Raw genomic sequence first — 72,089 nt, 5'->3', positions numbered from 1 at the left:
ATTTGACACCCTAGGAACCACAAAATCTTGTCGTGATAAGATTGGCAGCATGCATTGGCAGCATCATCACGGACGTATGAGCACCGGCCTGTGAACCGACGAAGTCTGTCTGCTGCCGCTACTGGCACCAAATCTCAATGTATTCAAACGGGTTTGATATTGCCCTGCACTGACAAACATCCTGTTCGGCCAGCCCAGGAACCGCCGTAGTATCGCCAGGACTGATCCAGTGCTCGCTGCCGATATCGGTAAACCGAAAACTCGTCGTGTTGGTGCGCGGTCGAACCAGGCCATCTTCAATATACACCTGGCTGCAGATGAAATGCTTAGGTTCAACCTTCAAAGCGTATCTGGTAGCGGGACGAGATCCCTGGAAGCCTGGGGTCTCAGCTGTAGGAGGCAATTGTTCTTATCCGTTCTCTCATCTCCATAATCCCACGCGCTGAAATGAGCCAAGTTCTCGAAAAGGATCGGGTTAATGAACTTTATCTCACTGTTCCGAACACGAAACCCGGTTATTTCTCATCGTCTCCACACATTCATACATCTCGGTCATATTATTTGGTTCCGCTGGGGCCGAGAAGCTCTCACTGTGTCAAATCCGTCAATGCGTGGTATGTTCGTGTACCGCTGTAACTAGGTGTAAGCGTCTCCTGTCACCCAATAAGCCGGTTTCGCACGCTGTTCGGCCAGGCGACTTCGACCAAAGCATTCAAACCATGATTCAGTGTGCCTTTAATATCACATTTTGAATATCGCTGGTAAGGAAATATGAAGCTTGATAGGTACGTCATATTGTTTTATGGCTGATAAAAACGCTGAAATGATTGCAAGATGCGATTGCTGCAAATTAGTTGTACTCGTGAATGAAAGATTGCGAGAATTTACTAGGGGACAGTTATTAGCACTATCGGTCCGCGTAACTATGAAGCTGGACCTGAAGTGATGTGGGCACCGCTCCCGTCTCTACTTCAGCCTCGTCCGGGTGCACGGTGCCGAAGGAGCGAGCCTCGAGAGCTATGTGCAGCCGTCCGGAGCGTGAGGCACACCGCTCCCGGAGAGCGAGCCTAGAGGGCCGGGCACAGCCGTCCGGAGCGTGAGGCACACTGCTCCCGGAGAGCGAGCCTAGAGGGTTGGACACAGCCGTCCGGAGCGTGAGGCACACCGCTCCCGGAGAGCGAGCCTAGAGGGCCGGGCACAGCCGTCCGGAGCGTGAGGCACACCGCTCCCGGAGAGCGAGCCTAGAGGGCCGGGCACAGCCGTCCGGAGCGTGAGGCACACCGCTCCCGGAGAGCGAGCCTAGAGGGCCGGGCAACAGCCGTCCGGAGCGAGAGGCAACACTCCCGCAGAGCGAGCCGCGAGGGCCGGGCACATCCGTCCGGAGCATGAGGCACACCGCTCCCGGAGAGCGAGCCGCGAGGGCCGGGCACAGCCGTCCGGCGGAAAGTGAGATGCATCACGCCGGGGAGCGAGCCGCGAGCGCCCGGCACACTCGTTCTGTGTAGGGACGTACCCGTGGGAGAGGAGAATAACGAGACTGCTGCCCCACTAATGAGGTGCTCAGGCCTTGGCAGGTGTTTATGAACAACGCTGGCGACAATTAGGGAGCGCTAGTCGCTTTCGTCCCGTACTCCACGCCGGTTGTTTTTGCTGGGAGGGTGAGCGAGAACGTCCTCAAAACACCTCAGAGCATTCGAAACTCGACGGATTACTGCTGGCGAAAGACAGCGGCCGCGGAACTCCTTCGCCAGTCATCCCATCCTACTTTCTGCAGAAATATCACATACGCCGTCACCGGAAGCTTCGTACTGCTTACAGGAAAATCAGCTAGTTTGTGTGAAGTGTATGCATTACAAGGCTTTGCAAGCTGCGTTTCCAATTTGTGTAAGTGTGGTTTATCGTTAGGCGCATAATTTATGTTTTAAATTACTTTTTCTCGCAGCCTAGCTTCATGTCCTGTCGAAGACATACGCTTAATGTAAACAACTTCACCAAACACAAATAAAAACAGGTGATAAACCCCAGCATTAGAATACCCCATATCTTGCATATTTCAGGATCCGGTCCAGTCCAATCGTCTAGCCCAGATTCAATGCGTTCGCCAATGCGCTTTTTCCTGGATTCCTCAAGCCAGTCCGACTCGGTTCATCTTCCTGGACAAATTTATGGAATGGATCTGTGCCAATCGCCTTCCGCATTAAGGACTTTTTAAAAATCTAACAGTGAATTTGGTAAATCTAAATATTTAAAGTTTACGAAATCTGTTGATTTCCATTCCAGAAAAAGCACGCTAAGTTGCCGTAAGCCACTGGGTGCTAAGATACTTAACACAGCTTGTTGCCTGTTAAGAGTGCAGTTTTGCATGAATGTCAGAACAAAAAGGTTCATCATATTATTTATCATATTACAAGTATGCCCGCCAATAATTCTCACGTAACAGGACATCAAAGTGGCGAAAATTACTTCTCGTTTTCATAACCTAAAGGCATGAGCGTATGATCAAACATTCCCCGACTGCATATTAGGTGCAACATACGTACACATGCCACCAGACAGTTTCAGCGGCACCTAGTTCACAAGCAGAGGACGACGCTCATCTAGAACGCCTTCCGAATACCCAGAACACCAGTCTCACCCTTGCGTGGCGGCAAAAATGTCCCAGCACTCGGCAGGGGGAGGGGCATTAAGACATCCCAATGACGTGACCGATCCCAAATATAGATTTGCTTGACCTTTTAACACGCGCCCGGGCGGCCGGCTAAATACCCTTCGCCCGGGTGGAGGGGTCAATTTGACCCTAACTGAGATCTCGGGAACTAAGGGAGCTAGAAACACCAAATTTACAGTGTGTTGACCTATACGTGAACTCACTTAGGTCAAAGTTTGAGGTTTCTGGGTCATGAACTTTGAGTTAAATAAGGTTAAACAAGGTCAAATTCCAGGTTGGTCTCTGAGGTGCCGCCGGAACCTAGATAACTTTCTAAGCAAAAGGTCACATGCCCATTTAAGGTATGTGACCTTTTTTGACCATTTGAAGGTCATGGTGACCAAAATCATACAAGACTGCTCCGAGTTTTACATTTGAATAAGCGACAAAGATTATGCTAGGCAGTATGTTGCTAAAAACAAAATGTTGAACTGGGTCATTTTAGGCTAATGACCTATTTTGACCTCTAGGAATTCAATGGAAGATGCATCATGCGGTTCCTGCTATCATTAATTTCGAAATGAGCACCAGAAACTATCCCATACAGCATGCCCTAAAACACTACAACAGGTTGGTTTTGACCTTGGTCTGACCTTTATATCTGACCTTAGGCCAAGGCAATTTGTTCATTCAATATTTGTGTTGCCTAAGAAAGCATTTCGAAGATGGTAGGGCTTCGTCTAACATTCCGCTGTTGCATCAGATTTAAGGATTCCCCCAAAAATTGACTTTGCTGAAACCATGGCCTGACTTTGACCTACCATAGGTCAGCGACCTTACAAGATACATCTAAATTTTATTTAGTAAACGATCTACTATTAAATTATCTACAACTATGCAAAATTTGGCACGGCTACACCGTGCCGTTCGGAAACCATTCTGGAAAAACCTTCCGAGGGTCAATTTGACCCCCACCCGGGCGTGTGCAAAAAATCCGGATTCCTCCCCGGAGTTATGTCACTTCAATCTCGCCATCAAATAAACAGCCACGACAAAATATAGCGAGTCGGCTGCGATATGTGACGCGGTTAGAGCGGGGTCAAAATGGCTGTGGGGGAGTGAGAGGGAGGGGTATCTGGTCATTCAGGGAGGGATGACGGAGTGCAGCGACCATCTCCTGCCCCACATTTAAACCCTAAAAGGCCATCGGATACACGCGCATTACCATTGTGGGGATAAATTCAGTACATGCGCACAGCCTTTGTGTTATACGACAGGCACCGCTGCCGCATTCAAGCCGCTGATACGTTTCATAAACGGGGATAGTCTTTCTTGATAAGCTGACAAGTTTCTTGAACGACGTGTCAAACATCATACAAATTTAAGTAGCAACATTTATCCGAAGAGACGTTTCTGTTGATCTTAACGCCTCATCTAAAAATCTGTACCAGTATAACAGCTTTGTGATGTGGCCAATAGGACAGCGGTTTTGTCATTATTTATTTGTACAGAAACATAGGCGTAGGAACGTTTCAAAAAGTGAAGGGGGCCAGACTCAGGGTATACGTCGGGAGCTTTTTGTGGAAAGCAAACCCGGTGAACGGATGTAGAGATGGAGGTTATTGTCCGCTCTTAATTCACATAACATATGTTGGAAGCAACTAAATGTCATGGTTGCTATGCTATGTGCACATCTGCAGCTGTTTCTCACTGGTGCACAAGCTGGCCTTTTCGACTCACCTGTGCCATTCTGGAAACAAGGCTATCCAGCTTCCCCGATTATTCGTTCATTTCAACATCCTTTTCCCTAGGGAGGCTAAATTCAACAAGCGGGTGGGCGTATTGCGTCATTGGCGAAACATCTGTCTGCACATGATGTCAAAATACAACCGGGACATGGTCTGGTCATAATTTGGATGCAAATCGCTGGCCCGCACCCGCGCCAGAGTCTTCACGCACCTAGGTTTCGCCGGCTGCTTTTCTAGAGATAAGCTTTGTCACAGCGTTTTGGGCAGCAACAAATTCGGAAGCTTCAAATACCAACTGCCAAAAGTGAGACCCTGTATTTCCTTCCCGGCAGGTAGCCCCTTGAGTCACTAAGGGCACATTACCGTACCCGGTCAAGGGTTGAACGGCCATTCTGTCCAATCGCAAGGTGTCTTTCGGCTGGCATTCTAAAAACACGGGACGAGATCCCCTGGTCGATCCGGGGCCTTTAGAAGGATACAGCATATCACACTGTTCCCCTCCCTGCCGCGGGAGGCCTTCTGACCCGCGCCATTGGTCCCGGATCAGCACAGGAATCCTCATTAACGTAACAGCATTCCTGGGTGTCACAGGTGCTCCAATAATTGTCATACAAATTCCAGTTTCTGATTTTTTCTGTATTCTTCAGAGATAGTGAGAACCCCTGAACCACGGGTGTCGATTTTATTCTTTTGTGAAGGCCCTGTCCCCCCCCCCTCGATGTTGAGATGTCCCCCCCCCCTAATGTTGGCTTGGCCCGTAATGTTTTTAGCTGAAATACTATCATGAAACATATGTAAAAGATGATCATAACACAAACGCTATCTTCTTTTATCTTTCTGCGTAGAGGCGTCTCGTACCACTCTCATAAGAAAAAGTCATGGCTGCTCTCACCACAAGTAAAAAATCGCAACATGTGACGGATAAACGATGTAATAAACTCCATATACCTAGCGCCGTAGGACACGCAATAGTTTGTGAGGTTAACGTGAAAAGCTCTGGAATATGGGGATGACCTAACTCCTTCATGGCTTATCCTGTCCCTGTCCCCCACAATCAAAATGCGTGCCGCCTCTCATGACCGTCATAGAAGAGCGCCATCGGCGTCCTAAGGTGACCTCTAAAGGGGCGCCTTCACGTGCCGATCAGAAGAGGCGCGCGCGTCCAGTGCCTGCTCCCTGAGTCCAACCCCGCGTGGCTTCTATATTGCTTAGATTAAAAGCTTTCATAAATTATACAAGATGAAAAACAGATATTGCGTTTCATCAAAATAAAGTGGGCTAAATCCGGTGACAAACGGGGGGGGGGGGGGGGCGAGGTGAGTTGTCGGCCCTTCAGGTCGGCCCCCCAATATTCACAAAAAATCGACACCCCTGCCCTGAACGTAGATTGTAGATGGAAATGGGTCCGATTGACATGGCTAACCCATGTTCGTCTTGAAATTTTCAATATTCATACGGAAGTGCTTACTGGGAAAAATTATTTATTATGGTTTTGAACATGCACGCTCGCAAGTCCGAGCAATCACAGCCTCGACGCCTGGCGTTGCAGTCTCCATGGGCCGCGAGTCCTTGGTCACGACACTAAGGTGCTGATGTTAAGCGATGGCTAACGAAAAAGATGACGCGTCTTGAGGAAATTGGCTGGTGAACCAGGTAATTCGGTATGCATGTTTAAGGTGGAAAAATAGTAGGTTAAACGCAACTCAAATCCGTGTGGGGGAGGGGAGGGAGCAATTTATATCGCCGGCCCGCCACCTTGAAGCGTGGAGCATGACCCCCTCCCCTGTTACTACACACATGTGTAGAGCGGTTGACCCACTAGTATTTTCTTATTACTTTGTGTTTAATTTAGTTACTTTGATTTGCTTTGCGGCTATTTCTTGAATATCTTTGGAGTGAAGGACCAATCATCAGCTGACGCGGAATTGTTGCCGTGGAACCGGAGCGAATCTCCCGTAGTCCATTAAGGCAACCGGCCCATACGAACACAATGGTTGATCAGAATACAAACAAATACTGTACTATTCGATAATCAATGCTATCAGTTAATATTATCAATCATATCAGTACCATTCGGAGACAAATACATTGATTCCTGATAAAAAGGATTATTAAAAGCATGCTGCATGCCACGACACACTACCGACGATTGTTGATGCAATATCACGATCCCTCATAGGCACCGCACTATGGTCTGAAAGCTCGAATGCCATGTCCACGTCGCCCGTAGCAAAAACATTCAACTTCTGCACGCGCTCGGCCACATTCCGACCCATGCCGACCATGGCCGGAGGGCACTGCACTAACTATGGTGGTTACTGGTTCAAGAACTCACCGGAAGTCGTTGTGCGGCAGCTTGTTCAACAGTGGAGAGTTAGGCAGGGCCGCGATGGGGAGCTGTTCAGTGTCAACACTGAGACTTAATGGCGAGGGTTTGCATGTTTTGCGCCTGGCGCAGTGGAGCCCTTCCGAATGACAACGCTACCAGGCATTGTGAGTATTTAGTGTTTGACTGAGTCTCCATTTAGCCTCGCATTCACCTTCTTAAATCCTACGTGCAAGTTACGGATATATCTCTGCTATTTGAATTGTTGAGGAGATCATGAAAGTCTTTGCGCAAGTGGATGTACATTCCTGCTGCTGACTAACCAGGAGTATGAACTGCTTTCATAGCCTACATGATCTCACCGGGATCGATGAATCTCCGGCATCGAGAACGTGCACAGCCCGGTCCTGCAGAGGACAGGGGCTAGCTCTTCCTCCGTGGTCCGACGCCCCATGCAGCGGTGTCGAATAACGCCCTGCCAAGACAGCGCAGCGGCGGTCAGGGCACCTGTTTCGTACAACAGCTGCCCAGCAGCGGACCGGCGGGCGGACACCGGTCGGGCCGCAGCTGCCGGTCACGGACCGGAGTCGGCTGGGCGGGCAGTGCGGGTGTCCGCTCCGGCTGACCTGTCTGCGCCGCCGCCGCCGCCGCCGCCGCCGCCGCCGCGGCGAGGCTCGCTCGGTGACCGCGAGATGGCGCTGCCGGCCGCCCGGATCGGCGCCCGCACCGCTTGTAATGCCCCGTGGCTGGGATCTCTGGGATCGGACCGCCGCTGTCGGCGTGACTGACGCACCTGCTAAACGTAAATCGTCCGGGCTTTATGGCGACAAAATGTGTAATAATCTGCTCTAAACATGGTACACGCAAAAGGCATAACAAATTGGTAAACAGAATCTAGTGTATGGATAAACTAAAATTTAAGGGTAAACAAAAAAGGCTTTGCCATAGCCTGGTGCGGCATAGCCCCACATGGTGACTGATACGAACGTAGGTAACTGAAGATATATCGGTTGGCTCATTCAGTAATTATAACACATATAACTAAACAGATAACTGAACACACACATATTTAGCACAGTAGCACAACTAATCCTAGCTAAAGCACTTGGGTGACCAATGATGACTATGCACCTGTAATGTAACGAAGCCCTCATGAAATATGCTATCCAGATTAACCACCGTCCACAGCCTGATCAGCCTATCCGACACTTAAGTTTTCGTAAAATCTGGACTCGGATGCCTGTGAGGCGTTCTTTCACCCTGGCCACGGAATTACAGGCGATGTGACTGTAAGTCAATGTTATCCAAGGCATTACGTTCTACACGAGTGCCTGCGATGTTCTTAATATATGTGACATAACGAGTGTACGCATACTCGGAACCCCAACTGGGAGTGATAGAGTCCTGCTCCCAGTACGCTTTGGGTAGATTGGGCCATTTTTTGCATTTTGACGGCATAACATAGCCTAAGACAGGAAGTTCAGTAACGTGCTCCGCCAATGGGTGCATGGGTGCCTCCATCATCAGACAGCACAAGATGGGGCACGAATGGAAATATGAATATCAAGGCTGCAGTTCTTTAAGCTGACACTGCGGAAAGAATGCAATTCCATCAGCCTCAGCACAATTGCATCATCATCCATCCGTGAGGTCAGCACCACTTTGGGAGACAGACCATGTCACAGGAACCATACCTCACAACAGAGACGAAATCAATGGCCTCTTCCAAGCCGAAGATCCCCCGCTGATTTGTGATTCAGCACTCGCGACACGCCATAACGCGGCGCAAATCCTGCCGGCGGCGCGCCCGTCCACTGCCTGACGACCAGACAATGGTGACGTCACGGGTCGACATCGTCGGCCCGACAACGGCCGCGCCTGACGAGGCGATTGTCGGGGTTGAGCGGGCCGCAACCCCGCCCCCCTCCCCCCGGGTCGTGGGGGCCATGACCCTATCACCGACCGCCGGCTGTGTGATCCGTCACCTGTATTTTTACGCCATGCCCTTTGCTGCGGCTGCTCCGAACTTTGGTGTCCAGCGTTTGTACCGGAACGGCGAACAGGGAATGCATGAACGTCGAATGCCTCTCCAGAATCGAGCTTCGTAAATCTATTCGGCTTTACGTTATCCATGTATCACGAAAGGAGTAACGTTAAAATCTGCCAAAGTGGGAGATAAAGTGAACAAAGTTCGCTAGCTGTGAAGACGGTGATGCATTGCAGGCGTGTTTGCGCCGCCAGCCAGCGCAGCAGTGCACGTCACGGGTTGAGCCAGCCTAGGACCTCAGATCTAAACGTGAGGGTCTAGCATTGTACGGTTCATAGAGTGATGCAATTAAAGCGCAGTGCTTGCCTAGTTTCGACAGAAGCTAAACCTAAAAACAGCAATATCCATAGCTTCCAGACAGAACACGAGATTGTTGATTCATGAGCGAATCAGTATATGTTGGTATTTCGGCTACTTGTCGACCTGTCTGTTTTCAACACCGGACACCCACAATTTACCTCTGAATATTGATGCCAGCCTCTGGTATAGCATCGGACCCGACCGGTCGCAAGTGTGTTGAACCCGTGCATGCTTGGTCAGGTGTCAATCTGGACCAATCTGGACCTATCAGTTTGGCTGCGGAGCGGGAGGTGCGGGGGGGGGGGGGGGGGCAAACTGATCACGCGGTGTTTTTGATGTAGTAGCAACGGCCGCGGTAGATATGACATGCTATCATATGCTACCCAAAGGACGCGGGCGCAATTTGATTCTTTCCATTCTGGGGCCAAGTATAGCTTTGTGTGATGTCAGATCACGGAGATATAACGTAATTCCCGAAAGCTTGCATCAGGTATCGGCCGTTTTCTACCTGTTCCGAGCGTCCAACGACCAGACCAAGTAAGTTACAATGGATTCGGACCAAACTTCGGCATAATTTGTCATGCACGATTGCGACTTGACCAAATTTGTACCAGCCTGATTAGAAGGTCTCTTGATCTCTGATCTCTCAGAGTTCAAGCCAGGGCAGTGACCATGCATAGCATCATGCGATTCAATCAGACTGCAGTTTTTATCTATCAATGTAGCTTCGTCGGAGAAATCAACCGTCAATTTTTGCTGACAACTCTGGCCATTTTGACGCGCAAAGGTCGTCTCGGCACTGGTCAGGTTATAAGGATGTAGCGGATAGGACCGACACGTAAGGTTGGAAGGATTACAGCATGCGAACGGTCCATCAACGCAAGTGTACTAATAGGATCAAGTCAGGTATCGGGGTACCGATGCAGCGAGTAAGTCAAGTTCCGATGACCCACGGTCACGTGAGGTCAGTGGCCTCAGACTGTCTTTTTTGAGCAACAGCTGTTCCCAGATCACCCTTTGTGCTGGATTTATTCAAAATGTAGGTTCTGTTTTATTTTAAACGTGATGCCGGGGGACAGTTTACACGACAAGCACTACGATGGTCTTTACCTCATTTGGGGTTAGGTTGGTGTCTTGGTTTTATTAAAGACCTTGGTTATCTAGCTTGGTTAGTTTTCAAACGGACTGGGAACCGATTTGGTCCTTTTCTCCCCTCCCACTCCTCCCCCCCCACCCCCACCCAACGCCGCCCCCATGAAGAGCAAAGTAGTCAGGAAGCAGAAGTTTCAACCCACGCGTTCCATTTATGACTGCGCTACAAATTCCAACCTGAAAATAAATTTACAGGATTTCGGACAGCAAACTTGTATGGCGTGATATGAAAGTGTGCATCGTGTTTATGAGCCAGACGCCGGCTCAGGCCGGGTCATGCTGGCTAAACGCCGGTTCAAGCCGGGTCGTGCTAGCTAGACGCCGGTTCAGGCCAGGTCATGCTGGCTAGACGCGGTTCGGGCCGGGTCATGCTGGCTAGACGCCGGTTTAGGCCGGGTCATGCTGGCTAGATGCCGGTTCGTGTCGGGTCATACTCCCCTCCAACCATTTTTCATAATCTTAACACTGAGCCCTTATACGTTGCATGTCAAAAGAACTGAGCCAAAATCCTATCGTTCCCAATAGTCATGTGAGTTTAACCCCTTTCCGCAGAATTCTTTGAACGATCTGCCTATCCCGGTGTCGCAACTGGAAGACAGCATGGCAAACAACTTTGCCAATACAAACACACTGCTGGGAGCGCCAGTTCGTATGTTGTGGCGAGATTTTACAGCGGCACGCACGCAATGAAATTGGAAACAAACAGGCAGCTCTTTTTCGGTCTATACAATAGCTGGAAAGTTTAGCAAACTTGGCATCCGCCGCCAAGACCATTCCGCGGCCCTTTCAGACAAACGTGTAGGGCAAACTTTTGCAGGTCAGCCCGATGCAGGAAAGTTTGCCAGGATTTGTCTGAGTGTTGCAAATTCACAAAGCTTTACATAGCAGGGCAGCTGTGTGCAGATTCGGCGGTCGGATGGCAACAGCACCACGGACCGTCAAGCCCGCTGCAGCGTTCAAACACATTATCCATGCCACTGACAGTTCTCAGTCGCATTCAAAGAACACAGAACTGGAGTTATCAGTCCGGCCACAATTGGCCATAGAATCTCCTTTAAAGTACTTTTCTCAGTCAACTAAGCCAGATGACGACGGGGGGCCGCCTCACTCGCGCGCTAAACGACCTTCTAAATCGGCGCTAGTGTTTTCGCTCACGGCGAATCCGGGCGGATCGATTCCTCCGTCGTCCAAGTGAGCCCTAACAAGCTCGGCACAGTGGGGGGATGACACCCAGTGAATCAGCGCGGGGAAGGGAATCGACCCGGGGGCGGCTGGCTACCGGCGGGACGGCACTGGCAGAGCGCCTGGCGCCGGCCGAGGCGGGCGACGCCCGACCGTCGGTCACCTTAGGGCTTCCGCGCCACAATCCGGCCCGGCCCACGACGGCCCGGGGCTTCCCGCGGTGGGGCTTCGTCGCGCTCACCTGTGCCGAACAGGTCTGGTGAAAAGTGTCCGATCAGAGCGCAAAGGTTGCCGAAATGAAAGAAGCATGGCATTCAAAGCGGGTATCTGTGGGGGCGGTCAGGCTGCAGACGGAGTCCGTTTCGGATTTTTTTTTGTTTTTCTATGTGGTATGCTAACATGGCGTGGCTGTTCCAATTCTTGGACATGGCAATGCTTTTAGCCCGTCCTTAAGCCCTGTCTCACATCTGCTATTTTCACATGGTGTCTGACGATACTTTCACGGCTGTTTTCATTTCAGGGCTGACAAAGCCCTCAACGGGGACCTAAAACGTAGCATTGAGCCTTGTGTGCCAAGAGAGCACTCGCACGCGTCTTTGCGCAGAGTTCGTTGAGGCCAAAACTGAAATAGCACTAAACATACGCAAATCTCAATATCTTCCAACCTAAATTTGCTTTTTTTTTTGTCGCACGGCCAAAAGTACCGTTTTATTGGTTTCTTGCATCTTAATGTTGAAATTTATAGGTCGCACTAACGCATGATAGCACAAGAGATAAGCAGCATCCCACCAAGCGCTCTAAGCGACAAGTGTTATCGCTGGCTGAGACATCAAGCGCGGTGACACGCCACATCCGCAGATCTCGTTAACTATGCACCCCGGTCTGTAGTGCGCACCCCCGAATCCTGGCGCGTACCGAGGCGATCGTGCGTGGCGATCGCTGACTTGTAAATACTCCACACACAGAAAAGGAGGAATACAAATGGCAGGAGGGCACAGACGAGAGGGCTATGCTGGATGCACACAGCAGCTCAATACTGGACCTTTTTGATTGGAATGCAGCATGGTCCGCTTTATTGTTGAGGAAGTTTTATGCGGATGTTAACTTCACATCTGAATTAGAAAGCGGTTGTCCTTGTTCTAAGTATACGACGACGAGATACTGACGCTTTGAATTTCGCGGTCCTAAAAGAAGATCAAGCACGATTTTAAGCATACGCAGTTGACTTCTGTATCAAATTCGAATGGCACGCAGCAAGTCCCAAAATTTCTTACATGTCGACAGACATGCTTTCTTTCTTCAGGTGAGAGTTACAGCTTGAAGTGTGGGAGTTTAGAAATGACAACCTCTGAAACTTGAATTCACCATTAGAGGGCATGTCTGCTTAATCAGGGACTTGGTCAACAGTGTACCGCGTAGCATTATTTAAGGTGCACAGTGTGTTGAGTTATGAACATCATAAATATTTTCGCTCCAGAAGTTTTGTTTGCACTAAGGTATCATTTGCTAGACATGCGTAAGGCCCCGGTGGCTAGGAAGTAGGTCTTAATGCATGAGTGGCCGGCGCAGTGGGCTCGAAGGGAATGTGTCTAGTCGAATTGTGATTTTTCATCGTGCACGTAGGATTGCAGGGATTGTGATGTACATCAAATGATGTCCTTTGTTGCTACAAATTTGGCTCCATTGACCAGATATTTTGATGGCCCAAAATTTTGGCTGGAAGCACAAAGTTATCGGGTGATCCCAGCACGTTTTTCACACTAATTCTCCGCTCCTGTTGTGAAAGTCAAAATATCACGTTATATGTCCCGAGCAGCATGGTTTTGCCGAGGTGACTCCACACCGTCGGCGATGCTCAGCACTGCCAACATGCTAGCCGGTAGCACGGATCGTGGCTTAGTCACAACGCTGACAACGACGCGTCGAAGGCTTTTGACAGCTTTCAACATTCCGCGCTGGAGCAGCCTGGAGAGCTGTGTTTGCAACCGTACAGCACGTACAGCCATCGATACTGCGGATGATTTTTTTGATATCATGATTGTCAGAAGCCTTCGGTGGACTTTTCACTGTTGCCAATATGAAAAGCTGCGTCGAAATTCCTGCAGGGTTGTGTTTTTAGAAAACAGAAAAGACTAGACACACTCCCATTAAGGAAAGTGAGAACTTCCGTTCAGTCCAAACATAAGGCGTCTCATGCACTGGGAGAGGCTTGGACATGTTTGATTAGGGGCCGCGTCACAACCCTGAAATGCATGTAACATGCACGTATGCATGTAACATGCATGTAACATGCATGTAACAAACACCCATGCACTATCTCACAACATACTAGGGCAATAACAGTGTTGGCGAAAGAGCTCTGCAAGGTTTAATACATCCATAAAAATCACTCTCCATCCCTTTGCTATTAGTTGTACGCACTTTTTGATGTCACAAACTACGTGACATTAAATGCAGTCTTTCACATTTGTCTGGAATTTTGAACTGAAATGACCATCTTGAAGATCATTCGGTGCAGTTCACAGCCCTGTCCTTCCAGCCCCTAAAACCGTCTAGTTTCTGGGCTATACGCTCGCGAAGATGTGCAGGTTATTTCGTGCAGACTATTTTAAGGTCATTCAGGCATGCATGACGCCATAGAAACAACATTTAATTCTTATCACTCCACCGGCCATGTATCTCTCAAGGCCAGGAAAAACAAACTCGTCGAGCCGTTCATATCTGGCGTCCGTAAGAACGATTCACAGGTGTGACCGTCGTCAGTTGGCTCTTAACCAGTGCTGCGCAGGCTGTGCAGGCCTGAATCACGAATAACGTTTTGTGCTACATAATACGAAAGGTCGGACATCGGTACTAACTATTTCGAAAATAACTCTGGTAATTGAACAACTTAAGAAGACCGCAATAACCCAGTATGTGAATGCAATTCAACAGGCTAAACTCGCAGACAAATATACCAGGGCACCACGAGAAAGAACAAAAGCACGGGCACGTAACGATATTTGGTTCAGCACCGCCACGGCCACATCTTCAGCAACGCCACAAACTCTCGGGCGACTGAAATACTTCAAATAAGTGCTAGACTGGCAAATTAGCGCGGCTAGTTTGGAAGCACCTTAATGTCATACAAACGTTCCATGATGCAATCATTCCATGACCCAATGAGAACCAGATTTATTAAAAAGAGATACTGTGTTGTATACATCAGCATGTTCCTCTAATTTGTGAAAATTCCAGGAGGTATAAATGAGCTTATTTCATGACATCTGGTCCTTGCTTCAATATCTTCTAGTGTGGAAAATTCCGGAAGTTGTTAAGTGCATTAGCGAGGAACATCATTTACATAGGTAAGGCAGCAGCAATAGCCTACTCTTCGGAAAAAACCAGAATGGAGATATATATGTAACACACATATACCTCCATTCTTCTGTTTTTGTTTGCGGGGAATAAGGCTATTACTACTGCCTTACCTATGTAGATTTTTTTAAACGTCGCGTAGCAGACTGATCACCTTCGTCAGAAGATACCGATACTGATACTGTAGATAGACGTATGTAGATACTGCCACCAAAGGGCTCGCAGAAGCTACCATTTCTTTTTTGTCAATGATCATATATTACAAATCGGTAGCTTCTTCGCCCTCAGTCTGATATCAATAAACAGACGATTATAAATCATGCAAACAACTTCTGAAACAATTATGGCATAGCCTTGCGGTACAACCCAGAAACATTTGATGACTGCGATGTGTTTATCGCCCGCTGCTCTTTCCACCTGAATGTAAGCATCTGCTGCGTCATGTCAGGTCAAGTTTGGACTGTGCCTGTTTCCGCGCTGCCCCCGTCGTGAAGAGCTGCGGCCCACCTCTGGCCGACCCTTGACGTCCGCGCCCGTCCGACGCCACCCTCCAGCTCCCGCGCGGAGTGACGGGACTGACGGGGTCTGGGTCCGAAAGGGCCACGTCATCGCCTGCCTCTGCTTCGCGGCCGGCGCAGCCGGGCGGGCACAATGACGCGCGTGCCCCGCCGGGCCGCCGGACCGTGCGTGCCCCTTGGTCGTCCCAGCCCGCCGGTCGCTGTCGGAAGTGCAGGTCACGGAGGCGCTTCGCCCCAGCCGCCGCCGCCGGCACGCCGGACAAAGTTCGGCACGTGCGTGCTCAAACGTCCCCATAGCTTCCAATCCAGTGGCGATCGGCACCGCTGTTACTGGGGCTCTGATCTATTATTGATGACGGCCGGGACGCGTTTTATGGCTGCGGGCCCCGATGCAGGGATTCTCCCTCAGGGGCACTGAGAGAGACTGCTTGCGTGAGCGGGCTTAGGGACTCGAATTGAGGCCTCTATTAACCTATAATGCTTAGGCCAGGTCTTAGAGCGGCACGTGCAACTTCTAAGGACGTAAGCGCTGCCGCCACGCTCTGCGTAGAAACAGCGGGGCCAATAAAAGTTTGCTGCGGCGGGAATCGAACGTGAACGCTTGAAGAGCCCGACAGCTTTTATCTCCTGAGGTGTTCTACGCTCGATCTCTGAGTGGTCAGTCAAACAATAGACTGCTCATATCTCCTGAGGTGTTCTACGCTCGATCTTTGAGTGGTCAATCGAACAACAGACTGCTCATATCTCCTAAGGTGTTCGATGCCGGATCTCTGACTGGTCAGCCGAACGAAAGACTGCTCATATCTCCCAAGGTGTTCGATGCCAGATCTCTGACTGGTCAGCCGAACGACTGACTGCTCATATTTTCTGAGGTGTTCTACGCTACGTCTCTGACTGGTCAGTTAAACAACAGACTTCTTATATCTCATGAGATGTTCTACGCTCGATCTCTGACTGGTCAGCCGAACGACAGACTGCTCATATCTCCTGAGGTGTTCGATACTCTTTTTCTGAGTGGTTAGTCGAACAACAGACTGCTCAGAGCATGGGTGCAGTTTCCTACTCAGTTGGGGGAAGGGGTTCAGCCCCCAACTTGGGCTACAGCCCCTCAACTTCATGGCGGAAGTGGACTCTCCAGTCACCCAGCCCATCTTGTGAAACTATGCTCCTGACTCAGAGACGCCCTTTGACAGCTTCAGGAAAAGACAGGATAAAATTTATTGCGGTGAGAATCGCGCCCAGATCTCAGATTGTGCCTTAATCACACGTCACAAAGAAGTGCACATTAGCAATATATTAGAAACAAGAAGTAGCAAAGCTGTGGCCTTCTTGCTGGGAAATTTCAGGAAAACACTGAGCGAAATCATAACCCAAGCGCAACAAAATGAGAGGAACAGCAACTTCCAAGTTATTGGCGATTACAGGCAGCACATCTAAAAAAAGGGAATTGGAAATGACCGGTACCAAGTATCTGGTAACCGACATATCACTGACGCCGTTACTCAACGCATTCCGGCACTACAACGTAACGCTAAGCGAGTGCCAGTATGCGTTCAGGGCGAAACGAGGCCATGTCCTCCCGCGCGCATGCGGCGAAACAAGGCCCTGTCTTCTCGCGCGCGTGCCGGTAAGGCCAACACCAGACGGCCAAGCAAGCGTGTCGTTGACGGGGCAACGGCGGTAGCGGCGTAGTCATTCAGGGTGGTGTAGCGCCGCGTGTGTACGGTCAGCCAGAGAGGTTATCACGCCAGGCAGGCGCTCACGCGGCAAACAGATCATGGCGGCAGCAAGACCTCCTCACTGCACATGCCGAAACACACGCACCCTCTCACTTTCACGCGCACCCACAAACAAATACCTGGCTATCAAAGTGTGTGCAGGAAAGGTGCAACTGCAGGGATAAATATTTTCGAGATTTGCCACTGCCGGGGTGTTTTGGGTTTTGTACACAGTTCGTTTAGTTTGTTTGCCTATATGTGCGTAGACGAGTGACGGAATTCATTAAAGAGTTCCGTCCCATTTCATTTCATTCCCATCCAACTCATACACGGGCAGACGACACGGTATTGCATCTGATATATGCTATGGACTTGATTTTTGAAAGCTTGAAATTTTGAAAGCTTCATTGGTGTAAGGGGGGGGGGGCGACTTACAAGTAACGCACGGATCCAATGCAACATGCTTTAAAGCTGTTGTTTCTTGGTGTTAACAGAAGCTAGATCGGCACATAGTGCAAATTTTTCATGATAATATCTGTGTACTACTTACGGTATAATCTCAGAAGGGAAACCTCTGTGTCATTCCTGAGTTCCAGGGACGTATGCTTGATTATGATGATGCATGGGCTCGGTATCACTTGTTTGTAAATGGTTGTTGAAGATATTGCATGCATAACTTTGGCGTTTCGTCTTATTGGAATGCTCGACAACAAACAACCTGGTATCTGGTCGGAATGATTTTCAAAAAACTTGCTCTTATTTAAAGATAAAGTTGGTTGATATTTCTTCGCGGAAAAATGCTACGATTTTTCCTAACTTTCCAATAACTTTCCACAGGAAGATTGTAGACACACCACATTTCGAACTACGTACTTGTATGCGAAAACGTGCGGAATTTCATTAAGGAGATGTTCCTCGAGTGCCGCTGGGCGTGGTGCGTGGACCTTCGGAATCCACCAGGTTCGCCCTGGTCCGCGACAAGGGAGAAGAGATGGCCAGCGTGGAGGCCGTTCCGAGGGAAAATAACTGAGGGAATGGCAATTCATAACAAGTAGCGCGATGAACATCATCCCTCCTTAAGCTCAATTTTTGTGAAAATAACTCTGCCTCGACTCTGAAAATGACCTTGACCGGATGCAAGGCTAGCAGCTGAATTTGCCCTTGATTGGTCTGTGCGTTTTCTGAGAATTGTTGGCAAGATTCCTGTTTCGATTGGCAATGTCCAGATCAAATTTGGACAAAGTGAATACTCATCAACATCGGTATTCCACAAATCAGAGAAATTAAATGTGAATGTTGAACATTCAGTAGTTTAACTTCATGCGTTTCAGAGTTGGCACATACGCCTCATTGTAGTTCATGACAAACTGGCTCTTACCATTTCTCCTAACCGTCACAACCGGAAGTGATCCGCCGGCAAAGCGGCCAGACCCGTATCGGACATCCTGCAGCAGAACGCAGCGGGACTAGTATCTGATTGAATCCAAGAGGCGTGCTGTCGCCAAAATACAGAAAGCTGACATTTAGTCAAGCACACCGTGCATTTTTGTGCTAAGAACACATTTAAAGTATAAAACCGCATGGAATGGAATTCACAGAGGCGGCTAACATCGCGGAGAGCTTCGAAAACATGCAAAATGTTATGGGAGGCTTTATTCAATATTTTGCCGTGTACATATCCATGATGGAAGACGTACTCGCTATGAGCTTGATTTGAAGGCACTGAATCTTTATAGTTCACCCATATACAAATTATCAGCTAAAATGGAGTGATTTAAAAGTGATAAAAGATGTGCTCCTTGCATGTTGTACCCGGTAGAGTTGCTGTTCAGTACTCGTGACTAGTCGGTGTATGCTCTACACCAGTTGGCTGAGTGAAGCAACAGGCAATGCACGGGATGCTTCTACATAAACAGCACCCTCCAAATATATACGTGTTCAGCCTTGATCAAACAGTGGCGCTGGCCACATCTGTGACACGCAGCCGAACACCGCTGCTGAAAACTGCAGCTGCGCACGACCGACAAACGCCGCTGATATGTACCGCTGCAGAGCGCGCTGCAATCGGGTTGAGCGTGCCCGATCTCAGCGCACCTTGCAAAGACAAACAGTTAAAACTGACCCGTGTCCCGATATCTGGCACAGGCGCTACCACGCGCCAGGCAGCCGTTGTTCGTGGGGCCGCGCTTCCGCTGAGCGCCCGCTGAATCCGGCGGGCCCTTGCCGATCGTCGGCACTCTGCAGTCCTCCGTATCAGCGTGGCTTATCGAGTGCGCGCAGCTGCAGCTCCCAGCTGCAATTTCTGAACTGTGGAATGCAAATGCAGCCGGCGCCAATGTGTAATCAAAGCTGAGCCGTTATGTCCGCAAGATTAAGTGAAAGGGGAAATAAGGAGTATGTGCTTTACTTTTGCTTGGCTTCTCATGCATCGCACACCTCTTTCTGATGCGATTGCAGTATTCCGGGATATTACGTGTCACACAGCACTGAAGTTCGCAAACAAGCACTGCCAGGGACAAACATTGCACACATTGCCAGGTTACGCTGTAGAGCATGTCACGGATTGGTTCAACCCACGGGTAGTAGGTCAATCCGCTGACTGGATTGGAACGGATCAGAAATTGTCACCAAAACGTGGATAAGGACCGGATCGTATTTTCAAATTTGCCAGCTCACACGGATCGAACGGGTCGGAAATCGATGAAATGAAAATTATCACTGAGTAGTCCCTTCACTGCTCACTGAAGGCTCAGAGAAATCAGAATGATCAACTCAGAAAAGCCTTCAAGCCAGCAAAATGCAATGCCTTCAATTACAAGCAATCCACAAACTGGTCACAACGAATATTACTCAACCACATAGTCCAACAATAGCTTTCTAGTAAACAGATCACATTCACAACTTGATATGAATGAATGCCACCCAGATATGCTGTCATGGGAAACGAGAGCTCGCATTTCATCCAAGTAACTCGAATATCTAATAATCTTACACCCTATCTTCTCTTAACATAGTTACCATTCCTCCTGATCTTGTCAGCGATCCCATTTAACACCAGTGGGTGACACTGCATTTCAGAGTTGAAAAACAGGGCAAGAACGTGCTTTGTTGGTAAAAACAGGGTTTGGAAATACAAGTTCCTGCCTGAGAGAATGAGAGAGATACCTCCATGTCCACACTACATTTTCTGTCCTAGTCAGTCAGCCAAATTTATGAATTTAATTCCAGGTTCATATTAAATATGTTGCTTCAGCTGATCCATTTCAAGGTGCCTGCCAGAACAAAGATTGTTGCACCTTCACAATTATTTGTTTAAGCACCCTCATACCTTAAATAAAGACTTAGTAGTAAGATTTGGAGTAGCTTGTGCGATTGCCAGAACCTTTGGCAAACGGCTAACATGCATATGAGATGTCAAAGCACCAGCCGTCATGACAGATCTCGGATGATGGGGGGGGGGGGGGGCAAGTGCTCGGCTTTCGTGTAACGTTTTGCGTCTAAGGCATTCCCGGCGCACGAGAGACGTTACACACTTTGACTAAAAGGCTGCGGTATCTAATTAAGTATTCTTGGCAGCTCTCTTAGCGCGTTGAAAAAAGTAACGTATGCAGAATCACGTATTACTTTCAGTATTCATGGCCAAATTGGGCTTTGACTGCGTAACTGAGGCTTCTGCGGCATAATGTGCGATGCATAATTACAACTAGAAAAAGCTTTCAGATTTTTCCGGTAAGAGCAAAAAAAAAAGAGGATAAGATGTCATCTAACATTTTACCGAAGCATTCAAACATGACACAACTATTTCATTCCCCTGAATGAAAGAACAGGAACCGCAGACAGTGAACAGTCGCACGCGTGGATTACAATGTTAACGCAGCCGGTAACCAAGCAGGAAACAATGGTCACAGTTGAGGTCGTGTCATTAGGTGGTGTGTGCGAGAATGGATACACACCTGAAGTGTCACATATGAGATGAGATGGTCCTTTCAGTTATTCAGAAAGCGTTCCAGATGGGCGCCGTCCTGCGCTTGTGCGCTGGGTGTCGCTGAGACGGTCTAGGGGCATGTGCAGGTAAGTTACACCCAACCTGGAGTTACAAATTGCTAGATAATGTGCTCATGCCTTAAGGCTATGAAAATCAGAAGCGTTTCGGGCCTTGCGTGTGATGCTTCTTGCGAATTATTTGCCAAAAGAATTGTGATATGACTGATAACATGATGAGGTCTGTCCTTTCTGATCTCGATGACAAATTTAATTCCTAACGAGCAACTAGCTGTGTTGAGTATGTTAACACCCACTGGTTTGTGGAAACTAAGTAAAGATATTTCTCCAATGGAAATAAACAAGTTTCTGAAATCGAATATACTGATGTAAAACAAATTTGCTGTTAAAATTGAAAAGGTTCTTAATGTGGAAGCGGGTTAGTACGGATTCGATTCATATTTGTTCTGGTAATGAAGACCAGACCAGACTGGATTGAGAAATATGTGAAAAGCGGCTTGACGGGCGGATTGAGTCTGGACTGGCCAGACTGGACTGGATTAAATCCTGAAAATTCAATCCGTGAAGTGCTCTATTGTGCGGGGTTCGTGCTAATCAGTAACGAGTGCAGGACTACTGAAGCTATACCACACACAACATTGCAAGAATAGTGATTTGCTCTATTTTAAATTACGATGATCCGCGAGGTGAGGCCAAGTAAATCAAAATGGCCAGAGTCGGAATTTATGTTTGAGAAACTGAACATCACTGGTTGCTCCTATTGTTTCGTGAATTTTGTTCTTGCACGGACGAAAACGGCCATGTTTTCATTAAGACGTCTTGCTGCACGTAATTTGAACGTCAGCCATTAGCTGGACGGCCGCAAAAATGCAATCTACAGCCATGATCACACCTTACCCTTAAACCAGCTTTCAGTAGTTTGCGGCATTGGAGCTATAAGCACTGGCCCCTGATTGGGGTAGCTTTGTGTGTTGAACTGCAGCCAGCCTTTCTAGACACGTTGATAACGAAGCTCGTGAATAGATTAATCTGGTGCCCCCAAAGATGAAAGCTCACCCCAAGGCCTGTGAGCGACTCTGAAAGCGTCATTTGCGCACCGGAACCTGCGGCTTCCCCGTGCTGTCATTTGCTCCCGGTCAGCAGCGTGAAGCCTCAGTCTTGCCATTACACCGTCTTTGGCATCGCATCACCACACTTCCTATCCTCAGCCGAAACCCCATCCCACGCCGTACATTACGCCATCCCTCCATAGACGCCGACCCGAGCGTGAAAAGCAGGGCAGGGACGCTGGCAAGCCGGCGGCGGATGGGGCGGCGGATAGGGGTCGGGCCGTCTGCGGCCGGCGGCGGGGGGCGGTGCGGCGGCCAGACCCGCGGCCACCGAGCACCGCCTCTCGACCAGGCCGAGGGTACACCGATCTGGGCACGTCTCGTGGCGCCGGTGCGGCGGCCAGACCCGCGGCCACCGAGCACCGCCTCTCGGCCAGACCGAGGGCACACCGATCTGGGCACGTCTCGTGGCGCCGGTGCGGCGGCCAAACCCGCGGCCAAACCCACGGCCACCGAGCACCGCCTCTCGGCCAGACCGAGGGCACACCGATCTGGGCACGTCTCGTGGCGCCGATGCGGCGGCCAGATCCGCGGTCACCGAGCACCGCCTCTCGGCCAGGCCGAGGGCACACCGATCTGGGCACGTCTCGTGGCGCCGGGGCGCGGTTCGCGACGCCATTGATTGCTCGTTAGCCGCCCGATCCGTCCGCTGGGGCCGGCCAGTAATCCTGTTTGCCTCCCCGGTCGCGGCGGGCGCCGACGGCCGGGGTGGCGCTGGCCGGCGGCCCAGCGCCACGCGATCAGGGAGGGACGCCGAGCTAAGCTTGGGGTCACAAGCGACGCGGCACTGGTTTTTAAAGTGGAGTATGTGATGCTTGAGAGCTCCGGTCTCTTGGTGCTGGTGCTCCTACCGGGACGAATGATAATCGCTGACTGGAGTCCTTCTGCCAGGAAGTGTAAATCGACTCACAAACAATCGGCGGCGGCGCTGCTGAAAATCCTCTGTTTTGCAGGACGTTGTATCCATCTCAGGGTCTGTCTACAGTCCTAAGGAACTCTGTCTATCAACCAAGTTTTCCAGCGTTATTCCCTTAAGAACGAAGTGCGAACTGAGATTCCGAAAGGCAATTTTTCAGCTCGGCAAATGCTGAACTACTGAAATGTCGTTAACTTTACACTTATTGTTCAGCAGATGGCGTCATAACCATGGGCCGAAAGTATTGGCATTAAGTCCCGCCGCAATGAGGGACTTGCCTCCCATGTGTCCATTCTTAACGTTAAAACTTGCGTCAATATGGTAACGTAAATATCGCACTGCTGGGAAAAGGAAAGTTGTCAATACGGTCATCAATGCAGATGCCACAGCAACCCATGCAACAACTCAATTATATTTTCGGAAGGCCCACCGCCCCGTCTCGTAGAAGTGACCCAACAGACCCTTACTCAGGAATTAATCCTTGCTGGACGAGTGTTTTAACATTTGCTGGTCGACGGTCTGAGCCGTGCAAGAGTACCTCTAGAGAGATGAAAAACTAGACAAAGAGGGCACCGGATAGCCACTAAAGCACTACATTGGATGTATTATTGAACGCCGATGTAGGTGACTTATGGTGGGTCGAGACCGGCGCGTTTGCAGGATTTTGTACTTGGGGAAGGGGGGGGGGGGAATTCAAGACTGTTACGAGCTAGAAACCATGATACATGGAGTGTTCCACTTTGATAGCGGGTTTTGAACGGAAAAAGCATTATCATAAAGCATAAAGCATATAAGCATATAGCATTATCACCGTTGAGATATCCAACACTAGCATCCGCCAAAACGCATTCTAAATATTATAGCAGTCAATAGTGGATCCTTTACGGCATTACATTTCCAGCGATATACCGTCATGCATTGCGTTTTGTGCCACATCACGAAAGATATGGGACATTCTTGCTAGTTATTACGAAATACCACTTGTAATCGAATAGCTTAAGAAAAACGCCATAACCGGTTATGTGAGTAGAGGTGAGCCTCTTAAACTCACGGACAAATATGTAAGAACACCAGGAGAAATGGCCAAAACACGAGCGCATGAAGATAGTTGGCTTAGCGAACGCTTCAAACACCGTGCTGCCATCACTCGGTGAGTTTGAAGTACTATAAGTAAGTGCTAGAGCGACGTATATTGAAGCGCTTGTTTAAATAAACGGTATATATCACCGTTGATGAACTCCTCACTTATTGTTACATCAGACGTGTGCGATTTCATCAGTAATGCTAACCTTCTCGAAATCTTTCTAAATATATAAGTATCATTATTTGCATTGGACGGCCCTGCGGGAGAAATCCCGTTTGGCTGTCAAAACGCTTGCATGATAAATGCTGCGAAAGCTGAAACACTGTTTACACAAAAATATGGGCGAATGTGAGGCTATTATCCCATGAGTTCAACAAAATGTTAAACTATGGCTTTGATTTCTCCTCTACATCTCCCCTGATATCCTTTCTAGGCGCGCTGGCTTGGAGAATGGGGGCATCATATGATCCATGTGACGCGCTAGTTCAAACTTCAACGAGCCAACTTCTCAATAACAGGCACTTGCCCGCTGGGCAAATCACAAACGCTCTTTTATTCGCATCAAAGTCGTCGCCATGACGATGGTGGTCGCGACAGCAGGGAAGAAATGTAGCAGCACCGGGTAGTGTTGTTACGAAGCGTTGGTAGCGTAATTTTGATTCCAAAATAACAAAAATCAGTTTCCCTATTGTGTCTTGACGCTGTTTAAGTAGCGATATCTAGTGCTATTATAAGACGCAACTAGTCCTGAGGGTTTATTTGGGTATGTTTTTGAAATATGCCCTAATGGTGGGACACACCCTTTAAACGGAATAGTTCAGTTTTGGAGATATTAAAGAAAGCATCAGATATGATGAAACAAGCTCACTTAAAACTATTGGTGTACTTTTTAACTCGAAAAGGCTGGTCTAGACGGCACAATTCTGGGTATAGTAAGGATGCTTCTCAATGCGTCGTAGCTTGATTATGACATCGCACTTCGCACAATATTGAAAGCCAGTTGATGGCCGTTATATTTGGAAATCGTGCTAACAAACGCCAGACATGAATGCCTCAATGACCCTGATCGCCGCATGGTTCATGGAATAACAGCAGTTTGATACGTTATTTTGAGGTTATGAATATTAACGTGTCTTCCAAATGCTCTCCTTTATATGCCTTTCCCCATTTTCGTTCAGAAACTAGATAGGCTTACGTATAAAAAAAGAGCAAGATTGTGAACAGCACCGAAGGCTTTTCAGGATGACTAGTTCAATTAAAACCCTCATATAAATGAAAAACACTCCCTGAAAGCATCACCGCTTGAAAATACAACGCAGGCGTGGTGCAAACGACCTAAAACTAGTGCCTGCCACACTACGGGTAAATAACGGCCTACGCGCAGGCGCGAAATCACCGGTGGGTCCGATCGGTCAAAGAGACCCGTAAAATCATCACCGACTCGTAAAATCACCGCCGGCTAACATCCCCGCCGACTTTACCCCATTTTACCATCTCACCCCACCACACATCAGCTCTCCGCCGCGTGCTGACCTCACTAGTGCGGACGGCTGGGCGGCGTCACTGGCCGGCGATGACGCGCCGCCGCCGCGGCCGGCTGACGGATCGGGACCGCCCCCCCCCCCCCCCCCCACCCCCCTCTCCTCCCGCCTCGCGCGCGCCCAGGGCGTGGGTCAACACGGGGACCGGCTCGGTGGCGGGGGCCTCGACAGCAGCGCAGCGGCGCTTGCTGATTACCCAGAGATATCCAACAGCTGCAGCTGGAGGCGCATGCTGTGGGACACTTGATCCAACGGGCTGCCGTAACTGTTACGGGAGCCACGTCAGCGATACCGCCGCTGTTCGGGCACGGCGCGGAAAACGGCGACGCCACAAATGGCTCAGGCCAGCCTAACTAGGCTAAGCAACTGGTACTATTTCTCGGCCATGTGTCGATTTGAATGATATCTAGAAGACAATGTGTGATATTTTACCATTGACGTGTCACAGCTTCACAACGCCCCCTCCCCCCCCCCGCATTAACTTTAACCGTCAAACAACACTGGTTAAAGTTGTGGAATATTGTCGGTACGGTCCACAAACACATAACTACGTTGTGCTGCTGGCGTTTAGCGACCTTTAAAAAGCCGCTGAAACGCTTGCCAACGGCTAAAAAACTGGGCGACGGTTTTACAGCCCTTACCTAGGTATCAACGACTGCTGCCCTCGACTAGTTTGTCCGTGTGCCTGTCGGACCGGCTGGACATGCGTCCTTGCTCTGTCCGCGCCGGCGCACCGGACGAACCTGTCGGCCAGCTGCTGCTGTCCCTGACCTGTCGGCCAGCTGCTGCTGTCCTTGACCTGTCAACCAGCCCCTGACCTGTCAGCCAGCTGCCGCAGTCCCTGACTTGTCAGTCAGCTACCGCTGTCCCTGACCTGTCAGCCGGCTGCCCCTGTCCCTGACCTGTCAGCCAGACACCACTGTCCCTGACCTGTCAGCCAGCTGCCGCTGTCCCTGACCTGTCAGCCAGCTGCCGCTGTCCCTGACTTGTCAGCCAGCTGCCGCTGTCCCTGACCTGTCAGCCAGCTGCCCCTGTCCCTGACCTGCCAGTCAGATACCACTGTCCCTGACCTGTCAGCCAGCTGCCGCTGTCCCTGACCTGCCAGCCAGTTGCCCCTGTCCCTGACCTGTCAGCCAGCTGCCGCTGTCCCTGACCTGTCAGCCAGCTGCCGCTGTCCCTGACCTGTCAGCCAGCTACCACTGTCCCCGACCTGTCAGTCAGCTGCCGCTGTCCCTGACCTATCAGCCAGTTGCCGCTGTCCCTGACCTATCAGCCAGCTGTCACTGTCCCTGACCTGTCAGCCAGTTGCCGCTGTCCCTGAGGGCGGGGTCGTGTGGGCCTGACCCCGGCGGCGGGCTGGAGTTGCGGGGTCATCTCAAGACCACGCACGGCTGCTGCCCGCTGCCATCAGACTCGAACGAGATGGACGCATAGAATCAGGCAGCATTCAGGCTGTAGCAACGTGATGCCGGCCGCCGACCAACGCAGCATGCAGCACCTCGTGCGGCACTGGCGGCTTGCAGATGACCAGCGCAAATTTAATGCATTTCAGCCAGATGTCCGGGTCGTAAAGGGAATCCAAATGGAAATAAAATTCAACACAAATTACAGAAAAAGCAGAAGTAACAATTCCACCAAAAGCATATGTCTGCGCATGTAAATATGCGAACCAAAGACCAGAAACAGCAGAGGATTTCGTTCGTGCGATCAGGCAAAGGCGCAAGAAACTGATAGAATGTACATATGCCCTTGCATATAACAAAGCTTTCATTAAGGAAAGGAACGGCCCAAGTACAACAAATATGTAAATATATGTATGTATTATCACGTATACACTAACACTCAGACATAACCCACACGCTGCCTCTGTTTGTAGTATATACATAGATAGACAGATAGATAGATAGATAGATGTGCGTGCGTGCGTGTGTGTGTGTGTGTGTGTGTGTGTGTGTGTGTGTGTGTGTGTGTGTGTGTGTGTGTGTGTGTGTGTGTGTGTGTGTGTGTGTGTGTGTGTGTGTGTGTGTGTGTGTGTGTGTAAGAAAACGTAGCGTGTATTCCCCTGGACTCGTCCAAAGACCGACCGGCACCTGCGAGCGTTGGGTCCCTGCCGCCGCCTCAGCGGCCGACCCTTGACCCCCGACGAATCGGGAGACCCGCGGTCACGTGACGCCCCCCGGCACCCAGTCAGATGTAGAGCTCGGAAGACAGCGAGGGTGGGGGCGCACACTCCGCACAATGACACCACAATGTATATATATATATATATATATATATATATATATATATATATATATCACATTATGCTATCCCCGCTGCGTCACAGCATTTACGTTATCGACAAGCACACGGCCTCGTCGGCAACCCTTCTTTCAGGCGTGTCACATATTACGAATCGCAAGAAGGAGGAAAGTTATCTATCCAAGATACACCTGATTGCACTGGCATCTGGAATATGTTTACAAGCGACGTAAACCATTACTGGTCCAAACGTTGAGGTCGTCCGTCGATGCAGAAGTTGCGGTCCGCACGGTATCGGCTGCATGCCTCCGGCGAGTTTGATGCCGTATCTAAATGACGTCCATTTTACAGCCGACAGATGTTCGCTGTTTGGCCAAGGACGAGCCCGCTAAAAGCCCGTGCTATCTTGGTTACGCGCGGCTGGGAACAAATAGGTACGCCATGCAGTGCCTTCTAGGGGAGCGGGGGGGGGGGGGGGGGGGAGCCGCTAATGAGCGGCCACGCCGTGGCGGTACACTGACGAGTTGGTGTGTAGCCCCGGCAGGCGGCCCGCCGCTAATGGCGCCCCGCCCACAGCGCGCCGGCCGATACCAAGTTTGATCTGTAATCGCAGCCCCTTTCATGGCAGCAGCTGCCCGCCGACGCCGGACCCGCTGCCACGGCCGCGCCGCAGACCGGCGGCGCAGGTGCAACGACCGCGGCAGAAAGCGGCGCGACAGCCGCTGCCGTGAAGGAATCATTAACCACAGTCTAAACAGGCACGCCGAAAGAGAAACAAGAGCCTCTGGCGGGATGCGCCGGCGCCTCTCGCAGATGCGACGCCGCCCGCGCCTGGCCGCTTAGGCTCGCCCGCAGCACATCAGGAGCTCGCCGGCCGACCCAGCGCGGCACAGCGACGTTTCAAGGTCGAGCGCGTCCGAGCCGGCCAGTGTTGACGAAGCTTAATGATGTTGACGTGGGAGCCCGCTTTGGCCGCTGCAGGAGTTTGTGTGTGATGGGAGCCATCATTTTTCACGCCACGCGACGGCCGCCTCCCGCATTGCCACCCGTCATAATTGACCCAACACGGGACGCACTTATCCGCCTTGCCACAAGGGCCGAGCGCGCCGCCGCGCTAGCACGACTCCACGACCCTGCTGAATGCCTCGCATGGATGTCCACCTGGATTACAGCGCCGCGAATAGCGGCCAGAACAAAAGCTGTGGCGGCGACGGACGTCAGCAGCTGTGGGCCGACACGGGCGGCGGCTGAAGAGCCCTCGGCACCGCACAATGCCGCTGTCGATCACGACAGCCGCACCGTGACACCCGGACACCAGGGGCGTCCGGCCGCCAGGGCCATCAGGACACCACGGACATCCGACGACCAGGAGCACCGGTGACCAGGGCCACCCGGCCACCAGGGGCACCCATCCACCAGGAGCACCCAGCGACCAGCGGCACCCGGTCGTCAGGGCCACCCGGACACCATGGACATCCGACGACCAGGAGCACCGGTGACCAGGGCCACCCGACCACCAGGGGCACCCATCCACCAGGAGCACCCGGCGACCAGCGGCACCCGGTCGTCAGGACCACCCATCCACCAGGAGCACCCGGCGACCAGCGGCACCGGACCGCCAAGGTCACCCGGACACCAGGGGTACCCAGCCAAAATCGGCCCCCGGACAGCCGCTCCACGGTTCACAAGGCTCTCGCGGCCGACCCAGGTGCGGCCAACTGAAGCAGCACCAGACAGCATCGGCACCAGACAAGATCAACTGACAGGGCCAAGCGGGATCCACTAAGACGGGGTCAACCGAGATCAGACGAGACCGGCTGTCGAGGTCAAGTGAGACGTCAGTTGAGGTCTGTTGAGAATGATGGATACAGGGTCAGGCGAGGTCAGATGACACAGGTCGAGTAAGGTCAAACGAGACGGGTCTGATGAGGTCAACTGAAACGAGTTCAAACAAGGTCAGCTGGGGTAGAGTCGGTGGAAGGAAGTGGTCACGGATCAGGCCAGGTCTGCTGAAATGGGATCAGGCGTGGTTAATTGCGACTGATCTGGTGGGAGCAACTGGCGCAGGATATACTGCGGAACGATCACAAAACTAAGGAACGATCAAGATGACAGTGCAGGCTTGCCTGATGGTCGATCATGGTCAAACAAAGCGAGAAATATAAATATCAGGAGACGTATTCTGGACATGTTCCGGCATAGCCAGGGAGCTGTCCCTGTCTGGGCATACCTACCAGCTGTATGTGTATGTGCGATGACCACTGTCGAAGGCAGCCGCCCGGCAAGGACACGTGACAACAAACGCTTCCATGGAGAGCGCTTAGGGCAGGCGTCCGGGCTCACCATGTGCATCAGCAAGCAGCTTTGACGGCTGACGATGTACGGAGCAGGAGTGACGATTACCTGTGATTATCGATACCGTTTCTGAAAGTGTGGGTCGGCCCTCAAAAGTGTGTATTTTGTTCACCATATGGCTTTCAGCAGCCGCATTTACCGCGATCTCGGTGTGGCACGTAGTCAGCCCAAGATGAATATAAAAAGCAGCGTTCCAGCGGCAGTCAGAACTAACGGTGGGCCAGATGCCACGCCATTATCGGCCGTTCATAAATAACGTATGTGCAGCACTGATATTCCGCCCAGCGGCAGCATCTGCCCATCGATCCGGCTCCGTGAGGTGTTTCCGTTGGATAGGCTGGGCCTCTGTCCTTGCCGGTAGGCAATGCTGGTCAGACTGGGCTTTATAACGCTTCCGGTGGTTTCGGCCATGCCACCCGGCTCTCTGTGCCGACTGCAGCAAGAGGGGAGGGGTGGGGGGGGGGGGGGAGGGCGACGAGCAGGGGCGAGCGGCGCGAGACGCCCCGGCGTCCGTCAGGCCGCCGCCGCGTCGACAGCTGACGAGCTGATGACGTGCTGCTCCGCGCAGAGCGGCGTGCGCCTCCATTGCAGGGGTACCCGCGGCCCGGTAAAGCGTGCGTGAACCCCCCTCCCCAGACCGCAACCGCGCAAGACGTCCATCCTGCAGTAAATCGAGGCCAACGTATGAAATGGGGAGATGCACTTTGGCGGACGAGTTCGGCGAGTGCGGTCGGCTCGCGGGCGGCGGTGTGAGGATCAGCCGGCTGGCTCGGGGTGAGGATCAGCCGGCTGGCTCGGCGCCGCGGCCGTGACGAGCGCGCCGCTCGCGCTCGGCCGCGCCCGCCGCGGCAGCACCGGCCGGTGTCCCGGAACACGGCGTTCCGGAGAGCACCGTGCTCCGATGCGCGATTGCGCGCGCTGGCGGTGTGCTCTAACCGACTCCCGACTGTGGTGATCTGCGTGAGTTGGTCCGGTCACACGGGTGCGAGGATACTCACAAAGCACGGAGGCGCCTGGAAATTTTCACATCTCGTTCTTGAACTTGGAGTCTTGTGCAGGAAGACATCCGGCCCGCGCACAGAAACAAAGTGAGCCATTCACGGAGTATATGGATTGAACCACATAGTAACATTGCGTTGCATTCGGCATCTCGCGAAATAAAAGATGAACACGTCAACACATTGTGCCAATTAACCTAGTGACATGTAGACCTTCCACACGAGTACAGCCTGTGCCAACCGCCATTCCGAACAATCTCTGCATCTGAAGCACACAAACAGCGCAGTTCTAAAAAAAAAAAACAGATATGAAGTTTCTGGCGAGAAAATGTTTTCAGCCAACGTGCGCTAACTTATACAGATCTTCTGAATGATAAACAGAGTGAGATGATAGGTCAAGTTGGCTACGCTAACATTCTCAGGCGCAGCATCCAGAAACAATGCCTACCAAATAAATGACAGAGTTATCAAACAGCTATATCAGCCATCCTTCCGCCCTGGCCGACGACTGCCTTTGCTCTTTGGCCAAAGACTAGTCTTATCACATTGACACGGGGAGGGGCACGGTCTCTGCGGCGCCGATGCGCGCTGGCCTCGGGACACCGGACGCGTCCTCATCAGCTGCAGCAGCACCTCCGGCCGGCCAGCGACGCCTCGGCGTCGCCCCGCCGGCGCCGACCGGGCCACCAACAACGACCCGGCCGGCGCCGAGGCTTCAGCACAGGGTCGAACATCAACCAGCGTCTGCGGACGGTGGACGGGGCGCGGCGGCTGCTCTGGACGTGGGACGGCACGACCGCGGTCGACCCGATCCCACCAGACTCCTGCCCGGCTCGCCCACGTCCGCGTTCGGCGGCGGCGGCGCGCTGCCCGCCGCCGCCGGTCGGGCTGCGCTGGCAGCGGCGCCTCATCGGGACAGGATTACGCTCACCACCAGGATCACCCAGTTGGCGATCTCGTGGCACAGCGGGCAGCCCGAACCTGTGACGGGAAGGCCGTGTCAGGCCCGGCGGCGGTGACGGGTCACGTTCAGCGCGCCGAGACGTTCGGGGGACAGAATTAACGTAAAAACATGTTTTCATTCTTATGATGATAGCATCCAAACGCGGAAGGTGCTAAGCGTCATTCCTGTTACGGCATTTGAGATCGCAACATAGCTCGTAATAATCACGCCGCTTCACCAACGTGTATCGAAATGAATGATATCGTATCTCAATGACAGAGCACGCACTATTCCCCATCGACCCGAGCTTTGGCTGTTCCCATGGCTTTCTGCAACAAAATTTTTCGGACCACATCAGCTCGAACGACTTCGATGTGTCTAATGACACCAATGAGCACCGGGACTCTAAGACAAATGACAGGTGATACCCGATAACGACACGCACTTCAGCCGAATGTCCCCCTAAAGAGACGCCGTTCCCAGCGAAATATCGCCCAGCTAAGCCGAAATTGAACCGAGAAGCGTTTGCGTCGCGCCGTCCAATAACCACGCCGAAAATGCACTCAGAGTTCCGGCAATCAATGCAGCTATGAAGGGCGCGCCGCATGCAGTGGCAGGTCGCAGCGGGCAGGCCGGCCCGCGGCGGCTCCTTCCGAGAGCACACGGGTCGAGCGGCGACAGAGCGCGCGCTTATTGGCGGCAATAGCGCGCGACGGCAGAGCGCGTGGCGCGAACGATGGCAATATGCGCCGACAATGCCGGCAAATGATGGCGATTATCTGGCGTTAATCTGGCGACACGAGCCGTTCGCACACATCCGACAGTGGTGTGAGCGACACGATCAAAGAGAAAGAAGAGACGCCGACAAAATTACTCCACAAATGGCCTTCGTCATAATACAGCAGTTCGAAACCGCACGTGAAATTATTTCGCTACACGGTTGACGTGGCGCCTGTGCTGTAATTTAGAATCTTTGAAAAATACCTACGAGCACTAAGATTATGCAAGCTTGCTAGGAGAACAAACGTGAACCGATGCTTGCTTTCCTGGCATGGTGATGGTGGTGTTCATGGCAAGGTGATGTTCATCCTGGACGCCTTCTAACATAGTCGGTCTCCAGAACATATATCGTGGGCAGAGTGTAATGGTTCTGTATCTGACGTCCGCCGAAAGCCAGGATGAAACTTTGGCAGTCATGTGACCACGACATAGCAGCTGCTAGACAGTCGAGCCAGCCGAAGCTGACCCGGACGCAGTGAGGATCAATTCAGCGTCCGGGTTACAACTAAGGCAAGCAAAATCCTGCCCAGCATCATACACATACATGAAGCGCGCTCAATCACATTCAACGGCGACCTGCGCAAAATAACCTGTACGTTATGGCCGATGCTCGTCTACGTCGGCTGGCACAAATAGCGCGCTCGAGAAAGACGGCACGCCGTGTCAGTGACCACCGAAATATCCCGGGTTCCTTTACACATAAGTGGGACGCTCATCTGCCTGAGCCGGCTCGCATCCGCTACGGCTATTTTCAACGCCGAAGCCCTGCTCGCGCCGCGATGAGACGTCTGTGGTCCGGATGAAGATGGATTCTGCGGCTCCCAGCCCGCTAACTACTTCATCAAAATCGACTCCTCTGCCCCACTCGCGCCACAATGACGGGCGGCCGAGCCGGGCGCCCAGTACACGGCTCCGCGCAGCGCACCGCGTCTCTTGAGACAGTTTTTCGGTCAGCGCTGGATGGGCCGTCCCCGGCGCATTACCTCCGCAACATCATCAGCGGGCATGAATACAGAGCGCCGGGCGGTGACTCCGGCAGATTGAAATATACGGCGGCTACGAGCGCCTGGCGTGCGTCGCCGGCGCCCTCTGTGGACTATTGTTTTTGTCGCTGTTTTGACGGCGGCAAAAACGCCGGCCACGTCTCGTCGGCGAGGGCCACAGCTGTCGACAGGCGGCACACAGCTTTGTGTCATCCGTCGGATCGGGCGGCCGCTTTATTGGCAATACGCAGCCGTGCTGTGAGAATAATGACCTCCTTTGAGAAGCCATTAAAGCCGAATTGTGAGGATAACTAATAATTCAGCGGTTTAACTGCGGCCCCTGGCTGTCGATCTCGCGGGAGATGGGCGGGAGGGTGAGGTCCCGTTGACAAGATACTCGAGGCGGGGGCAGGCGCTGTGGAGCCTGCGCGAAACACCGGAGCGTCGCCGGCCATCTGCCGACGACACGGTCCTCTCCCCCCTCCCCCCGGGACCCACGCCTGCCGTCAGCGGGGAGGCACCCCTGGCGTGGATGGGGCACAGCACAGTTTTTGCGGCGCGCGACTGTTTGGTGGGGCTGGTGTGACGCTATTGGACAAACAGGACTGCACGGACACGGTAACAGTCTCGACGAGTGACTACCATTAGCGTGCTTCATTAATCATCAATGTCTGAGATCACTAGCAGGACCCAATTTCGCCCGCCGACCCCGAGCAGCGGAGGAGGGCGCCGGTGCGTCGAGAGCCACAGAACACTAGCGGCGGCGAGCGGGGAGGCGGCCGGAAGTCTTACTTTTCCGGTTGGTGGCGGTGCTGTCGAGCACGTGCGACACCTCTGGCGGCCGGTCGCCGACGGCGCTGGCCTCGCGGCTCTGCCAGTACAGCGGCTGCACCAGGTCGATCTGCGCCGTGCACTTGAGCTTGATGTTGCCGCGCTGGAAGTGGTGTGGCCGCACCCGGAAATGGAGGCCGGCCGTCACCGACTCCAGGCCGTCCTCGTGGATGGTGGGCGGCCACAGCTTCAGGTGCTCCAGCGCCGCCTGGACGGCAGACAAGCACGGCTGAAAACGACGCCCGACTGGCTCTCCAGGACGTAGAGGGGGGGGGGGGGGAAGAGGTGACTCAGAACGACGCCCGACAGCGAGCATGGCCGCCTCTTCAGGACATGGGGGAGAGGGGGGGGGGGGGTACAGGCGGACTCAGAGACAGAGGAGCACTCACCGTCAGTCACCCAGCCATCAGCACGGTGGCGGCCGACCGGTCAGCTACAGCTCAGTGGAGCACGTGGCCCGGCACATTAGGCTAAGGGACCACGGTTCCACACATCAGGGGGATTAACACCTCATACAGGACCGGGCAATCGCTCATTTTGACGGCAATTAAAACCATAAGCTAAGCTAACTGTGATGCATGCAATCTTGAAAGCAATGCATCACAGTTAGGAAAAAAACACACACACAACACATGAGCCAGCCAGTGGAATCCTTTTATTTGTCTTTGTATGCCTTCATTTGCCGTTGAGAAGCAGACATTTGTCTTTTCATATCAGACGTATAGGAAAAGGAGCTAGTCTTCGCCAGGAAGCGTCGCTGTCTGTCACAACAATGTCCGCACGCGCCGCGTGGAGCATCTCCGCGACGGGGACAATGCGGCAGTGCGACGGGCGCCGCTCCCAGGGGATGGCTGGATGGCGCGTCACAGACGATAAGTGGCGCAAATCCTGCCGCGCGCAACAGCTGGTCCACACCATTCGCCGACGAAGTTCTCGGTCGCTTTTTCAGAACCTGCCAACGGGAAGCTACGCGGCTCGGAATCTTCGCCAGTGTTTTTGTGGGAAGCTCCGAAAAAGGAGGCACGTCAGCGCGCTGCACCTCGTGTAGCTAATTGAATAGAATGCCAACAAGCTGCCAGTGCGCTGGATCTAGACGCTGCTGTACGCACAATGCATGCGTCGAGAGAATACCCAGCACAAAGTACCCGGAGTGCCCAGTTAAGCATACATCCGCCGGCAGAGCACCCCAGCGTCTCGCCATTCGCTGCCAATGACACGAGCAGCTGACGCTCGCGCCGGAGCGCGTGTTTGTGGGCCGTTCTGGCGGTGGCCCAGCGTCAAAAGCCGACTAAGCTACGGCGGGCGGCAGTCAACACCCACCGGCGGCCGCAACGGCCGCTGGCTGCTCTGCCGGCCGAGCTGCGCGGCCAGAGGTGACTGGCGCGTCACCGTCGCCGGAGGCGCCCCCTCCCCTCCCCTCCAGCCTGCCAGCCGGACCCAACTGTCCAAACAGGGACGCGTGCACACCGACAGACGGGCACACACACACGCATACACAAGCGCGCGGAGAAACAAACGCACGCGTGTGCACGTACGGGCGTATGCGTGCGTCTGTCGCATGCGCGTGGATACGTGTGCGCATGCATGGAGGCACACGTGTGCAAAGACGGACGCAGCCAACCCGCGGTACGTGCGCATTACGCGCGCACGAACACACGCACGGTCACGCGGAAAAGGACCGACATACACCCACGCAGACGCCATCCACTGATCGAGACCCCCTCCCCCCCCCCCTGAAGGCCCTTAGCCATATGTCAAAACCGCGCTAGATCCCACTCTCACATGTCTCTATCTCTCGACCGCGACTCCGTCTTCCTATTGATCCTGCCCGGCGAAGAGCGCTGTGGTCACCAGCAGAATGTGCGAATAGCCCGGGTGTTCCATCCACATGTACGGAGATGAGCGAAGTCGGCGGTGGCAGCCGGCCCCGGCGGCGGCTGGCAGCTGCCGCTCACCTCCTCGTTGTTGATGAACCAGGTCAGATTGGCGGCAGGCATGCTCCTGTGCGAGGTGCAGTTGACCTTGACCCGGTCGCCCACCTGGTAGCGGGTCTTGCCGCCGGTGATGGCCGGGCCGGCGGCTGGGAACGCTGCGGGTGGGGCGGCCGGGTCAGTGCGGACCGCCACACGGTGTAGGTCAGACCGTCACACGGCGCCGGTCAGACCACCACACGGCGTCAGTCAGGCCGTTACACGGCGCCGGTCAGACCGTCACACGGTGCCGGTCAGACCATCACACGGTGCCGGTCAGACCGTCACACGGCGCCGGTCAGGCCGTTACACGGCGCCGGTCAGACCGTCACACGGTGCCGGTCAGACCGTTACACGGCGCCGGTCAGACCGTCACACGGCGCCGGTCAGACCGTCACACGGCGCCGGTCAGGCCGTTACACGGTGCCAGTCAGACCGTCACACGGCGCCGGTCAGACCGTCACACGGCGCCGGTCAGACCGTCACACGGCGCCGGTCAGGCCGTTACACGGCGCCGGTCAGACCGTCACACGGCGCCGGTCAGACCGTCACATGGCACCAGTCAGACGGCCATACGGCGCCGGTCAGACCGTCACACGGCGCCGGTCAGACCGTCACACGGCGCCGGTCAGGCCGCCACACAACGCCGGCCAAGCTACCAGCGGCCAGCTGGCGCACGGCGGCCGGCTGCGGCTCGGCGCTCCAGCCAGTCCGGCTCGGGCTGCGTAGGCAGGATCCACGTCAGAGATCATGCCATGCGTGATGTTATCGTACTGATGCAGGCCAAATGAAGTTAGAAGTTGGCAATTTGTCGCGAACTAAGCTGAAACCAACAACAAAGGGTTAGACGACCGGACCATGGGAGATTGCAAGAGCCCCGCTGAGGCAGTTTTTAACTAACTAGACATACGCCACGATGAACCAGCGGACGTTTCGCATGACAGGCATGCACTGAGAACAGTGCGGATCACACGCTTCAGCACATTATCTTCGATGTGGTGTATTTCATGCTTTTCATAATGTTCTTCTGACACGCGACACCCGCCATGCTATGATCGAGCGGTCCCAATCGGCTGGCTTCTTACCATAACGAATTCACTTATGTTTCCGACATAATCCTCATTACACATGGAACTCATCCCATCCGGCTGTTTGAGGGGGCGTTATCGTCGTCGAACACACTCGATTACGTATGTACATCCGTGTCTGTGGCTGCATGGTAATGTTGTCATAATCCGCCCGACGAGATTACATTAACTCCGCGCGTGTGGGACAGCGGACGATACACTGCACAGGGAGACCGCTGACACTGCCGACAAACCAGCGACGCTCGGCGTCACGGACAGCCCCCCCCCCCCCTCCCCGGCCGTACAGAAGTCCGCACGGAAGGCGACAGACATCTTATGACGTCAGACATCTCAGGGCGGCCGTCGTCCGAACGGTTTGCCGACTCACTTGAACCAGGCATAGGTGCAAAGAGAATCTCCGAATAACGCTAAATCTTATATGCATATATACATATATATATATATATATATAATCTTACATATACATATATATCATGTGTACATAATCTCATATAAACATATATATATATATACATATATAATTACATAATACAACTCAGCGCCGGAGCTAGCACCTAGCTCACGCTGGAGCCAATCACACGCCTCCCAGCCCACGGACGGGACGGCGGAACACTGACACCCGAGACAGGTCACCGCCGCGGCTGGCGTGCTTTCGACGCTCGCTACCAAGTGTGTGCAGCCTATGCAGCTACTCCACCGCAGGTCGCCCGCGGCCACCCAATCGCCCCGACGTGGTGTCTGGAAAACGCTGGACGATAGCGACGCACCGTCCTCGGTCAATTTAGTGCATTCTCCAGGTGACCCAGTTGTGACCTAGGTGACCTGGCTGCGGGAGCGGAGGGCGGGACGAGTCACTGTGGCCGCGAGCTGCCATGGGTGCAACGACTGCTCCCATCTCACATGGGTGCAGTATCTTACTGACTGAGCTTCCATTCCGGGGAAAGAACTCTTACTGACTGAGCTTCCATTCCGGGGAAAGAACTCTTACTGACTGAGCTTCCATTCCGGGGAAAGAACAACGCAGACTGGCATGATCTTCGATTACAAGCAACAGTATTGTCAAGGCTCGCCAAAAACCTAAATGAAACACAAAGCATACAAAAAGCGAGAATAAGTTATAATAGCGCAAACAGCCGGTTTTCAGCACGCCGATTTAATCCGACACCAGGTCTCTACAAACCGGTTGAGTGAATATAGCAAGGGATCATAAGGACATGTTCGAGATATGCTCGGTGTTTTAGAGCGGTGTTCGCGACCACAGCTGAACAGGGCAACGTAGGGCATTTGACTCAAGAACCTGCGGCTCTTGAAAGACAGAAGGAGTTATGGGTCTGCGGGGACTGCCAACAACAATACACTGGAACATTCAATCATTCAGGTTCTCACATCCCATCAGCATACACTCAGTGCTGCGCTAGGAGTTCTCAAAGTGCACGTTGTCACATGTCGATACACATCTCATCACATCTTATCGACATGTTAGCACACGTGTTTCGGCTCACATGATTTAGTAATGCAGGACATTACTGGCTTACACAATCTGTTCCTTTCAAACCTTACCATCAATCTAATCAAGAATAATTAAGGGAGTTCCAAAGCTAGCTCCACTACACCCGCGGGCTGATGGCTAGCAGCGGCTCATCGCTTAGCGTTTAAGCCTGTAAGACCGGCGCGCGGGGCAAGAGCACGCCAGACGAACGGCCTGAAGACGGGCGGGTCTCGCGCTGCGCTCTCTCCTCGACTTTGGCAGGCCGGCCCGGTGCGGCGCAGACGGCCTGGATCCGCCGAAGACGGATGGCGCCCAATTAGTCTGATTACGATAAATGTGAAACAAATCTTCAGTTGCTGGTGTTGGCATGTCGCCAGCTCAGTCCAATCAGGAGTGCGTACGTGACGCAGGAGGGAGCCGCCGGCGGCCGCAGCGACGCGGCCGGACGCCGCCCGTCCGATCCCCAGCCGAGATAGGTCACGACGCCCCTAGCGGAGTCGCGATGCCGCCCCCCCCCCCCCCCCGCAGCAGTGTCGCACTGCCGTGGCCGGGGTCGGACCACACAAAACACGGCTGGGCCGGCGACGCGCGGCCGCGGTAATCCTGTGCTGGCAAATGCTGGTGGACAGGCGCCGGACCTGTTCCCCGAACCGCCCGTCGCCCGTGGTGGGTCTGGGGCAGTTTGGAACACTGGGCTCGTCTCCGGCCCATTGTACCCGGAAACAAAGGCGCCTTTTATTCCAGCGATAATGAAGCGTTCGGCGCGACACACAGCACTGCCAGCCCGCTGTGGACGGACTTCCTCGTTTTCCTCCTTGCTCCACATTCTTGCAATGCACGAAGTACGCGTTTCTTTCATCCCGTTTTCTTTAATACAGGCATGCGACAATGCAACGCCCCAGTGCTAACGGAAAAGTTATTGCATGACGAGGTGGTGATCATGCACGCGCTGATATCATATAAGTGACGTCAATATGCTGGTGAGCCGCACACAATTGCAAGTAACGGCAAAGCCTCTAGCACATTCTGCGAAGGGCTTCGATGAAACGCCGTTGTTTTCACCCCCACGGCGCCCGCAGCGTTGTCCCGCTACTCACACGCCCCTACCCACTCCCACACCCTTGGAATCTCACCTACGACGTGCACTTGTCCCTTGCCCTGCTCGGTGGCGAAGTTGGGCGCCTCGGTGGAGATCTCGCACATGTAGCGGCCCGAGTAGCGTAGAGTGGTCTGCTCCAGCCGCACGTGCGTCTCGTTCGAGGCGGCCAGCTGCGGCGAACGATAGCCGCGGCGTCAACGGTCGCCACCCGGCGCGCGACACCCACCGCGGCCGCCGGGCCCGGCCCCGAAATACAACACTGGCAGCGATCAACACATCTAAAAGGGCACCTCGACTGATTTCAAGCTGTGCGTGGAGACCTCGTTACCTATTCACGCTGGCGTTATGGGACCTATTTGGTGCCAACTAATGTACAAAAGGTAGGATAACCAGGAACGAAGTACACTGATTGTCGTGAGGTTTGTCAAAAGACCGGCATTTTTTTCTGCGGAAGCATTCGTCTTTCGTCATCAAAAATGTACCTTCAAGTCATTTTACGTTTGCGAATTGGCCCCTTGGGGAAAAGTCATTAAGCATCGCACACCCCACATAACATGAGGACGAAATAAAAACGTTTCCGGAGTAAACCTGGCTGGCTATTTTAATGATGCTCTGTTCCTGCTTATCGTGGCTTCCATGGATTCCACATTTTACACCAAATTGGCTCCCTCTCTAATCATTCTAGCGTGAGAAGGAGCTGTGAGAACAGAGTTAATTTACGTAAGACAGTCAGCACAGGGTGGTGGCATGTTTGAGGTCACGGGCCTGGCGGCTGACAGCCCCTGCAGCATCAGCATGCGCCGAGTCGAGTTTGCGACAGATTCGATGACGTCCACATGACGTATCGGGGAAGGTGTCAACGAGATGGCTGTCACCCGCCGAAGATCTCACCAGCGCAGCTTTTGACGGATCAATATGAGCCATTGTTCTCCTATTGTGACGGGACGTGCGCGGAAATAAAGTGCATGTGTGTTAAGTTGCGGTATCTCCTCATGATTCACGTTCTCTGCTTTCTGACGAACGACCGATCTCCACATTGGTACCGTCTTGGAAAGCTTGTGATAGATCCAATATCTTTAAAAGCTCGGAACAGGTGTTTTTGTTTCCTACTGGCCGTCGTTCAGATTTCGGCTCTCAGGGATATTACTCTGACGCTTATCTGTTCTCTTAGCTTGTCCGACCTTTTCGTATTTATCTTATACGTGTCCAGCAAGGCACGACAACCAGTCTGCATCAGGCCCAACAGCCAGCACACTTTTAGCAATTGTCACTCGATTGAAACTGTGGTGCCGCTTTTCATGCGGATTACGCCTAATGGCTGTCTACATTTCCTGTCTTCAACGAATGAAAGCCGTTGAATGATGATGTATCATGGCAGCTACATCCCAGAAGCCCAGCTGATAGCCAGTTACTCACATTGACCTTGATGCCCGGTTGCGGGAAGCTCTTCTTTGGCTGTCCCGTGGTTGGCTCGTATCTATAAAACTCCTTTCCGTCCTTGTACCACTTGATGGAGTAGAGGTCCTTGCCCTCCAGGTCGTACAGGCAGGCCAGGTTCACGTCTTCGCCGTGCTTGACGTGGGTCGGGATGCGCACCTTATACAGCTGTAGGCCGTCAGCAGCTGCAACAACGGAAAGTACCCTTCACACCACCGAAACGAAAGACTTTCCTGTGCTAGCGCATTTGTGTCCCTGCGCGGAGGCCTTCCCCGAAACACAGCAGAGTAGGCTACGAACAGAGAATAGGCTACGCACCTATTCCCGCGCGACTTCATGCAACTGCGACGTGTGCTGCGACGTGTGTATGCGGTAAAGACGAACTGTGAATTTACCGTCATACGTCCCTCATTGGTCACGTATAATTTCGGACCACGGCGATGCCTGGTCGGGGATCTGCGTCAATGTTATGGTAACATTGCTCTGGCCGGGGATCTGCGCCAATGCTGTGGTAACGTTGCTCTGGCTGGGGATCTGCGTCAGTGCTATTGTAATATTGCTCTGGCTGGGGATCTGCGTCAATGCTGTAGTAGCATCGCTCAGGCCGGGGATCTGCGTCAATGCTGTAGTAACATTGCACACCCTTCTCTGAACGGGCAACTGATACCGAACGAATATCAGAGCACGTAGCCAGCAGTGATCTTATGGTAAGACTCGGTGTTCGCTCCTCTTAGAAGGACTGGACTGCCGCACGTCACGGCGCTCTGCCCGAGACCACGCCATAATGTCAGGAATGTGTTTGTTCCGCAGCAGCCGCTGGATACTGGCGGGGGACACTGGTGACGGTGCTGTGCTGTCGGGCAGCGGGACCGTCCCGCCCTGGCCGGCAGCAAGTGATACTGGCGCTGTTCCGCCCGACAGCAAGATCACCCCAAGCTGTCCAGCGGCGAGTGTGATACTGGAGCTGTTCCACCCGACAGCGGGACCGTCCTGTTCTGTCCAGAGACGCGACGGGCCACAGCACACCCGCCCCCCCCCCCCCCTCTCCCCGCAGCACCAGGACTGGCGCTCCGCCACACCCTCCCTCTGCGGACAGTACACGCACGTCCAGGGTGTTGGGTGTCCCAACATTTATGAATGGTGCATGTACAACGAACGTTGCGGGTACCTATTACACCATTATGCCATCTGCACAGCGCAGTAAAAGCATGCACTGAACGTGACACATTGCCAGCCGGCGGTGCCGGCTGGCAGTGTGGAAACATCGGTACGAACGTGTCTACACTGCGAGGCTGATCAGTACCTTTATGCTTAAGTGATGCTCTATTACTCAAGCCACATGGGATGTGGAGCACATTTGCGAATTCAAGCTAGTGTCCCGTATCTCCCCCTCAGAGACATCCGATTTCGTCTGCCTTTCAAGTCATAACGGTAGTCCTGCCCCGACCGAGCTTTCAGAACTGAGGTCCCTCAGTCAAGACAAATCACGGGCAACCTGCCGTCGCAGCCAGGCAGCCTCCCGGGCCCGTCGGCGGTAATTAACGGCAGCGCGCGCTCCACACCGGCCCGGCAGCGGGAGCGGCGGCGCGCGATACAGGCACGGCAGCGGGAGCGGCGGGCTCCACACGGGCCCGGCAGTGGGAGCGGTGGTGCACGACACAGGCACGGCAGCGGGAGCGGCGGCGCTCCACGCCGGCCTGACAGCGGGAGCGGTGGCGCTCCACACCGGCCCGGCAGCGGGAGCGGTGGCGCGCGATACAGGCACGGCAGCGGGAGCGGCGGCGCTCCACACCGGCCCGGCAGCGGGAGCGGCAGCGCCCAACACCGGCCTGGCAGCGGGAGCGTCGGCGTTCCACGCCGGCCCGGCAGCGGGAGCGGTGGCGCTCCACACCGGCCCGGCAGCGGGAGCGGTGGCGCGCGATACAGGCACGGCAGCGGGAGCGGTGACGCTCCACACCGGCCTGGCAGCAGGGGCGGCGGCGCGTGACACCAGATGACAGCCGACCTTCCGGCCGGGGCCCCAGCAGCGCGCTGAGACCCCAGCTGACGCAAACACGAAGCGATGAGCCGATGCGCTCGTGCAGCAGCTCTAGTGTGGCGCTGTCCGCCCATCTCTTTCTCTGTCTTGACATGGTGGACGAGAGCGCTGAATTGTGTGGTAACGGCGTGGACGTTTTTGTGGTCATCTCACTGCGACAAATCGCGCAATGGGAACCAATTGATGTAACATTTTGTTTCTGTGACCCCTTCCCCAGGAAAGCACAGAGAGGTTGGCCACGACCCCGGTAACCTAATTTCATCGATGGTGAACACACACCCAAAACAAATGATTGGTTCCCATTCGCACATGAGGCCCGCGTGAGGTCTCCGCTCTAGTAGAACCGAGGCCCAAATAATCGCGCCTAACATTAAGAGGACACGAGGCCCGAATGATCACTTTCAAGAGAGGACGAGGAGCGAGTGAACCCCACTCGAGCAGTGACGAACCACAAACAATCTTCTCCAGACGACTACGGTGAAGCCAGCCGCCTCTGATCCCCGCCCCAATGGGACGACACGTAGATGACCCTCATTTCGGAGGGACGAGACACCAAAGACACTCGATTCGAATGGAACGAGGTTGCCAACGGCCGTGATGGCGAGCGACCGCCGGCTTCCGCGGGACGCACGGAATCGGCTCCTGCCGATGGACGCAATCAGCTGACGCGGTAACGGCGCCATCTGACGGCGGGGCGGCGGCGGCGCGGCGACTGACCGGGTTCCCCTGGCCGCGGCGGGGGGACAGGCGGCAGGCTCTGCTGCGGGGCGTGCCGGCCCTACGTCGGTGTCTCCCGCGCGCGGGGCGGGCCGCGCACGTGCCACTCAGTGGCGGCCCGGCCGCGGTCCGCACAGTGCATTCCCCGCAACAGGTGATCGTTAGCATCGAGTCAGACCGCTGCAGCCGTGGTCTCAGTTGCCTGGGTGGGCCACGCTTAGCACATGCACGAGAGACGTACCCAAATAAATTTTGAGACGAATGTTTTGGCTTTTTCAGAGTTTTTAATTAAGACGGTCAGATTACGGTGTGCTGTAGGATCAGCACGGATAAAGCTGCATGTGATGTGCATAGTATGCTATATGTAGCATATATAAGATGCCTATAAATCCAAAATGTGTTTCTTATTATGAAACAGTCTGTTGCGAGTTAATTTCGTTTTAGCTTTATTTTGAGAGCGTCGTCTTCAGCAATGAACACAAACGAGGACGCCACGCCAATTAAAACGGCATTCCGGAATGGATGGGCGGATGACGTCAATAAAACGCCAATGCTTATCTCTGTATATATGCGTTATCGACGATATAAGGGCACTTAAACAAAGTTTATTTGTCTACTTCAGTAGCCAGGAATGTGCCGTGACAACACCTAGTGGGTGAAATAATGTGCAGTGTAACATGAATGGACCTGTTGAATCACCGCCGAAATTCTGCTAATTGATTGTTGATATTTGTCGACCCACTCACAACCAGTTTTAGTGTTTTGACTGCACCTGTGCGAAAGCGTGCAGCCAGCCAGTGCTAACGATGAAAGACAATAACGCCCACGGTTCACATGCCACCTGCTTCTATCAAACACCACGTCATGAATGACGTGAGAACATAACGGACCTTTTACCATCCAAATGATTAGCAACGTGGGATAGAGGCGGCGCGAATACACAACACCTGACAAGGCACGACTTCCGCGCTTACATTCGGTGCACTTCCTAGTCAGCCAGTGCAATAAAAACACCGCCGTATCCGAACTCTTGCTATCCCAAACCGGTCGTGACACAATGCCCCTGATTACTGGTCAAACTGTAAGTTAGTTGCGGCTGTTCACCGCTCCCTTCGGGGAGCTGTGGTAGATTGGCTCCGTAGCGAGTCTGGCAGCGCCGTAAAACCCGGCCGATTCGTCTGTTTGTCGCCGTGATGGAGCGGCCGGCGGGGGCGCGCTATACTGATGAGGCCGCCGATCCGAGCTGACCGCCGCGCCGTGCGCCACTCGTGGTCCCTCCGTCCGTCCGCAGCCGTGCGGCACCTCAGGCGCCGGGCCGTTGGCCGGGCCCAGCCGTTACAGTCGGTGTCTGTCGGAGCGCGGCGGACACCGGAGTCCGGCCGGACGGCGCCAGGGTCCGGCCGGACCACGCCGGAGGCCGGCTGGACGGCGCCAGGGTCCGGCTGGACAGCGCCAGGGTCCGGCCGGACCACGCCAGAGCCCGACCGGGCCACGCCGGAGTCAGGCTCGACCACGCCCGGTCAGCCTCCGCAGCCGCGTCGATAACACCGCAATCACATAAGTGAGGCCATTTTTCAGTTCCAAACCCACGTCGCAATGAATCATACGCGGGCTGGCGTGGAAATGACCCCTCTTTTTGCGGTTGTCACAACAAATCAGCGCCTGCTGAAACCCGCGTCAGCTCAAGTTTCAATTTTCCTATCTGGGCAGCGCGGAAACGTGCCAATTCAGTCGCGGTTGCACAACGGTGGCGCAGCATACGTTCGGGCCCAACAGAGGTAAGGACAAAAACGATGCGACCCACGCTGTTTTTCCAGCTAGTGCCAACAGACTGTTTGCTGATGCAAATATATCAAAGGTGAAAATGGCACCAAAGCTGCACATTTGCACAATAAAACAGCTTCTGCACCCATTTTATGGCCGATTAGTGAGTGATATCACGGGTTGCGAATTACGCCGGCAGAGAGCGGCGAATAGCAACCGCGCATGCCAACAACCACCTGAAGCACTGGCACCTGTGCACACTATGACGCCGCACAATGCCAGCAACACATCCGGACAGCGTCTTTTACAGGGATCCCGAAGAACTCCGACAGCATTCCAACGTTCTTAGGCAGGGAAGCCAGTGACGAGCCTGACTAGTCGTTGGCCGGAGCTGTGAGCCTCGGTAGTGAGAGACCGTGCGGCATGAGTGGTTAGCCGCGGTTACTGAGGGGCCGTGCAGAAGGAATGGTCAGCCGCGGTACTGAGCGACCGTGCCGGGGTGGTTAGCCGCGGTAATGAGCGGTCGTGCAGGGGGAGTGGTTAGCCGCGGTACTGAGCGGCCGTTCAGGAAGACTAGCCGCGGTACTGAGCGGCTGTGCAGGAGGTCTAGCCGCGGTACTGAGCGGCCGTGCAGGGGTGGTTAGCCGCGTTTACTGAGCGGCCGTGCAGGAGGAGTGGTCAGTCACGGTACTGAGCGACCGTGCAGGAGTGGTTAGCCGCGGTACTGAGCGGCCATGCAGGAGGTCTAGCCGCGGTACTCAGTGGCCGTGCAGGAGTTGTTAGCCGCGGTACTGAGCGGTCATGCAGGAGGGCTGGCCGCGGTACTGAGCGACCGTGCAGGAGGTTTAGCCGCGGTACTGAGCGGTCGTGCAGGAGGTCTAGCCGCGGTACTGAGCGGCCGTGCAGGAGGTTTAGCCGCGGTACTGAGCGGTCGTGCAGCGGGAGTGCGCACATCTGCAGCTGGGGCGTCGGCGGCTGCCGTTTGATGGACGCGTGCAGGGCGCGCCCCGCCGCCGGGCCGCCGTCCGTCAGAGGCGCGCGCCATACCCTGTCAGTCGGCCATTATGCAACAAGCGCGCCGCGCCGGCGCTAATGGCACGCGCAATGGCCGACGCACGTGTCGGACACCGCGCGAGCACGGGCGTCGACGAGCGGAGAGGAGCCGCCGGCGCCGCCGAGCGCGTCCGAGGCCAACTCGCCGATGATGGCGGTCACAAGGGACGTCGCAAACGGGTGGCAACACCGCGTATGTCCAGCGCTCTCGCCTATATACGTACGGCTTTCTCTGCTACGCATCTTTCTCTGGTTTTCCATCGGCATTATGTATGGACGCAGGCATGGACATCTGTCTATGTCCATGCCATATACATATATATACACTTAACTAGTGGACTTCAGGGTTTGCGTAGACAAATGGCAGTGACTGCCAGGCGACAGGTGGTCGTCTCCAGTTCTGGATGTATTATTTTCTTTTTTTTGATACCGCTTTTAAACAGACGCGCTGCATTAAACATGCGAAATCCGCACATTTGAGAAGTGTTCCACATTTGAATGGGGTATTGGACTGAAGTGGCCTTCTTGGAGATCATCCGGTGCAATGCACAGCCCTGCCCTTCTCAAGACCTAAACCCCTCTAGTTTCTGAGCTACTCACTCGCGAAGATGTGCGGACTATTTCAGGTAGACTATTTCAAGTTCACCCAGGTATCCATGACGGCAAAACGTCATTCAAATCCTGCCATTACATTGGCCACGCAGTGATCAAGAATAAGAAAAATATAAGTGTCAAGTCGCTCAAATCTGGCGTTCGTGAACACGATTTCCAAATATAACGACCGTAAATTAGCTCGCAATGAAAGTTGTGCAAGGTAAGAAATAATAACAATGACTTAATCAAACAATGGCTGTTGGGGAGCATATTCACTAAACATAGGAATTATGTTGTCTTGAGCGGACTTTTTCACTCAGAAACTGTTCATAGCTGAGCCTATTTCATCACATCTGATGTTTGCTTCAATATCTCCAAACGTGGAGCATTCGCTTTTAAGAAGCCAGGCCATTTGGGCTATGTTTGGGTGCTCCTTTCCGGGCCGGTCCGTTGATGTATCGGTGCGGCAGACCAGCACATCTGGCCCGGTGGAAGACTCACAAGCCTGGCTGGCAAGATGGATGAAAAATCCATGCAAAATGAAAATACATGACCGTCGTGTGAGACATCAATAACACGACTTTGCTCTCGGAAAAATTACGAAAGATGACTTTGACAAGGAACTGAAATAAGTGCGCCAAGGCGTAGACGATCCTCATTGCGACAGCACCACACCGGTAACCATGGCATCTGGTTATCGACAGTTTGACCCTTTTGGTTTGGTTCGTTTGGCATTGCCCAACGAGGTGGCGTGTGGTCACCGGCGGTCGCGTCCCAGGAGTCCCCAGTCAAGGTAAAGCCCGGGGTTCCGCACACTTGGTGGTGGCTGATATAACGATATAATAGCACTAGCACCTAGCACATAGCACCTGATATAAAGATAGCACTGATATAACGAACCAGCTTTGACGACCAGACTAGCTTTAACGAGCTGATCATGCCAAGATTCGGGCACAAGTCACGTAATTACGGTTACGTGAACAAAAACCGTGGCCACAATCATGGAAGATATAATATAGGCTGAATGACTACAAGAAAGTCGGCACGTTCGTAGTTCCATGGGATGCAACATCGTATTGGCACAGGCAGAGGGGGGGGGGGGGCACAAGGGGCATGCATCTCGGGTTCCCAGGGGCTTAATCGTAGGTCCCAAGAAACCCTTTGGGACTTACGATTAAGGGCGCAATTTGAGGGCCCGAGGAACCCGAAAGGCCGACCGGAGGTGATGTTCAGCGGCCCCGCCGACAGGGCCGGCACCCCAGTGCACCTCCGTCATTGACTGCAGGTCACGTAAACATCGCGGCACGTACGATGGTGACCTGGAATGTCAGCCATGGAGCCTCTCGCACCGTTTGAGGACCCCCTAAACTAATGTGCGTGTCTAGCCCGACTAGAGACCGCCAACACCAAATAATTGACTGTCAGTCTGAACCCTGAGGGCCTGTTTCCCTTGTATCGGTCAGGGGCCCACAGTGTCTAACAGGGGTGTTCTGTGTTAACAAGGGGCCTCCAGTCGACCAGAGGAGCATTTGCGGAACAGGAATGGGAACGGGCCTTGAATGCCAGAAGGCCTCTTACGTCGGCCGGGTCTCTGACAGTGAAAGGAAACATGATAACTTATGATGCGTGTTCTCACTGAGACAATGGAAGGGCCCTATGCCCGTCAGGGCTCCCGCACCACATGGTGGGCCGGCCCCCCAGCTCTACAGCCCAATTCCCGCACGTGCCTGGTAAGCCGAATTGGAGTCTATATGTCAAATATTGGACCACCCACGGTGACCAGAATCTTGTTGCGTCATTAAGGGTTCCGGGGCCGGACCCGGGGCCAACTGCGTGGGTCAGTCTCGCATCGAGGAGGGGCCAATATGATATCAAGGGATTCCGCTCCTCGCGCCCAAAATGGCGGCCGGGAGGCAAACCGGGGCGGGGCGGAATGGCCTTCAGCCCTTCACCGGGGACGATCATGTGCTCCTAGTGTTCTACTCAACGAGGTACCTTGCTCGGAAAAAAGGAAGGTGTCTTATCAGTGTTGAATAGGGTGGGTCAAAATCAGTTTAAAAAAATGAACAAGGTCATCCAGTGTTTGCCTGAGAACGTTTATTCTTTTTTCAGAATCGACGCGTGAAACAAATTACATCGAAAGGCTTGAGCCTGCACGCCTGCAATCTCGGGAGCAAGGTTTCCGATGGCCGGAGTTGTAGTTTCAGTAAAACCGAACGGCGTTGAATGCTCCAGATACCAGACGGTGGGCGCCGTGCGCGCGAGAACGACCGGCGTGAATTAATACTTTCGAATGGCTTTAAAAATGAATTCGTACTTTTCAAAGATTGGACTGGGTATATCTTTTACCACGTTGATGATGTCCTCTGGCTAGATTAACAGCTGCAGCAACACAAAAAAGAGACTCTACCTTCCCTATTTCAGTTCCACCACGAGATTCCAGTACCACTTCGCCGTTCTGTAATGGCCAGTCCGTCTTACCATCAATCTAAAAATCTCACATATGGAATGTTCGCCCGGACTATTTTCTGAATGTGCGATACAATGCCCTAAAGCATTCAAAGGTACTTCTTTCAGAAGCGTCATCACTGTCGTCCACCCGTTGACCACGGCTCAGTGTCAGCCTCTGCGCCGTTGCTGCGCGGCCTGTTGAGACTGCAGCGCCTGGCGTCGAAGTTACTAAGATTTGCTAGTGCTCATGTTCAAAACTACATCACATAGTTTGGATCACTTATCGATTAGTGTTCAAGGGTAATGCTTTCAGAAGCGTTATCATTTTCGTCCCACCGTGGGCCACCGCTCGGTGTTAGCCGCTGGGCTGCCACTGCGTGGTCTATGGAAACTGCAACGATTAGCGTCGAGGCTCCTGTTGCTAAGATTTGCGAGCATGCGTGTTCAAACTACGTTGACATAGTTTGTATCACTAATCGATTTGAAGTGAACGTTGGACGTCGGAAAAGCATGGCTTGAGGATCTTCATACAAATTACGGACCCAGTTCGATCCACAATCCACATTTGCGTGGTCCTTACCATTTCTATAGAACCTGGATCATAATTATGGCAAAGCCTGTGAGTTCTATGGGTTTAGAAAGAGCGTACTGAGCCATTGTGAAATGTAAACACCACCGGCGATTTATCTTATGCAATCTTTTAACGCAAGATTTGTCCAGTATGTTAACCATAAAATACAGGCAGAAATGACCCGCGGTAGCTTCTGGCTTCTGATCTAGTTATGAAAGGTAAAGGTTTGAAAATTATAAAGAAAAACATGTCCTTATGAACAAATGTGACAACCCTGTACCCCCTCCCCCTTTCCAAAGGCTCTGGTTGTATCCCTGGCTGCACGTCCCCAGATAATGAGCAATCACTGGAACGTCAACTGAATCCGGCTAACATATACAAGACTCATAAGACATACAAAAACTCACTACCGACAAATCCTCGCTCTGACCGAGTTTGTAGTTGACGTATGAACGGCCCCACACACACTTCAGCGGTGGTTTTTACGACGCTCCAAATGACGTAAGAACAGCCAATTGACAGACATCTCATTACACAGGCCCTCTACGTACCTGTATTCATCGAATACCAGAGAAACATGGCGAGGAAAATACGGCTATTCACCACATCAGACCACGCTATAGCTCTGCTCCGAATCGGCGGCTCCACGTCGCCCGCATTTCGGCGGTGCTCGACGATTATTGAGCGTTCGACGGCAGCCGGTCGGTCGGCAGGACTTCAATACCCAGCCACACAGAGTGGAGCCGCCGCAGCCGGACCGAAAGGAGGAGTGGAGTGCCAGGCGGTGCGGGCGCAATCTGCTCCGACCGAGCGCTGAAGAGGAGCCGACGGTGGCGGCTGGGGGAGGAGGCTTGAAAGTGGGTGCTGGTTGGGTCACACACACACGCGCCACAGCCACGTCATCAGGTTCTGTTGGCACGTGGGTGTGCAGCGCGGCGTGACCTCCAGGCCGCTCAGGACGGAGGTACGGAGACCGACCGCCGGCTCTCTCCATCGCTGGCAAACGTCATTACGCCCGAGACAAAGATCGGACCCCGCAAAGGTCTTATCGTCGTTTCGTTTCCTTATCCCTATGGTCGATGCTATCACGAGTGTCGGCGGTGACAGGCGCAGGTCAAAAGCCTCCGTGAGCGTCACTCATGATCCTGCCTCGGCCGCGGAGAGCCTTTCGTGGGCGCTGCCCGTGATCCTGCCTCCCCCGCGGAGAGCCTTTCGTGAGCGCTGCCCGTGATCCTGCCTCCCCCGCGGAGAGCCCTCCGTGAGTGCCGCCCGTGATCCTGCCTCGGGCCGCGGAGAGCCTTTCGTGAGCGCTGCCCGTGATCCTGCCTCACCCGCGGAGAGCCCTCCGTGAGCGCCGCCCGTGATCCTGCCTCGGGCCGCGGCCGCCGCCCTTTGGGGGGAAGTGGTCGGCCGAAATAGTGTCCGTTAGTGCTGCGAGCGTAGCCAGCCGGCAACAAAGGCCGCGCAGACCGCACCGCTGGCCGCCAGGCGTGACGGCCGTCACGGCGTCACACGCCCCTCCCCTCGCCACCGGACGCGATGGAGGGTGGCGCCAGACCCGCAGCGCCGGTGTGGCTGTCGCGCTTGCCGGCGTGTCTGCGGCGGCTGCAGATCACAGCACGCCCCGGCGCCGCCTACACAGCCACAGTCGCAGCCAGCTGACCGGAAAAGTCCGGCGGTGCATGCGGCGTCGACGGGGGTGTGATAAACGTGACCGTGGCCACAATGCCTGCAGCGCCGAACGGCGTGGTCACGTGACCTTGGGACGGCGGACGGGAGTGGAGGAGGCCGCGGTGCCGGCTCTGAGGACGGCGCGGCGCGCCCCGCCCTCCGGTGGCGCTCGCTGCAGCTGGACGGTTGGTGCGGCCCCAGCCGGGACTCCGCGTGTCGCGCGCCAGACGGACCGCGGACCATCCGGCTGGAGGGACCGGCGACGCCGCTCGACACAGACGCCGTACGGACCGGCGCCAGTCCCCTGAAGCCCCCCCCCCCCCCCCCCCACCGGTCGGACGTGAGCAATCCGACGTGCTCTGCCCGACCCGTAGAACGCCGCGGCTAACACCACCGCGCGTTGGGAGACATCTGACGGGCCAAACTGTCGCCCTGTGGGGGACAAACAGCGCAACACTGACACCCGACAGGGACAACTAAAGCAACAATGACACCCGGCAGGGTGAACAGAAGTAACACCAACGCCCGGCAGGGACAACTGAAGCAACACTGACACCCATAATGGACAACTAAAGCAGCAATGACACCCGGCAGGGTGAACGGAAGCAACACTGACACCCGGCAGCGTGAACTGAAGCAACACTGACACCCGGCAGGGACAGCTGAAGGAACGTTGACCAGCGTGGCATCGTGCGCAGGACGCCCAAGCAACACTCATTTGGCGTGTGTAATGCCAGTGCCCCGACCCGCGGGAGGCAACTCGGGCAACGCCGCCGCCTCACAGGGAGCGACTTCGTCGGAAAAGTCAGGTAACGCCGTCGCCCGGCGAGAGACAGCCCAGGTAACACAAGGAGACGGCCCGCGTAATGCTGCCAGGTAACCGAGTTAGGGCCGTGCGCCACGGGCGCCGAGCACAGGCGTCTGGCAGCGACGGGCTCCGGACGACACAACAAACGAGCTCAGGACGGGTCAGACGGGCCCCAGGCGCGTAAGACGGGCTCCGGGCGTGTCAGACAGGCTCAGGATGACACATCAGACGGGCTCCGGACGACACATCAGACGGGCTCCGGACGACGCACTAGACGGGCTCCGGACGGCACATCAGACAGGCTCCAGGCGCGTCAGATGGCTCCGGACGGCACATCAGACAGGCCCCGGATGCGTCAGATGGCTCCGGACGACACATCAGACACGATCCGGGCGCGTCAGATGGCCCCGGACGGCACATCTGACAGACCCCGGATGCGTCAGATGGCTCCGGACGACACATCACACAGGCTTCGGACGCGTCAGACAGGCTCCGGACGCGTCAGACGGCTCCGAACGCGTCAGACGCATCACCTCGAGGCCTTTCAGAGGCGACTCGAACTCCCCAGCTCGCCCGCACGCGGCAAGTGGAGGTGGCGGTGCGCTTTTTAAAAGGATTATCCCCAGGCCGGGGAAAGCCTGCTCTTGTGCGGGCGACCGAAATAAACGGCACAACATGCGATGATATGGGCTTCCTCGCGGTAACGCACTCCGGCCAAGCGGTGATGCTGTTTGGCACTGTCCCGAACGCAGGTTGTGGTGCTTGTTACAACTTGTGACTGGTGCCAGTAGGCTGGTTTAATGTTGTAAGTCTATGAAAAGCACTGTAAATAAAAACACATTCACTGGGTCACAAATATCCACAACACAGACTTGTTTTGACATGAATGCCCCCTGTCCAGATTAAAAACAAAAAGTGAGTCGTTTTAGACTGTTAAACTAGAATAAATTTCACACAGCATGCCGGCGGTGCTGCGATGCGTGCGTGCGTGCGTGCGTGCGTGCGTGCGGTGCGTGCGTGCGTGCGTGCGTGCGTGCGTGCGTGCGTGCGTGCGTGCGTGCGTGTGTGTGAATCCTTTCGCATGGAGTACCGGACGGAGGACGGCTGGCCACAGCCGCCTGGTCCCGACCCGAGCTCACTGAGTCCCCAACGACGGGCGCATGCGAAACACGGCTACTTGCGCTACGACAGACCTTTGGTCCCGTGCACACGGCTGGTCCCTTATTATCTGTGTGGGCATCCTATTCACATGGCGACGTGCCGCTCATGATTGTGAAGAAGTATGGAGGAAAGTTACTCCACCACGCCACCGTCATCGTAACTGGCTTGTAAGGCGCTAAACGGTGACAGAATCACGTTGCGATCGTGTCCGTGATCTGAAAATATGGCTGGTAGATTTGTGCACTTTTACTAATCCCTCGCGTGACACTACCGTTACCTGTGTGGCCTCAGTAGATATTTTTCGATTTTAAAAGCGTCAAACTCGTGGGAAAAGGCCAGGCCACTCCCGCCAGGAAAACCGCTCATGCATTCACCCGCTCATGTTCGGCACCGTCAAAACTCCGCGCGCGTCTTGTTTTGGCGGAAGCCGCCTCACACCGTACATCGTCTTACATCTTCGACATCGATATGGACCTAACTGGGTAAATGAGTCGGCCGGACGCTGCTCAGCTAACTGACATTTTCTCACGTTGTGCCATTCCAATCGCACATGTGGTCACCTAACCGGTGAGAGCATTGGTCATAATGACGTGCTTGATCGGCGATTCGACACGGCGCCATCCTGTTTTCCACGCCCTGAGGCGAGCCAGTGATAGCCTGCCCGCAGTCTGTCGCGCGCCAGCTATGCGTGCTCTGGGCAAAAACATGTGGATCGAAAACTAGGATCGTTGGTCAGCCACCAGCGCGGTGAGACAACACGTGGTGCAGACCGATGCCTTCGAAACGCGCACTGTAACATAAGGCATTTGTTGTTTAAACATCTTACAGCTTTGAACTATACACGTCCAAAGATATACACTCGTGTATTGTATGGCGCCTTACGGCACGTGACATGCTCATGGAACGTGTTCGACGGATGGAAGGGAGGAAGTGTGGTAAATCAATATTGACACCTGACCCGACAAGCCTGGATATTTATGACGTAGTTGAGACCTTGCCAACAGACAATGTATCAATTCAGAACGCTGAGGATACAGCGACGCCCGTAAAAGCAGGGCCTCTGAGTCATCAAAAATTATCAGCACTCAATTGAACCGTATGTTTGACTGGCTGGCTTTTCGCTAGGTCAACATGTAAAAACACGGGGTTCACAAACAATCTGGGGTCCTGGAAGTCCTTGACACTCCTGGGGCAAAGTTTTCCAGGAGAGCGGCTGGACAGTAGAGGACGCGGTGGACAACGCTGCAGCAGAGACGTGCTGGCATGTCATGGAAGCCCACGTGCCACGTCAAAGATACAAATGAGCGAACGGACCTGAGCTCATTACGGATTATATCAATCAGTGAATTCCGTCTCCATCCTCACGGATTGAACCAGACTGCGCCAGAGAACGTCCGTAATGACAGCTATAAAGACTGGATTGGACTAAGTCCAAACTTTATAACATTTGGAGCTCACCCATTTAGCCACTCATGTCGAAGTCTCAATTTACCTCGACGCTCTTTCATGATATACAATATAGGGATGCTGGAAATGACTATTAATGCAGCGACATATCTCAAAGTATAATTGATATTTTAGCCAAATCTATGTCATAACGGGCCAAGGGTTTAAATCATAAAGCTGTTCTTTTGTCAATTACAGTCATTGAATATGCAATGCGAATTTGCTCCCTGTTGGTGCTTACCAGTGTTGCATAGGGCATTGCATGTTTGATGGGGGTGGAGTGATTCAATACATCGATACGGATTCTTTCCCGCGGTATTTCTGCAGTGACAGGGGATACCGGATTTCATTTACGAACTGTGGAAAGCGATTGAAAGCAAAACAACGCTGGCCGAATGAATCGAGCGTTGGAAGGCTGGATGGATTGAGATTCGACGGGTTGCACAAGCCCACATCGGGATATCGCAATCTGTAAAGGGCTTTAAACAGAACAATATGCGACGACAACGCATTCAGAACTCCCAAAGTCAAACTGTAAGCGTATTTCTAAGCCTGGACGAAGGGCTACAGTGGCAACGGGTGCGTCAATCATCATTCTACGTATCTGATAAAGCTGCTACTGTGGGCGGTCGACCAACGCCTCATTACACCGCCCACTGACGAGGCCTTCCCGAATGGGAGGCGATGACAATTGCCTCTGTTATAATCCACAATCACCGCAGAGGTCGTTTCAATTAATGTTTCACCTTAAGCACACGCGAGCAAGAATGTCAGACCGTTAGGCCGGCAAACACGACGCGTCATCGCTACTTCAAACATCGATCGCGACTTAACTGCGACTTCACTGCGCAGGCAGACAAGGAGCGAGCTATTTCGTTACAGCTGAGGCGTCGGAGCCGCGAGAGCCGCCGCTCAGTGGGCGTGGTGGAGGCGGCCGGGGCACCCGTCGACGATCTGAACCAGCAAATCGGCTCGGGCGCTGCGCGCCCGACGGAATTAAGTCATCAAGCCGATCAGAGGAGCCCGGCTCGTAAATAGCGCCGCCGGGCAAATGGAGCGGCACCCACCGATACACAGCTGCCCCCGACTCGAGTGTGTCGCGCCCACCCCCGCTACCCGAGCCTCATCCCCGGACGCGTGCGACCGACGCCGCGCGCAGATGACGCTGAGGTGCGGTGCGCTCGCCGCGTTAGAAGGAAGCTGTCGCGGGACGCCGGTTGACCGCGGCGGCATTACGGCGGCCCGGCCCCGACAGCCGGCCGTCGCTCCAGCCCCACACATCGTGACGTAGTTATTATCCCTGAAGCCGTCACGACACATGTCACCCTGAGTCGCGGGCTCTAACTCACGTCACGCATGGCCGGCGCACCTGGCCAGCAGGCGCCGACAGCGACAAAAAGGTCATACGATAACTCATGCCGTATCCAGCCTGCTGGGCCGACCGGAGGCAGCATAATCACAGGCCGGGCCCGGGAGGGGGCGGAGGGGGGGGGGGGGGAAGCGGAGGCCATGACCGAACGGCGTGGACCAAACAGTGTTTTCGCAGCAGATGTCTGGAAAACGCGCCTTATGCTTATATTATCAATGTACAAGAGTTTGCGCTGGTTGACTCACAGAATACGTCAGGCCGAGAAGGTGAACTAACACATCACGCTACGCTCATGGGGTGTCCGTGGACGCCTGGACCGTGGCCAGTTCCCCGTGGCGGGAATCGAACCCGAACCCTCCCGGTGACGACTTTAGTTAATGGAACTGTATCGTTTTCGCAAAAATGATTCCACAGCGCACTCTAAATAATTGGGCCTGTCAGAAATCCTCCTTGCTTTAATTTCACCTCATGCGAGCCGACACATTTGATAAAAAGCGAGTTTCATTTTTAACAAATAGAGGCCACCTGAAATTTCACCACTTCTGCGCTTTGTCATCGGCTGCAGTGCCATGAACCAAAACGCTGCCCAAACGGGAGCACCACCATGGGGTGTCCACGTCCCATGGCGTCTGCGCCAGAGCTAAAACTTGTCAGAGTAAGTACAGTGTAAGCAGACAACACCGGGCAAAAGAAAGTTGTTACAATCATTGTGAGAGCAGGTTGGAACGTTCTACACATGTCATACAAAAACGGCTATTTGGTAGGTACAATCCCTTGAAAAGGAAGTGTAATGTTATGCACCCATAAACCACTGTCTTCTTAAGCCATCAACCGAAAATTCAAGTCAAAATAGTTTTGGAGATCTCGAGTAATATGCACCGTTCGCGATATTACGCCAGCCGTGCTACTACCACTTCAAGTAGCGCGTGTGCCATTCCCTGCTGGTGAACGCTCCATGACAGCGTTTGGCTGGACATCCTGGTGCAGTCCGACGCGGCTGGCCGCGTGGGGTCACGCACCCTCTGCTCCGCCCCCGAAGACCAGCGTTACGTCCAGGGAACAGCGGTCCGCCCACTCGAGGCCTTGCAGCTGCTTTCAGAAGCTCCTGAGTGCGAGCCACATGCCCACACGTCATTTGGGCTTGTAAAGGACACTCAGTGCTCCGTCTGCAGCTCATGCAATTGGCCGTGATTACCAAAGCGGCCGAGCGCGACCATGCAGCGTTGCAGAGGGCGCTTTGGAGGGCAGTCGTCGGCGGCTGTGGGGAAGGTTCACCAACTGTCTGAAGTCTTTTGGTTTCGTGAGCGTCATTAACACCCAGAATGCAAGTGCGGGCGCTCACGAATAAGCTATGTGAATCGTTGAACTAAAAAAAAACATACTTATTACCAACAAAATGTACGCTTTCGCTCACGTGTCGAATAACCGGACAGCCACCTTAGGGGCTATACGAACGGGGTGGAGTGCATGGGCGTGTACGAACAGTTCATCGAACTAAAACCAAAACTCGGCGTAATTTGGCGGAGGCGCCGCTCTGGGCTCGTGGTGCGGCTGGCCAATGAAAGGATAATGCGAAGTCTGTGAAAATGAATGTCAGGTGGTGATTCAATTGATTTCGAAGGCCCCGGAGGCAGCGCGAATGGTAAATTATGGTCGAATTAAGCCCGTGTCCAGCACGGCTCGCCTGAACACCACACGAATCACAAACCCCAGGCACAGCGGGGCTAACGGGCGGGCCATTAAATGACTCTCCATAATTCTGCGGGCGACGGACCAGTTCCCAGCAAGCTGCAGCACCAGGTCGTCTCCAACGAGCCGTGACGAGCGGTGCGCCGCGCCCGGGCCGGCAGACGCCCGCCCGCTGATCATCGGCCCAGCAAGTGAGAAGGGCTTGGGAGGTGAGTTAGGGCGCCGACATCGAGCTGATGAACGGCCGGGGAGCCAATGATGAGTAGGTGAGCTGATGGTCGGTCGGTGAGTTAATGATGGATAGGTGAGCTGAGGCTCGGACGGTGAGCATGTGAACGGCCGGTGAGCTAAGGCTCAATCGGTGAGCTAAACCTCGATCGGTGAGCTAGGGGGTCGGCTGGTGACTTGGGACTCGGTCGGTGAGCTAAACCTCACTCGGTGAGTTAGGGCTCAGCTGGTGAGTCCAGATCCCGAGCACCAAATCCCGTAATTGAGCTGACTATGGCGGGGTATGCTGGGGCCACGGCGACGTTCCCCGAGATGTAATGCACCGTAGATGCTCAGTCGGAAATTAAGCGAGCGGCCCAGAGCCTGTCAGAATTCCTGCCGAAAAACAAAATAATGGGGGAAACTTTAACGTGAAGACGCTTGTGGAGAGTATAATCAAGGGGCACGCAATGACATAAGAGGTATTGAGTCAGCCAAGCGTGTAAGGATAAAGTGCACACAAACGCAAGTATGATTGGGCTGACTGGGCTGAGTTCTGACAGGGCTCGCTGGATGATGATGCGTATCATTCTTACCGGCGCCTTTGATAGCTGTCGGCCTGCTTACCGTGTAGGTGGCTGTAATACAATATGGATTGACGTATAGGGAGATGGGTAAAAAAGGATGAAGGCAACTCTCATAACAGCAGGTAATCATCAGACGATTCGGCCATTAGTGCTTTTCAGTGCTATTCAGCGACAGCTCTGAAGAGGGCTTATGGTCCAAGTGTGTGCTTGCCTCGCTGCTCTTATTAGACCTAGCACCTATCACCCCAGACGGCAAATAGGCCAACAACCATCAATATAATCTGCATGTGTAATTTACCGTAAGGAGAAATGGGAACGGCGATGAGCACGAAAGGTTCGCGAATGCTGAAGGTCCACAGAAATTCAGTAGCTCAGTGGAGTCATTGCCCGCTGGATTGCAATGGTTTCTGTGGGTATGCGTTTAGTGTTCTACCGCGGACCTTTTTTAATGTCATAGACGTTCCTTGCTATTGCACCTTTGACATCTGGTGCTTGGCAGTATTAAGTTGACACTGCTTTGATTGTCTCATATAACCAATGATTTACTGAGCTATTATTTTGCATTACGAGTTCGTTAGCAATGACGGCAGCCTCGCCACCAATTAACTGAGCTCAAGATAGCAACCGGTATCTGGACGTCGGATAGCCAGGCGTGCTGCCCGCCGCAATGCCAAATTGCCCCAGAGTGCGACGGTAAGGGTCGCCAATAAGACGTCCCGCGAAGTTCCCTTACATACACCTTCACACACGATCTAGATCCGCATACGAGCTTCTACGACAACGGCGTCCACATCTGGCCACTCTTGGGCGGCCGCCGCGCCGCTGGCTACGCCCGAACGGACGGTGTGGCCAGCACGCCAGCCGGTGCTGACCGGGGGGCGGCGGGGCGGCGGGGCGGCGGGGCGGGCGGCCGCCAGCTGCCGGCGAGCGCGCCCGACAGGAGCGCAAACACGGCCGCCCCCGTACGGTGGCCATCACTCATCACCGCCCCGTCCGCCGCTTCCCGCATTAAAACCTGCCCCAACATTAAATTATCCGCTCTGAGTGGACCTCGCTCCAGCTGACGGTGATGTGTGCAGCCAGCCAGCTGGCGTCTTCATCAGGCCTCAGTTGGATGGAGACTCCCACTTCAAACGCCGACGTGGCGTGTGTGCGTGCGATTTACGGCCAGCTTCACCTCATCTTAGCGGAAACCCGTCTTTCCCACAGCCCACTCCGAGCCTTGCACCATGCATTTCAAAACAACTAAGAAAACTTTTTTGATTCGTAGCATTTCGATTAACAGCGCAAAGCAAAATATTCGTGTTTACGCAGCCTGGATTGATAGATAGCCAGATAGATACATGATGATGATAGGCAGATGGGCAGATCGCTATATAAGCAGGGATTTAGATAGATAGATAAATATATAGATAGATAGATAGATAGAGATATATTAACATATACACATTGCCAGATTGATATACATGTATCTGTAGGCAGATAGATACAAAGCAAGGCATCTTTCTTAAGACCGTCGGTTTCGTTGCTGAATAACATTTGAGTGCCACTGACCATGAGTTACTTTGAAACTAGGTCGGATTTCCGCTACCAACGGCCGTGCGCGCTGTTACGTCATCGCTGAACAGGTTGGACAGGTCAGTGTGCAACTGGACAAAAGGACATCCTGGCAGGGGCGGTCAAAGCTTTTGAGAATGTTCATAGAAAAATATAAAACTCGTTTTGGACGGCGTTGCTCCCGGTCCTATTGAAGTACCAAAAATAAAATCGCAATGATATCTTAGAAAGCCAAATTAGGTGCAGGGCGAACACAGTGAGCGTACTTACCTGAGTTCCTTTGTATCACCAAAGATTTTAAGTAGAGGTGTAACTCGCTTTAAAAGTTGTGTCAGCATAACTACAGAGGATAATCCCGGGCGACTCGTAAATTAATCTGAGGACGCCTTTTGAAGGGTGTCAGAGTTGGAGCCTATGTCTTGGTCCCCCGGCCACCGACCGCCGCAGTGTGCCCGGTGCACCCAGCCCCAGCCTGCCGTCCGGCACCGGCGGCGGCCCGCGCGCCGCGTGGCGGCACTCCGCCGCCGCCACCTCCGGCCCGGCGCTCGGCCGCGGGGCGGCAGCCAGGCCGGACGGCTCTATTACAGCCAGGTGACGGCGCGGCAGACGGTCGGCGGAGGCCACCGCCGGCGGGGCGCGGGCCCGGCCCCGCTCCGTACGGATCCACCGAGCTAGTCCGGCGGCAGACACCGCTCTTTGAGAACAAATACTACCCAAATAGCATGTCACACGCATCGCCGTCAGGAGACAGCGCCCGTCACGCGCGTGCGCTTATTGAGGCATTGGAGCGCGGGTACATGCCTACAATGTGGGTCGAACACCGCCCAAACTAAGCCGACAGTGGGAAATGACACAAGGCACAGAGCACCGGAACGGACGGCAGGACACGGAGCACCGGAACGGACGTTTTCAGACATCGAGGGCGTGCTACGTCGCACCCGAGAACACCAGAAACATTTAGGAAGTTACTCCGCGACGTCGCTTTTCGTAACGCAAAGCTGGCTATGCGGCGCAAAAGCAGACAAGAAAGCAAATTTGCCAACGAGTCCTAGAGCACGAGTCAACACGGCCTTTTTTACCTTCCTTACTTGTTCAATAGCCCACACGCAGCGCGTCACAGGAGCGCCCGTTACCGATTACAATGGCTAGTGACCGCGCGTGGCGGGTGATCCCCGCCAGAAACCCGGCTTGGAGGGCCGCGGCGCCGTGCCGCCACGTGGCAGTCGTGAGCCACGCATGTGACAGGACGTACGCGGAAGCTGCCGTGGTTTCCCTCGTAAGCATCCAAATGATTCCTGTTGGTCATGCTCCCAGGGAGGACAGCACCCAATGGCATCGCCCGAGGTCCCCTTTGCGTTGTGGCGAGTCAAGAACCCGAATGATGTCACACATATATATGGCGTTATCCACATAGTCTTATGCTAGAATGCTACCTGCGTGCCATATGTTAATGGTGTTGCATCCAGGCGGGGGGAGGGGGGGGGGGTGCAACTTGGACAAACGTCCTCTCCAAAGATAAAACGGCTGGAGAACCCCAAAGTTTTACGAAATAGCCAAATTGAATTGTTTACCGGTACAGTAACAGCAAAAGTGACAGCAACAGCAGAAGAAACGGTAACAGTAACACCGTTGGAGCGTTTTGCTGTTTCGCCATCATCTTCTTAAACTACTGGTTCCATTTCGCCTGCCAAACAGTAACACCGTTGGAGTGTTTTGCTGTTTCGCCATCATCTTCTTAAACTACTGGTTCCATTTCGCCTGCCAATCTTCCAAGGTGTGCACTGATCGATGGATGGCACACAAGGATGAAATTCAACCTTTTATCTGGCACTCTGTTGCTACTAAATGCTTCTTCAAGCGATCCATTCCAGCGATCCATTCACCTTTTGCTGCTGTTTTCGGCGATACTGTTCTGGCGATGTCACGAATTGTTCTCAGCCGTCGAGGCAGCGGTGTTTGCAAACCATAATCCACCGTGCAAACTAAGGAGGAAAACGCCTCCCAAGTCGCCCAGAATGTATTCCCAGCCATGGCATTTTGCCTCAACGGTGGAAGCGACGCTGAGACCAATGAATAACTTAAGGAAACTGGGTAGTCTTTTGGCTGAATAGAGTAGATAGAGATGTGCACTAGCAGAAAAGAATGCCGGCACGTGTAACAACGAGGACATTTACTTGTCTTCAAATGGTTCAGCATATTATGGGCGCACAAACTCTGTGAGAGCCGGTCTCATTCATCTGCACTGCCTCACTCAAACTCGGCGGCTGGACCCGCCCCTGCATGGAAATATGGTGTGGGCATGTGTGGTACGTTGGTCTTGATGCAGTACATTGGATATAGGCTTGTAATGCCACACACTTTTCGGCCCAATAGGCTAACCACTCACCCACGCACACACACACTGTCTACTCGTGCACATTGCTCACACCACATGTGCACATGTACGTGCACCGATACCTAGTACTAGGTCATCGCATGAGCACCACAGGACGTCAGTCAGGCACCACATGCTGATTCACGGTAAGAGCCAATAGCCTGAGCGTAATGGCTGAATCATGCCATGAACGTCAAATCGCAGCGCATTGATGCGGGCGTCACCCGCAAACTGCGCGACACTTGAAGGCTGCACGCGCAGTTGGGAGCGCTCGTGAAACTAATGAATCACAGCGCCGCCTGGTGAAACGAGCGTAGCAGCAACGTGGTGGCAGATGCATATAAATTCACATGGCCACGATCCGCAACCTCGAAACTGTGTTGAGGAACTCTGGTGAGCCATTCGCAAGCAATTTTGTTGTTTACATCCGTAAACTGTCAGTCATTTCCTTCTAATCCAACAGGAATCTATTTTTGCTATCTGTTCGCCCTCAACGCTGTGGCATTGACGTACATTAAACCATGGCGCTGCTGCGTTTCAGCGACACGCGCGTGCAAAGGTGTCACATTTCCGACCGCTCGCGTCTGACGCTGAAGAGCAACTCATTGCCGTTGCAGTTTTCGTTGCATTCCAGAAATAGTTGGTTTTTGGAGACATCCTGCGAACTTCCATACGAAACGATAATCAAGCGCATCAGCACGTCACGGATTATGACAAGACTAAGACTAAAACTGAAAGAGGGGCGCCTTTCAATTGACGCGTAGCGAGAACACCTGGCAAACCCGCCCTCCGCGATCAGCACCGCAGGCGGTACTGACGTGCCGTGCTCTGCTCACCTGGTGCGACGACCGTGACGATGGCACCAATGTGCAGCAGCCACGTCCACATGGTGACACACGGTCGGCTGGACAGCAGTTCACCGAGCAGCACGGGACTAGCAAACCCCGCAGCGTTTACATTCTGAGCTTGAGGGCAAGCGAAAAAGCTTCCTCAAGGCGTCCGGTACGTGCGTGCACTCAACAGCAGTTTCCAGAACCTGAACGCATTGCTCCGTCCTCGCGCACCGGCCGCGCGCCCCCACCACCCCTGATGTCCGTGCCGCGACTGAAATCGCGAGGCGCTGCCGCCGACGCGCCGTCCGCTGGGCGAATTGTGCGCATGCGTGCAGCGGCACCAAGCAGACCACCAGCGTCCAGCGGTAGTCCCGGCGACCGGTGGTGCGGCGGGGTGACCACCTGTCGAGGGGCGCGTGGGCAGCCGCTGAGGAACCCCTCCCCCCCGGGACGAGAATAATGGCGATGTTTTTGCTCTAATGAGGTGGGCTGGCCTGAATCGGGACTTTTCAATTAGACCAAGTTGACAGATAAGACGGTGGCGGATGATCAATGGGTGTTGATGGGAACGTTCCCGATGCAGCTTAGGAATGAATAAATTGCCACTCCACTCCGTTGATGAAGTGAAAAAGTTCTGCTGAGTTAACGACCCCCAATTACCCAGGCAGCCAGGGTGGATGACTAAGGAAAGGACCCCAGAATGGTACACTTTAAAAAGTAGCACGAGTGCGTTAATTTCCCGACCATAATTTCAAACATTTATTAAAATGCAGCGTTTTCCAGCTAGCCATCTAGTATCAAATATCCGAAATTTGAATTCTCTTCTAGAAATGCGGTGTGGTCCGGCACTGGAAGCACATTACAACAAATGCGCTTGTGAATTGCACTGTGGTGTGTAGTTGGCTTTCTAACATCACAGCCCGTAAAATTATCAAAGATTTCAGGCAAAAACATTTTCCCGAAGAAGTCAAAAGACTGAGATAAGATAGAGATAAAGACTGAGATAAGATAAGAGATTACTGATGCTTAAATATTTCGTGTTGAGCTTGGCCATACATTTTTGAATGTGGCCAACGATTTTAATCAGGCGAAACGCATCGTATATTGTATATGCGTGCCCTGCTAGCTTAAGTCGTGATCCTTTCGCCTGTCTTCGCTGCGCAACGGATGACGGCAACGCAATGCGTCTTTGTCTCTTTGACATGGGTGTAACACTGCAAAGCTGGGGCCATGTCCGTCCAATTTCCACACAGTGGGATTTTCCTGCTTCCGACGTTCACCGTGGGCTGCACGCTTTCTAAAAATTTTCATGTAACATGCCATGTTCAGGTCAGCCAATCCACCCGCAGATTCCAGTTTGATCTCCTCCCCCCCCCCCCCCTAATGCCGATTTGTCAACCCAATCTCAGAGACACGTGGTCGTGCCCATGCCTTGTGATATCTCACATGTTCCCGAATACCTAACCAAGCCGCCACTAATGCTAGTTTATGCATGTGCAAGAGTGTTTTCTGCTGTGTCAAAGCGTGAGCTGCTGGTGCGCATTCGGTGGCGCTAAAACTAAATAACACATCAGTAAACTGAGGCAGCAACGTATCAGCAACGAATATTCTGCAACGACGTAGAATGACAGCATCATTTCCAAAGCCTTTTCTTCCATGGGATCGTGACTCTACTTGTTCTTTCTGGTTCTGGCAAATGACTGTGAAATGTACCGCTGTTTAAAACAAGAAGCTTTGTGTTGCTGCATGTGTTCTGCCAGTTATACATTGAGAGAAAAAATACACCATTAAGGTGTTAGGCCAAACTGGATGCCCGCAAATTCCTGTGAGATATCGATTTTGACACCCATACGGCATGAGTATACTCGGTGTGTATTCTGAGGGAATCACGTTGACCGTATGACACCCTTCAAACGCCCGACGGTATCATCCTGACACCGTTAACAGAGTTTTGGGGGTGCACTGTAAAAACGCACCATCGGTGTTTCCGGGGATACCCGGCCAAACCGCATGCACACGGAAATTCAGTGTTGATTTTCGCGCACATAACGGGTTTGAGCGGCAATAAAATTCACGGGTTTCTGAGGTGATTTGGGGCTGTATTGCACACTTAAGCACGCCCCGCAGGCATCATTCTGACGGCGGTAGAAGAGCTGTTTGGGTGCCACGGAACGACGCCCCATATGTATTTTGAGTCGATTCCGGCCATACTGCACATCCGCGTGTTTCCGTGTTCTCACCCTGCACACCCGTGTTTGCGGGGGTCCGAGGAGGGGACCTTCGGGTCCTTCGGGACCAAATATCAAGAGCCCGATTGGATTCGAGACCAGCCCCCACCCGTAGTGCCGTGGCCTGAAGTGTCAGTCAGAGGGTTTCTACAAGGGCTCTTATTAAGGGTTTCCATCCCCATGATGAAAGGCCTCGACGCGGGGACAAACAGTCGGTCCCGTGTCCGTCTCAGCGCTTGTGACCCATTTCCGAAGCAGGAACGAGATCGGGATCTGTAATTTGCGATGTTCAGGGTCCCTTACACAATGAAAGGCTCTTGCGTCGGTCAGCGAGTACAGTGCCCAAAAGGGGTCCTGTGGCGGCAAGTGGCCCCGAGTCAGTTAGCAGCCGTGTTTAGGGGAGGCCAAAGAGGGGCCGAAAGCCCTCACGAGACCAACTATCGAGGGCCCAATTGGAACGCTAAAGGGTTTGAAGGTCTGACTGTAGGTCACATTAAGGACCCCCTCGTAGGGCCGCGATCTCGAACGTCAGTTAGAATGCCTCATGCACTGCTGCGCCCAGACGACGCTTTCAGGAGCATAGGCCGTGTCGAAGGCTGGAGCTGGGTAAGCCTTTTAAAAACGAAACTTCGCAGCTCCAGCCAGTTCTACGTAGACTCCAAGCATGTCCGTCAAAGTGGGCCAAAGGCTGCTGTTCAGAATCCCAGGCGTCTGGATGGGTGGTTAGGCGCCAACCATAACCACTCACCTGTCAGGCTTTGGTTGCGCTTGCTGGTTGCACTGGTTGTGATTTGCAGACAACGCTTTGCAGGACTTACAAGCGTCTCCAGAGGAGACACTTGTTGGTTGCTCTGACTGTGATTTGCATGTTTAACTCCGTTAGATCCAGTTGACTTGCAAGCGTATTTTGAAGCCTAGTTAGGCAGCAGGCCTCCGCGCTTCCATAAGTGAAATGCTGGGACCGGTGCCTGACTTCAGCTTGTTTAAACTGCTTTGATAGGGGTTATGTCTAGCCCTTTTCATGCCACTTGGTGCTCCTAAGCTGTAAACACCTATTTTGATTTCCCAGGATCCTTTTGCCAAGATGTACGATAAGTTCCGCGATTCAGTAAAGGGTCATTTGGAATCCAGCCTTTTTATATTGGACACATTTACACATACACATATTCCTGCAGGATTTCTCCGAGATCCAGAGGGTTTTATAACATTTCATAGGAATTGCCTCTTAACGTGACGTAGAGTGTGAAAATAGTCAAGAGGAGTCGCCCGGAAGGGAGCGAAGGGGATCTAGGATGTTCTTGAAAATGCTGCACGAAGATCTCTCGTAATCCCTGATCTTTTTGTGAGCATCTTTTTGTAATCTTCCAGTGTCCAGGAAGCAAAACAGCACCAATCACTTGGATTCGCGCTCATATTAAGCGTATCCCAAGATGTTCCAAGTTCCCAACAATTCGGCTGCCCTTGAGCTTGACCGCCAGCGTGGCCGCACCGCAGCATCGCCGCTGGAGCGCTGGTCGGCGAAGAGCCTCGAGGGGCCCTCCCGCGGGCGCCGGACCGCGCCAAGCACGGCCCTGCTCCACACAGCAGTACCAATTAGAGTGGCGGAGGTCGTTACTGCCGGGGGGCCACTATGAATACGCCTGTGGGGAGAGATAAATTCGCGGACCGTGTCCTCCTCGATAACGAGCCAACGCACAAAGGATAATCTTTACAAACGGCCGCCGACATTGATTTGTGCCAGATTGCCGTCCGGCCGAGCAGAGGCGCGCCCAGGAGACGCCCCAGAGGCGACAGATTGACCCCGGGGCGAGCAGACGCGCTCATCGAGTGTTCCAGGAGAGCCGCTCGGCGGTATGGACGCGCAGCTCGGTCGACGTCGGCACGCGGCACCTCTCCACTGGTAAGAAAACGCGGGCACGGCCGAGCGGCCTGCCCTAGCCCCTGAACACCGCATGAATGACACCGCAGCCCCCTCCCTCCGCATGCCATGGACCCTGCGGAGGGAGGGAAGGGGGAGGGCAATCCCAATCTACAGCCCTCACAGCCTCCCTCGGCGCCGCGCTGTGGCTTGATCACGTCCGCGCGTCCCACTCAGATTTTATCGGCCTGCATGTCCGCTCCCGCGGCCGAACGGCTCGACGAGTCATGCTCATCAGTCGGCCATCGGTCAGACGGTATGACGCTGTCGGCTCTCGTCGCCCAGCTGGGGGCCGAGTAGACGATCAACTATGCATCTGGTTTGGACGCACTTGCGGGCGCGTGCATGGCCACTGGATTCTTCCGTCTCAGCTTGTTCTGTTTTCAAACGCTGTTGTTCAATAAGTTTGAGCTATACACGCTATGTAAAAAAGAATGGCGCCTGGTGGTTGTAGCGAAGCGCCAAGGGACTTCAGCCGTTCCCCTGTTCTTGACACCTGGTATTTCAACACTGAACTTGCATGTTGAGAAACTCATGTGTACCTATTAATCAGCTCGTAAGTACTACCGTAATGAGCTACTGATGTCGATTATTATCACCTGCTTCTTAACAAAGGTTCCCATTATGTTTAAGTGTGGAAAAGATGTGCGATAATCTTAATTTATTGCTACAGGCAGTCTTTAAATCGGGTCTGCAAATTTCATAGACAAGTGTGGAGCAACACCCTGCAACTCGACCCGGGGAATATAAGGCAAGCATTCGACGATGACTTCATTCATATCTGAGTAAGTGGCTTATGGCGGTGGACTGTGTGTTACAGAGTAACGAGATCACCGACTGGCCTGGTCCATACCATCCCTCAGCGCGTGTGTTACATAGTAACGGCATCCCCGACAGCCTGCTCCATACCATCCCTCACCGTGTGTTAAGGAGTTACGGCATCCCCGACAACCTGACACATTTCATCGCTCACCATGTGTTACAGAGTAACGGCATCCCCAACAGCCTTAACCATACCATCGCTCATCAGCCCTAGTAAATATTGGCATCTGTGGTGTTTTGTCCTTAAACCGTGTCAAATCTTCTGTGCTCTTTTATCAAAATTTATATAACATCAAATATAATGTAAAATTTATATACCAAAATTAAATCAAAAAATATTCTGTGCTCTTGTATCGCCTATTTTGTCTTCGCGGTACTTAAGTTTGTATTTATTTGGATATGATGAGCCCACCTTAAGCACGATGACTGCGAGAGCAAAAGTTTTGTTGTATTTTTTTCTTAGATTCACGGACGTCTTTGACATGCTCCGTGAAGAAACCTGTTAGGAAAGACCCATCCAACTACCAAAAGTATGGTACACGTTAACAAGGAACGGAATTCGCTATTACCTCACACAGAACTGCCTGGGCAGGTATCCATTTCCAAATGAACTTAGTACCTAATTGCCCGATCGGAAAAATTGAAATGAAATGGCGGTGGTCAATCTCATCCAACCGTTGTTAAACTAGCATCTGTCACGTCATTGATGACGTCCATAGGTCACGCGGCATATGCAACACGGAAACACTTAAAATCAAGGCGTCCTTGAGCGTCTTTGAGGCTCTGTAGTACCCAAAATAACAGTCGCAGAGTTTTGTAACCGGCAACAAACAAACGAGCTTGCTATTGCGCTTCGGAGGATGTCAAAATATCGGGCAATGTCGACGGTCAATGTCAAGGTTGTGTCAGCACCAGGCCAGGTCACGCGATTAGGTATGATTTTTGCTCTTTTGGTTCACTGACGTATGATGATCACGACCTCTATATGGTTATGGTCCATGTGCCCAATGATCAACGTTTTGCAAATGTAGCGACTTGTTTACCACAAATGGGTTTAGTGAAATAATTTTGGTTCCACACCAATATTTTTCTGCGCACGCCCTCTCGTGGTGAGGTGGTAAAGCCTCATATAATGGCCGTTTTTACCGCGTACTACGGTGCAAAACTTGATGAGACTAAAACTTTTCAGCGTTTATTTTCCAAGCACATCCCTTTTTTAGCCGTTTTCGGCTGAAATGTTTCGCAGATGTTCCAAAACATGTTTGCAAAGATGCGTGATTTCATAAAATTGCGATTAGGTCCCTATACACAAGACCATTTCTATAGACTGGTGGCGCAAGGTCTTTTCGTGCCGAAACTTTTTAGAGCTTATAAGAAAGATTCGGTGGCATTTCTGACGCAGATGCGACAAAACGGACCTCTATACTCTTGTAGCGATTATTACTAACAGAGCTCACTTGCAATGCTTGCAGAGCTTACAAGGCTTGCATACCTTATCATGATCCGAGATGAAAGGCTCTTAAATAAAATGACCCTCAAAGCCCACCTTGCTCCACACAGCACCGATAGAAACAAAAATCGGGCAGCCGGCATCCAACGCCTTCGACTGATGCACCTTGCTGGCTGCCAGGCTTGTTGCCCTCCTAAAATCTGGGCGAGCTAAACGCATCGGTTGGACAAATGGCATCAAGAGTCTTACTTGATATAACAAACTTAATTCAGCTAAATACATGTGGGTTACCTGTTCTGTACTCGTGGAATTGCATGAAAACAATCTTTTAATCACCAGAGTGCAGTGTATACTATAACTTCATCAAACATTTCAATTTTAAAAAACTTTTAGTCCACTGACGCATCGTGAAAATGGCTAATGTGAATGTCACTGGCAGGCGCAGTCGAAACGATCGATGAATCTTATCAAAGCTGTCAAACGTGGCAGTGAAAACTGCGAACAACTGAAAACTGCGAACATCGGGCCCAAATCGCAGCGCATGGTTGCACTGATTATGCCATAGGTCAGTGAAAAGAGTTAACCTTGCAGTTCGCCCTCGGCATACGTCACGCTGATCATCTGTCACGTACTGCAAATGTGTTGGATCCATTTGCCAGGATTCGGAAGAAATCCCCGAGACTGGAGGACGGCCATCCGATGTTTCTGCACGTGGCGGCGGATGACAGCTGTCATCGGGTGTTGATTCGATGGCGGGGGAGGTTCGGATGATTAACTGAGCTGAGCTTCACCCAAGCGAGCGTTTCCTCCTGATATGTGCGGGACAACGCAGTGCAAACTTCCAGGTGACTACGTTCAGGAACGTAACCATCACGGTTCCTTCAGAGCCCCCAGCACCCCAGATCCCAATGCACCCCCTC

At 53.3% G+C, this 72,089-nt stretch overlaps 1 protein-coding gene across 1 annotated transcript; it reads right to left on the bottom strand.

Annotated features, from left to right (window-relative positions):
• Positions 1-32,115: 32,115 nt before the first annotated feature.
• LOC119094080 (uncharacterized) lies at positions 32,116-65,010 on the bottom strand. Its single transcript, XM_037217157.1, has 6 exons — positions 64,755-65,010; positions 41,841-42,046; positions 40,459-40,594; positions 36,734-36,867; positions 34,740-34,986; positions 32,116-32,222 (listed from the first exon to the last, which is right to left on the bottom strand). Exons 1-6 carry the CDS (start codon positions 64,804-64,806, stop codon positions 32,149-32,151), a joined length of 849 nt encoding a protein of 282 aa, XP_037073052.1. The 5' UTR covers positions 64,807-65,010; the 3' UTR covers positions 32,116-32,148.
• Positions 65,011-72,089: the final 7,079 nt, after the last annotated feature.

This window comes from Pollicipes pollicipes, unplaced genomic scaffold (genome assembly GCF_011947565.3).
Source record: "Pollicipes pollicipes isolate AB1234 unplaced genomic scaffold, Ppol_2.1 Scaffold_4002;HRSCAF=4701_pilon_pilon_pilon, whole genome shotgun sequence".
Classification (NCBI taxonomy): domain Eukaryota; kingdom Metazoa; phylum Arthropoda; class Thecostraca; order Pollicipedomorpha; family Pollicipedidae; genus Pollicipes; species Pollicipes pollicipes.
Note: the sequence above shows the minus strand (reverse complement) of the source record. Positions and strands in the feature narration are given on the sequence as shown.

Bases quoted from the DNA above. Each gene is read 5' to 3' on its own strand.
- LOC119094080 (XM_037217157.1), bottom strand. From the start codon at position 64,806: ATGTGGACGTGGCTGCTGCACATTGGTGCCATCGTCACGGTCGTCGCA. The intron at 36,868-40,458 runs GTGAGATTCCAA...CCCCACCCGCAG, and splicing joins GGGACAAGTGCACGTCGTAG to CGTTCCCAGCCGCCGGCCCG. The intron at 32,223-34,739 runs GTAAGACTTCCG...TTCCCGTCACAG, and splicing joins CACCGCCACCAACCGGAAAA to GTTCGGGCTGCCCGCTGTGC.